The 72089-nt window shown below is 42.3% G+C and overlaps 2 protein-coding genes across 2 annotated transcripts in view; one reads left to right on the top strand and one right to left on the bottom strand.

The window, feature by feature from the left end:
- The window catches only part of rgs4 (regulator of G protein signaling 4), a 10355-nt gene extending 7174 nt beyond the window's left edge, over positions 1-3181 (top strand). Inside the window, exons 4-5 of the mRNA XM_020497600.2 lie at positions 1051-1214; positions 1677-3181. Of these exons, the coding sequence (XP_020353189.1) occupies positions 1051-1214; positions 1677-1916 (404 nt within the window). The 3' untranslated portion in view covers positions 1917-3181. The remainder of the gene's footprint in view (positions 1-1050; positions 1215-1676) is intronic.
- A 29548-nt stretch (positions 3182-32729) lies between these two features.
- LOC109902734 (regulator of G-protein signaling 5) lies at positions 32730-59823 on the bottom strand. Its single transcript, XM_020499340.2, has 5 exons — positions 59616-59823; positions 57270-57383; positions 56000-56061; positions 34902-35068; positions 32730-34792 (listed from the first exon to the last, which is right to left on the bottom strand). Exons 1-5 carry the CDS (start codon positions 59657-59659, stop codon positions 34631-34633), a joined length of 549 nt encoding a protein of 182 aa, XP_020354929.1. The 5' UTR covers positions 59660-59823; the 3' UTR covers positions 32730-34630.
- Between the last annotated feature and the right edge of the window lie 12266 nt (positions 59824-72089).

The following is a 72089-nucleotide window of genomic DNA, read 5'->3' as shown; positions in this document are numbered from 1 at the left end:
TGATATTTCACATTCTTAAAATAAAGTGGTGATTCTAACTGACCTAAGACAGGGCATTTTATTTGGATTAAACATCAGGAATTGTGAAAAACTGAGTTTAAATGTATTCGGCTAAGGTGTAGTTAAACTTCCGACTTCTACTGTATATTCTGGTGGTTGGGTTATTAGCAGTTGCTGGTGAACAAACAGTGTGTGTGTGTGTGTGTGTGTGTGTGTGTGTGTGTCTGTGTGTGTTGGCAGTCCCTGTGGTGTCAGGCTGTGTGTGGGGACACCATATATAATTTGTATATGTCCAGCACCCATTTCGTATTATATGTTACTCATTACAATATGTTTCGAATTTGCAAAACTTACTATATGTTGCGAATGAGCAAAATGTATGATATGTTATGAATTCCAACTAGATTGCTAACGTTAGTTAGCTGGCTAACGTCAGCTAGTCTAGAGGTTAGGGTTAGAGGTTAGGGTTAAGTTCAGGAGTTAGATTAAAGGTTAGGGTTAGGGCAAGGGTTAGCTAACATGATAAGTAGTTGAAAAGTAGCTATAAAGTAGTAAGTAGTTGAAAAGATGTTAATTAGCTAAAATGATCCGTGATGAGATTTGAACTCACAACCTTTGGGTTGCTAGATGTTTGCCTGAAATGTCTACCCATCCACCACAACCAACCACCATACTTTTGTTTTTGCCATCTGTCTTATGTAACCATACCAAACTTATCGTAGTTTTTACTTTTACTATGTTACGTCTAGTCTGAGACCAGGCTGGGACACAGAGCAGGAGCAACGCCTCCTGAGAACCATCCAGGCCTTGACCTCCACCACTGCCTCCCTACAGAGGGATGCTCTCTCTCTCTCTCTCTCAAAAAAAACCCACCCCCTACCTTCTAATAGAGAAAAGCAGTTAGGATAGTTTAATAGTGTATGGTTTCATATCGAACACTCAACCCAGCACCCTGGAAATTTCTCTGGATGTTACACATGCTAAGTAAGAGGATCTGAGACTGACCTAATCTAACCTCGTTCTCTATTTGTTTGTCTGTCTGTCTATCAGGTGGTCGTACAGTGTTCACTGCGTTCCTGAAGTCAGAGCTCAGCCAGGAGAACTTGGAATTCTGGAACGCTTGCGAGGAATACAAAAAGTCTTCCCCAAACAAGATGGCGGCCAAAGCTAAAGAGATCTACGAACAGTACATTGAGGCAGACTCTCCAAATGAGGTCAAATGGGAATAATGATTGGCATGTTTATGACTTTTTAATTATTATATTTCATTATTTAACCAGACAAGACAGAATAAATTCTTATTTACAGTGACGGCCTGAACATATGCAAATATTATGTTAACAAGAGCAACACAACCTATACCAACTGAGAGCCACTCTCAAAAGATGGTTTAAACTATAATTTTTATAGCATCATATCATTTTGATTTCTACGAATTTGAGTGGTTACATTTCTCCATCCCCACCCATCCCTCAACAAAGCACGCTTTGTTATTGTTTCAACTGAGGATTTCCCCTTCAATGAGTCCCCCCTTTTGAAAAACACCTGTAGTTTTTCCTTTGGGATTGTCCTTTTGGATTTTATAGCACTTTTGGTGGCACATTTTGTTGATACAGTACCCATGTTTTATTGCATTACTTATACAGTGTATATCTCTTTTTCCCTCTCCCTATCAGGTGAACCTGGACTCAGCAACGCGAGAGGAGACCAGACAGAACCTGTCTATTGCCGGCTTATCCTGTTTCAATGACGCCCAGCAGAAGATCTTCAATTTGATGGAGAAAGACTCATACAGAAGGTTCCTCCACTCCAAACTGATCCAGGATCTGTCCCTGTTGAGCACCACCACCTCACTCTGTGCACTGAAGAAGATAGGAGGAAAAATAGGTTGTTCTGAGAACAGATGTGGTGCATAGATGGAGAGAGAAACAAGGACGGATTGAAGAATGTGTAAAATTTTGTCAATCTGTGAGGGAAAGAGCAGGTAGTCTTGAAGAGAAAACATTATTATGAGTGGGTGGGGTTTTATTTTTTCTGTCCATTGTTCCAGATAACTATTTCAACACGCATCACAAATAGATTTTGAGACGAGGGGACGATTGGAGAGGGAGAGAACTGTCAGAGTTATTTTTCTGGAGAAATATGCTCCTGAAAGGATGTTCCATTCTCTTATTTTCATTGTTGTGCGAGGGTCTGCTTTCTTTACACTGACTATCTTCCAGACTATCTTCTAAAAATATTCAAATGGTTCAAACAAGCATTTAGGTATTTCACCCTGGTTAGTTCCCTGTGTTCTCTCTGTCTGGTTTTAATCAAGGGCTCCATGCTAAGTCATGCTTAAACACCAATAATGAAAATGCACTTCTTCAAACTGAGTGTTAAATTAGATTATAGTTTCTGAATGGATTGGTGTTAAAAACTTATTTCACCTTACTGTTGTTTGTTTGACTATGTTTTTCTGTCTTTACTTTACCTGTGGCCAGTTCATGCACTGTTAAGGTGTAACTCACTGGCCTTCTGTTAACCTGACAACAAAGTCATGACTAGGTGATGTTTTGATTCACAACACAGGGAGAAACAATCTGGAATTACTTCTCTATCCACCCCTAACACACACAGAGACACACACACACTCCCATTTGAGCAATTCAGCGACTTGCTTCAGCTGATACTTTCCTGATGTGCTTATGAAGTAAACATATTGATACTTTATCATTATATGGTTATTGGTAATGCTATTGATATCATTATATGGTTATTGGTAATGCTATTGATATCATTATATGGTTATTGGTAAAGCTATTGATATCATTATATGGCTATTGGTAAAGCTATTGATATCATTATATGGTTATTGTTAAAGCTATTGATACTGTATCATTATATGGTTATTGGTAATGATATTGATATCATTATATGGTTATTGGTAAAGCTATTGATATCATTATATGGTTATTGGTAAAGCTATTGATACTGTATCATTATATGGTTATTGGTAATGATATTGGTATCATTATAGGGTTCTGTAAGTTTTGTTAAAACATTACTCCTACTCGCCTCCAATGATGATGGCTACATATTTATTATACAATGTAATAATCATCTTCATATTTATTTTCTTGTGGTTTTCTTGACACGTTTATTCATCATTTATTTGTGAATAAAACAATGCATCAACAGAGATGGTTACTTATTTTCATACATTTATCCAAATGAACGAAAGGCCAATATTGTAAAATGTACCATTTTCGAAAACATACATATCCTAATTTCAGCACACTAGCTGTACATATTCTATTTAAGGCAATATGCAGTTTCCTACGACCATGTAGTCCAATCATTCCATTGCCCTGTATAAACTGAATACATCACCACAAAAAAATTCTGATTTAATTAGTTCATTTGTTGATAAACAGAGAAACGGGATGACAGAGAGTTACACAGACACTAGATTAAACTACTTGAAACTATGGACTGCTCTCAGTATAAATATTGATTTTACCTCCCACGGTATAGGTCACAGTGCCAGTGACAGAAGATATGCTCCAGTACACACTATTCCAACTAGTTTATTACCACAGACTGCAGCTTTAATGTGGAAAAGACAGTATTTACATACATACAACTTGGCATAAGAGTTGGTCAAAAATAGAAGAAACAACCATAGAGAAGACTAGGTTCACTCACTCTTTGCTTCTCCCATACGTAGTCTTGACCCGTCCTATAACAAGCCATATTTAGTAAGATAAGGTCTTACGTCAGTGGCCTGATGCAGATCATGTTGATTTAAAGGTTGTTTGTGTGGCTCTGAAAGCACTTGTGGGAGCAGCAACCAAAGAGTGGACATATTTAATTTTTAAAATTTTAATGTTACCTTTCGCACAGCTCTCATGGGTGCCAACAACAGTCAGGGTAATTTGTTTGGCCATTAAAGCTTGTTTATTTAGAACCACACTGAAGACACACTACAAGACTAAAAGTATATGGACACCCCTTCATATTAGTGGATTCGGCTATTTCAGCCACACCTGTTGCTGACAGGTGTATAAAATGGAGCACACAGCCATGCAATCTCCATAATCTTGCTTGATTGGTTGTTAGGCTATAGCTGGTCAAAATGTGGCTACATGAAAATTGCAATACTGTTAATATAACCGTCTGTTAGTGTGGGTTTTCAGTAAATGAATGTCAATCACAAAGGTGCATTTCATCTGCATCTGCATTTCCTGCGGTACAGGAATATTCTCAACAACAAAAGTGTGATCAAATCTGTACCCACTTTCAATCCAATGTTACATAAGTATTCTCTTGGTGAGTCTAAATTCTAACTTTAATTGACAGAATAAGGGAAAATATGTTCAAATATTAGTATAGCCAAGATAGTGTGATCATGTTGCCAACCTGGTTGTAGCAGAAGAATGAGTCTGTACAGATTTAGATAGCTAACTGGTGAGAATGAATCTGGATAGAATAAGCAGAGGAAAATGGGTCTGGCTGATATTTCGAGGTACAGTATAATCGGTAGCCTGAGGTGGTTGTTGGATGATGCAGGAGAAGGCCTGTCACCAATATACTGTCTAACAGAGCTTTTACAAGGGACAACACAGGCGGCCTCGACATGACCTGTGTACAATACATATGTCAGATACTTTCAAATACTTAGAGATATTTAAGGTAGTTTGATTTAGCTGGAGTATGCTCTTTTGGAACTATTCCATTGGTAATTACTGTAAATCTCAGTCAGCTCAAGTATTTGACCCAGGTCTGACTCCAAGAAACATAAAAAGGTTTAAGCTTAGACTTTTACTGAACAATCTGATAGATGTTTGGTATTGACTCTGAGCTCTTTACTGAAAATAAGAGTGAGCCTTCATGGCATCTAGCTGATGAAAAGCGGAGGTCTGCCGTATACGCTATACACAGAGAGCTGCAGATATTGAGCATGTGTGTGTAAAATACCTTATCTTTCAAACAGTCCGTGAAGAACATACTCTCACACACACACAGGGCCGGATTAATGCAGTGGCTTACCGGGTAAGAAGCACATGGGCCCAAAATAATAGTAAAAAAAAACATATTGAAGTTTATACAGCATATTATATTATATATACAGTATACACTACCAGTCAAAAGTTTTAGAACACCTACTCATTCAAGGGTTTTTCTTTATGCCAAGAGTGTGAATTTGAAGAATCAAAAATCCAAAATATATTTTTATTTGTTAAACACTTTTTTGGTTACTACATGATTCCATATGTGTTATTTCATAGTTTGATGTCTTCACTATTATTCTACAGTGTAAAAAATAGTAAACAAAGAAAAACCCTTGAATGAGTAGGTGTGTCCAAACTTTAGACTGGTACTGTATACATACAGTTGAAGTCAGAAGTTTACATTTTTATTTAATTTATTTCACCTTTATTTAACCAGGTAGGCTAGTTGAAAACAAGTTCTCATTTGCAACTGCGACCTGGCCAAGATAAAGCAAAGCAGTGTGACACAGACAACAACACAGTTACACACGGAGTAAACAATAAACAAGCCAATAACACAATAACAAATTAATGACACAGTAGAAAAAATCAAGTATATATACAGTGTGTGTAAAAGGCATGATGAGGTAGGCAATAAATATGCCATAGGGGCGAATAGTTACAATTTAGCAGATTAACATTGGAGTGATAAATGAGCAGATGATGATGTGCAAGTAGAGATACTGGTGTGCAAAAGAGCAGAAAAGTAAATAAAATAAAAACAGAATGGGGATGAGGTAGTTAGATTGGGTGGGCTATTTACAGATGGACTATGTAGAGCTGCAGCGATCGGATAGCTGCTCAGATAGTTGATGTTTAAAGTTGGTGAGGGAAATAAGTCTCAACTTCAGCGATATTTGCAATTCTTTCCAGTCACCGGCAGCAGAGAATTGGAAGGAAAGCCGGCCAAATGAGGTGTTGGCTTTGGGGATGATCAGTGAGATTTACCTGCTGGAACGTGTGCTACAGGTGGGTGTTGTTATCGAGACCAGTGAACTGAGATAAGGCGGAGCTTTACCTAGCATAGACTTATAGATGACCTGGGTCTGGTGATGAATATGTAGCGAGGGCCAGCCGACTAAAGCATACAGGTCGCAGTGGTGGGTGGTATAAGGTGATTTGGTAACAAAACGGATGGCACTGTGATAGACTGTATCCAGTTTGCTGAGTAGAGTGTTGGAAGTTATTTTGTAGATGACATCGCCAAAGTCGAGGATCGGTAGGATAGTCAGTTTTACTAGGGTAAGTTTGGCAGCGTGAGTGAAGGAGGCTTTGTTGCGAAATAGAAAGCCGATTCTAGATTTGATTTTTGATTGGAGATGTTTACTATGAGTCTGGAAGGAGAGTTTACAGTCTAGCCAGACAGCTAGGTATTTATAGTTGTCCACATATTCTAGGTTGGAACCGTCCAGGTTAGTGATGTTAGTCTGGCGGACGGGTGCAGGCTGTGAACGGATGAAAAGCATGCATTTGGTTTTACTAGCGTTTAAGAGCAGTTGGAGGCCACGGAAGGAGTGTTGTATGGCATTGAATCTCGTTTGGAGGTTAGTTAGCACAGTGTCCAAGGAAGGGCCAGAAGTATGGTGTACAGAATGGTGTCGTCTGCGTAGAGGTGGATCAGGGAATCGCCCGCAGCAAGAGCGACATCATTGATATATACAGAGAAAAGAGTTGGCCCGAGAATTTAACCCTGTGGCACCCCCATAGAGACTGCCAGAGGTCCGGACAACATGCCCACCTGATTTGACACACTGAACTGCAAAGTAGTTGGTGAACCAGGCGAGGCAGTCGTTAGAAAAACCAAAGCTATTGAGTCTGCTGATAAGAATACGGTGATTGAAAGCATACATACATCTTAGCCAAATACATTTAAACTCAGTTTTTCACAATTCCCGACATTTAATGCTAGTAAAAATTCCCTGTCTTAGGTCAGTTTGGATCACCACCTTATTTTAAGAATGTGAAATGTCAGAATATAGAAGAGAGAATTATTTATTTCAGCTTTTATTGGTTTCATCAAATTCCGAGTGGATCAGAAGTTTACATACACTCAATTAGTATTTGGTAGCATTGCCTTTAAATTGTTTAACTTGGGTCAAACGTTTCGGGTAGCCTTCTACAAGCTTTCCCCAATAAGTTGGGTGAATTTTGACCCATTCCTCCTGACAGAGCTGGTGTAAATGAGTCAGGTTTGTGGGCCTCATTGCTCGCACATCCGTTTTCAATTCTGCCCACAAATGTTCTATAGGATTGAGGTCAGGACTTTGTGATGGCCTCTCCAATACCTTGACTTTGTTGTCCTTAAGCCATTTTGCCACAATTTTGGAAGTAATCATGGGGTCATTGTCCATTTGGAAGACCCATTTGTGACCAAGCTTTAACTTCCTGGCTGATGCTTTAAGAAGTTGCTTCAATATATCCACATAATTTTCATTTCTCAAGAAGCCATCAATTTTGTGAAGTGTACCAGTCCCTCCTGCAGCAAAGCACCCCCACAACATGATGCTTCCACCCCCGTGCTTCACGATTGGGATGGTGCTCTTCGGCTTGCAAGACTCCCCCTTTTTCCTCCAAACATAACGATGGTCATTATGGCCAAACAGTTCCATTTTTGTTTCATCAGACCAGAGGACATTTCTCCAAAAAGTACGATCTTTGTCCTCATGTGCAGTTTCAAACCTTGGAGCAGTGGCTTCTTCCTTGCTGAGCGGCCTTTCAGGTTATGTCAATATAGGACTTGTTTTACTGTGGATATAGAAACTTTTGTACCTGTGTCCTCCAGCATCTTCACAAGGTCCTTTGCTGTTGTTCTGGGATAGATTTGCACTTTTCGCACCAAAGTACGTTCATCTCAGAATGCATCTCCTTCCCGAGAGGAATGATGGCTGCATGGTCCCATGGTGTTTATACTTGCGTACTATTGTTTGTACAGATGAACGTGGTACATTCAGGTATTTGGAAATTTCTCCCAAGGATGAACCAGACTTGTGGAGGTCAAAATTTTTCCTGAGGTCTTGGCTGATTTCTTTTGATTTTCCCATTATGTCAAGCAAAGAAGCACTGGGTTTGAAGGTAAGCCTTGAAATACATCCACAGGTACACCTCCAATTGACTCAATTGATGTCAATTAGCCAATCAGAAGCTTCTAAAGCCATGACATCATTTTATGGAATTTTCCAAGCTGTTTAAAGGCACAGTCAACTTAGTGTATGTAAACTTCTGACCCACTGGAATTGTGATACAGTGAAATATAAGATAAATAATCTGTAAACAATTGTTGGAAAAATGACTTGTGTCATGCAAAGTAGATGTCCTAACTGACTTGCTAAAACTACAGTTTGTTAACAAGACATTTGTGGAGTAGTTGAAAAAATAGTTTTAATGACTCCAACCTAAGTGTATGTAAACTTCTGACTTCAACAGGACACACACACACACACACATATATATATACATTGAGTGCACAAAACATTAAGGATTACTTTCTCTTACCATGACATAGACTGACTCCAGGTGAAAGCTATGATCCCTTATTGATGTCACTTCTTAATTCATTAGAGTCAACATGGGCCAGCATCCCTGTGGAACGCTTTCGACCCCTTGTAGAGTCCATGCCCTGAGAAAATTATTATATTCTGAGTGCAAAAGGGGGATGGGGTGGGGGGGGGGGTCTGTCTGTGTATTGCTTCATTGGCATCGGTAATTGTTTGTTTGAATTCAAGACCAGAATGATCCCAGATGGTCAGTGTCTGAGTAGCCACTCATTTCGACCATTTGTGTGGTATTAAAAAATATTCAGCTGTCTTCTGTCCTGTAAATGACACAGAATTGCATGAAATGCATTTCTAAAATGCCATGTTTTTTCTGGCCTTGTTAAATAAGGTTCCCCATATGTGGAAATCCTAATAACACCTCTGCTCAACTGTAGCCTATGCCACATGGAAAATGTTATTATAGCTCTATTTTAAGGTATTTTTCATTCAACTGTAAATTTACCACGCATCGAATTGCATCTTGGTACACAGATTTGTTTACAGATAATTACGGTGTGCCAGGAAGTGGGGGAGTTATAAATAATTCCAAACCCCGGGACCTATGATTTCTCAGACTCACACAGACAGTAAGTGACTGTCTCTGGAACAGCAGTGAAGTAATCAGTTAAGTGTAGAATTGTGTAACACTGTTCCCTTACCACGAGGCCACACAATGTGTTTCAGACATTCCAGGTAGTTCAAAACGTATGTTTCTTAGAGCTTGGGGAGAGCATGGTTGTCCTATGGTTCTTTTTCATACAACCTTCCCAGAACTTTCTGGGAAAGGTGCAGGATAGTTTGGTTTTAGAACACTTTAAGGAACTTAACAAAAAAACTGATTTCATTACCGAATGTTTCCTAAAGATTCACACATGGTTATATTTCATTTCATTTTAGGGAATTTTCTAGCCATGTTCTCTAAATGGTTTGACATTGTGAATGTTCTGAAAAAGTTCACAGAACTTTAAGAAACAACATTCTTCTACAAACAACAACATACAGACACACACAAACATCCACAAAATCACCCCTGTCCAGACCCACATGCTCACACCCCCTTCTCCTGCCCCCACATCAATCTCTGCCACATGGCATCAAACTGCACCATTTTGTTTCTCTCCGTAGCCCACGCACTTTCAACATTTAGATAATAAAGAATTTCAGAATTGGTTGATTTTCTGTTTTTAAGTATATGTTTTTTTTAAATGATTGAAAAGTATCGTCCAACCCGTCGGGTATGTCATTGCCACCTCATATGCCATGTCTTGAAATATGCAAACAAATGGATTTAAAGTAAATTGACATTATTGTAACGATCGTCGTTGGTGGAATTAGACCAAGATGCAGTGTGGGGTAGGTTAATCCTATTCCTTAATGATAACCCGAAAAACAAGAAAGAGCGAACCAACGAACTGTACAGCCTTGTAGGGCTCAACAGCAACAATACAAGGACAAGATCCCACAACATAGGTGGGAAAAAAGGCTACCTAAGTATGATTCCCAATCAGAGACAACGATAGACAGCTGCCTCTGATTGGGAACCACACTCGGCCAAACACAAAGAAATACAACACATAGAATGCCCACCCAAATCACACCCTGAACAAACCAAATAGAGACATGAAAAGGCTCTCTAAGGTCAGTGCTGTGCAATTATACATTAGGTGGGAATTTCATTACTTCAGCATGTGTCCCACAGGTTTCCTCAGAGCCCCACATTTTTGAGCTCCACCTGTATACCTGTTTGGATGTTATTTTCACATTAACATGTGTCACATCAGTTTGCAAGCAAAGTTTAAAAAACAAATCTGTGACTTAATAAATCCGCAAACAAACATTTGTCGTGTCTTTGGCTATGCCGGATTAAGTGATATGACATGCTATTCTATAAAATCCTTTCTCCCTAATTAATATTACCTGATTGAGCTAATCATGTAAATGTAATTAACTAGAGAGTCGGGGCACCACGAAAGAATATTTATGAAAGCTGTTATCTTCCGAATAAACTCTTAAAGACCTAGTAATATTTTACATCAATAGCAGTCAATATTAATCGTCATCTTAATTCAGTCTCATCTGAAAGTTTTAAATTCTTGGTTATCTTCACGAACCCTGGCTAACAAGTTGAAATAGCAATACAAAATTGGGTTTAATTATTTATTTACTAAATACCTAACTAATCACACAGAATTACATATACAAAGAATAAATCATACCTTGATTACAAATTACGTCATAAAGGAAAAAGTCCCAAGCGGAGGGAGCAGATATGACAGCTGGTTACACAAGAAAAGGGGCTGGGTTTGAGTGAAAGAGCGGGAAGACTGAGGGACAAAGGGAAAAGCTGTGCTATTGTAAATACAGTATCTTATGCATTCTAAATTACCTCCCTTTTGGAAAAGGAAAATACAATAAATATTTACTCTGAGCTGCGCTTCAGTAGGTTGGTGGTAGATGGAATGCCGTGTTGCCAAACCGAGTCCTTTGTCCTTTGAAGAATGTCTCTGGTGGTCAATTGGATACGTTGTAGTAACGTTGTTGTGTGGTAGACGGGATACTCTGTCTGTTCTTTCCTAGCCCGCATTTGCAGCTGCTGTTGCTAACTCAACGGCTAGGAGGTATCACTTCTGTAGTGAATAAGAGTTCAAAGTTCATACCATTCGCAACCAAAGCTCACGCTGAGGTTGGCCTAGTTCTGTAGTTGACGTGTTAATCCTTGTCATATAAAGAGAAATTATGAAGAGAAATTATAGATAAAACATATCGGTGCTCATCGGCCATTGGACATAAACATTACACAACTAGTTGGAAATCACAAATTCAATAATGAGTGGTTTGGAAGGAATAAGTGGCTAACTGCGAGCATTGCAAAGCAATCACTAGTCTGCTATTCGGTGGAGTGGATGTGTGGTCCAAGTCTGGGTTTAAGGGTCTCCTTTACAAGCTTAAAAGGATAAATATTCAACATGGGCCATGCTGTCAATCCAGCATGACTTCTTCCGCTTTCAAAACAACTGGAAACTCGGATCTGGGAAATCTCAGATTTCAGTGAGTTCAAGACAACTGGGAACTCTGAAAAAATTAGCTCTGACTGGAAAAATACATTTTGAACAGTCATCCAACAAGGTGAGTCCAAAAATGTATTGTATGCTGTTGAATATATGATGTAATATGCCACTGTAGCTAAGAAAGTAATACTAAGTGTATGTTGTGTAGTAAGCTATTAGCAGCCCATGTCCCTCACCCTAATAATTGGGTCCCTTTTCCCTTATAATTTAGCCTACTGTTCTGACTTGGTGGTGCACATGTAGCCTATACCCTGTTTTAGAGAAATGTCATCATTGAATACTGTAAGAGCTTTCATTGTCTGCTTATATGTTTATATGTCTGTTTGAATAGTCTAAAATGAACAGCTTTGTATGTGTAAAAAAAACATGGCATGCTGGCTTCATCCTCGTGGTGCTGTGGACTAATTCCATGGATAGCGAGCGCAAATTATAGGTTTGATTCTCACTGATGCCGTGTCACAATCAAAAAGAAATGTGCTTGCATGATTAATGCCTAAGCAAATTTTCATTTGTCATATCTGTGCTTGGAATTTAAAAACGTTAACCTAAAATAAGCTAGAAGTGTTATTAAAAGTCTTGTTGAAACATTCAGTCAAACTTTCAAGGAAGTTATTTAAAAACCTCCAAATAATATTTACATTTCTTTCTTAGTGTTAATAAAACTTTCACTAATAATCATAACAAAAGATTTCGATAATATTCTCAGATTGTTACTTAATTACCTTAAAATAATCTATAATTTCCCTTCTCAGAGTGTTAATAAAATCTCCCAGGACAACTGTCAAGGAGCTTGAGTAAAATGCTATCAGAACCTCCCTGCTGTAACGCTGGAAGAGTGATGGGTATGGAGTCAGGAGCAGAGAGCAGAGGATTCGGGAAACGCTTTATTCTCCGTACAGTAACAGCGCACAAACGGGTGACCCCGAAACACAGGCGTAAAACACTCCAACAATGTACTAACTTGTACATACGCTATACAGTGGCAATCCCAACAAAAAACAGGAACACTCCTTGACAAAACAGCAAACAAGCCGGCACGAACACAGGCGGGCTAATTGAACTTAAATAACACCAACCCCCCAAAAAACAACAAGGAACAGGTGAAACCAATTAGACTGAACAAAACGGAAAGGGGAAAGGGATCGGTAGCAGCTAGTAGACCGGGAGCGCCACCCAAACGGGAAGGGGAGCCACCTTCGGTGATATTCGTGACGCCTGCAACATAAAAAGAAACAGTCCCAGAACAGTCTAGAAGGTTCGCTTCTGTTGTTAGAATGTTAACAAAAAGTTATGTTTTACCAGTCAGGAAACATACTGTAGGGCTTCGTTCCCATAACCAATCTGAAACCAAAAATAGACGTTGCCACAATTTCCAAGGAACCAAACATGCTAGCTGGGTTGAGGCAAACTGTTCCTCATTTTTCTATCAATAATTTTGGGTTTATGTTGACAAATCAACTGTAAATTTCGGTGTTCCTCAAGGTTCCGTTTTAGGACCACTATGTTTTCACTATATATTTTACCTCTTGGGGATGTCATTCGAAAACATAATGTTAACTTTCACTGCTATGCGGATGACACACAGCTGTACATTTCAATGAAACATGGTGAAGCCCCAAAATTGCCCTCGCTAGAAGCATGTTTCAGACACAAGGAAGTGGATGGCTGCAAACTTTCTACTTTTAAACTCAGACACAACAGAGATGCTTGTTCTAGGTCCCAAGAAACAAAGAGATCTTCTGTTGAATCTGACAATTAATGGTTGTACAGTCGTCTCAAATAAAACTGTGAAGGACCTTGGCGTTACTCTGGACCCCGATCTCTCTTTTGAAGAACATAACAAGACCATTTCAAGGACAGCTTTTTTCCATCTACGTAACATTGCAAAAATCAGAAACTTTTTGTCCAAAAATGATTCAGAAAAATTAATCCATGCTTTTGTCACTTCTAGGTTAGACTACTGCAATGCTCTACTATCCGGCTATCCAGATAAAGCACTAAATAAACTTCAGTTAGTGCTAAATACAGCTGCTAGAATCCTGACTAGAACCAAAAAATTGGATCATATTACTAGCCTACCTACACTAGCTTCCTGTCAAGGCAAGGGCTGATTTCAAGGTTTTACTGGTATCCTACAAAGCATTACATGGGCTTGCTCCTGCCTATCTCTCTGATTTGGTCCTGCCGTACATACCTACACGTACGCTACGGTCATAAGACGCAGGCCTCCTAATTGTCCCTAGAATTTCTAAGCAAACAGCTGGAGGCAGGGCTTTCTCCTATAGAGCTCAATTTTTATGGAATGGTCTGCCGACCCATGTAAGAGACACAAACTCGGTCTCAACCTTGAAGTCTTTACTGAAGACTCATCTCTTCAGTGGGTCATATGATTGAGTGTAGTCTGGCCCAGGAGTGGGAGGGTGAACGGAAAGGCTCTGGATTACAGGCTTACTGGAGCTCTTTCATACCATCCCTAGGGGGGGTGCGTCATTTGAGTGTGTTGAGTCACTGATGTGATCTTCCTGTCTGGGTTGGCGCCCCCCCCCCTTGGGTTGTGCCGTGGCGGAGATCTTTGTGGGCTATACTCGGCCTTGTCTCAGGATGGTAAGTTGGTGGTTGAAGATATCCCTCTAGTGGTGTGGGGGCTGTGCTTTGGCAAAGTGGGGTTATATCCTTCCTGTTTGGCCCTGTCCGGGGGTGTCCTCGGATGGGGCCAAAGTGTCTCTTGACCCCTCCTGTCTCAGCCTCCAGTATTTATGCTGCAGTTGTTTGTGTCGGGGGGCTAGGGTCAGTTTGTTATATCTGGAGTACTTCTCCTGTCCTATTTGGTGTCCTGTGTGAATTTACTGTTAGTATGCTCTCTCTAATTCTCTCTTTCTCTCTTTCTTTCTCTCTCTCGGAGGACCTGAGCCCTAGGACCATGCCTCAGGACTACTTGACATGATGACTCCTTGCTTTCCCCAGTCCACCTGGCCATGCTGCTGCTCCAGTTTCAACTGTTCTGCCTTATTATTACTTGACCATGCTGGTCATTTATGAACATTTGAACATCTTGGCCATGTTCTATTATAATCTCCACCCGGCACAGCCAGAAGAGGACTGGCCACCCCACATAGCTTGGTTCCTCTCTAGGTTTCTTCCTAGGTTTTGGCCTTTCTACGGAATTTTTCCTAGCCACCGTGCTTCTACACCTGCATTGCTTGCTGTCTGGGGTTTTAGGCTGGGTTTCTGTACAGCACTTGTAGATATCAGCTGATGTACGAAGGGCTATATAAATACATTTGATTTGATGTTATTATTTTAGTTTGCAATATTAAGAATTTTGTTCTCGCCTTCAGAAGTTTTGCCTGATATTAATTGCACAACTTACTCACGAGAGGATTGCACCATATATTAATACTGTTACTCTATTAACAGTCTGATGGCCTTGAGATAGAAGCTGTTTTTAAGTATCTCGGTCCCCGCTTTGATGCACCTGTACTGACCTTGCCTTCTGTTTGCCCCTGGTGATGCGTTGTGCAGACCTCACTACCCTCTGGAGAGCCTTACGGTTATGGGCGGAGCAGCTGCCGTACCAGGCGGTGATACAGCCCGACAGGATGCTCTTGATTGTGCATCTGTAAAGGTTTGTGAGTGTTTTTGGTGACAAGCCAAATTTCTTCAGCCTCCTGAGGTTGAAGAGGCGCTGCTGCGCCTTCTTCACCACGCTGTCTGTGTGGGTGGACCATTTCAGTTTGTCAGTGATGTGTACGTGGAGGAACTTAAAACTTTCCAACTTCTCCACTACTGTCCCGTCAACGTGGATAGGGGGCTGCTCCCTCTGCTGTTTCTTGAAGTCCACAATCATCTCCTTTGTTTTGTTGACATTGAGTGTGAGGTCATTTTCCTGACACCACACTCCGAGGGCCCTCACCTCATACCTGTAGGCCGTCTCGTTGTTGTAATCAACCCTACCACTGTAGTGTCGTCTGCAAACTTGATGATTGAGTTGGAGGCGTGCATGGCCATGCAGTCGTGGGTGAACAGGGAGTACAGGAGAGCGCTGAGAACGCACCCTTGTAGGGACCCAGTGTTAAGGATCAGCAGGGTGGAGATGTTGTTACCTACCCTCACCACCTGGGGGCGGCACGTCAGGAATTCCAGGACCCAGTTGCACAGGGCGGGGTCGAGACCCAGGTTCTCGAGCTTAATGACGAGCTTGGAGGGAACTATGGTGTTAAATGCTGAGCTGTAATCGATGTCCATCTGGACAAGAGGTGTTCCTCTTGTCCAGATGGGTTAGGGCAGTGTGCAGTGTGATTATGATTGCGTCGTCTGTGGACCTATTGGGGCGGTAAGCAAATTGGAGTGGGTCTTGAGTGTCAGGTAGGGTGGAGGTGATAGGGTCCTTGACTAGTCTCTTAAAGCACTTCATGATGACGGAATTGAGTGCTACAGGGCGGTAGTCATTTAGCTCAGTTACCTTAGCTTTCTTGGGAACAGGAACAATGGTGGCCCTCTTGAAGCATGTGGGAACAGCAGACTGGATTAAGGATTGATTGAATATGTCCGTAAACACACCAGCTAGCTGGTCTGCGCATGCTCTGAGGACACGGCCGGAGATGCCGTCTGGACCTGCAGCCTTGCGAGGGTTAACACGTTGAAATGTTTTGCTCAGATTGGCTGCAGTGAAGGAGAGCCCGCAGGTTTTGGTGGCGGGCTGTGACAGTGGCACTGTATTGTCCTCAAAGCGAGCAAAGAAGTTGTTTCGTCTGTCTGGGAGCAAGACATCGCGGTCGTGGTTCGCAATGGGGCTGGTTTTTCTTTTGTAGTCCGTGATTGACTGCAAACTACAGAAAGATTTTGGTTGAGGTTATTGCTGCCAAACGAGTGTCAACCAGTTATTAAATCCAAGGTATCACATACTTTTCCCACCCTGCTCTGTGAATGTTTACACAGTGTGTTCAGAGACATACATGAAAATGTATAATTGTTTGTGTGTTATTAGTTTAAGCAGACTGTGTTTGTCTATTGTTGTGACCTAGATGAAGATCAGAACAAATTGTATGACCAATTTATGCAGAAATCCTGGTATTTCCAAAGGGTTCACATACTTTTTCTTGCCTCTGTATCTGGATCAGTGAATGCTGACCTGATAGGCAAGGAAACACACACACAGACACAGGTAGAACCCTTACAACAACAACAAAAAACATGTCAAATTTGCAGTTTGTGTGCCTTGAATTCTAAATAAATTACAGACAGTGTCACCAGCAAAGCACCCCCACACCATCACACCTCCTCCTCTATGATTCATGATGGCAACCACACATGTGGAGATCAGCCATTCACCTACTCTGCGTCTTACAAAGACACGGTGGTTGGAACCAAAATCAAACATTTGGACTTATCAGAGCAAAGGACAGATTTTCACCGGTCGAATATTTATTGCTCGTGTTTCTTGGCCCAAGCAAGTTTCTTATTATTATTGGTGCCCTTTAGTAGTGGTTTCTTTGCAGCAATTCGACCATGAAGGACTGATTCACGCAGTCTCCTCTGAACAGATCCTCAACCTAAATAAGATGGCGCCGAAGAGGATGGCTGATGTTTTAAAAGCCTGCAACCAATTGTGCTGTTTTGTTAGATTTTTTGTGTTGATTGTAACTTATTTTGTAACTTATTTTGTACATAATGTTGCTGCTACCGTCTCTTATGACGGAAAATAACTTCCGGACATCAGACCTGGGATTACTCACCACGAACTGGAAGAAGCTTTTTCCTTTTGAGAAAGATACTGCTCTCCCGGGAACATGCCCAGATCCCCGTCATTTGCGTGAAGAAAAGACGGAGGAAAAGAGGACGCAGATCGGGCTGCCTTTTGAGAATCCATAGGCGAGTGAGTAAACTCCCATTGCCTTCAATTCTACTTGCTAACATACTAACATGCAATCATTGGAAAATCAAATTCATGACCTACGATTACGATTATCCTACCAACGGGACATTAAGAATCTTTAATATCATTAATATCTTATGTTTCAACGAGTCGTGGCTGAACAACGACAATATAGAGCTGGAGGGATTTTCAATACACCGGCAGAACAGAGAAGCTACAGTTGAAGTCTGAAGTTTACATACACCTTAGCCAAATACATTTAAACTCAGTTTTAGTAGAGAGAAAGTAGAGAGTAGATAGTAGAGAGAATAATTTATTTCAGGTTTATTTCTTTCATCACATTCTCAGTGGGTCAGAAGTTTACCTACACTCAATTAGTATTTGGTAGCATTGTCTTTAAATTGTTTTAATTGGGTCAAACGAATTGGGTAGCCTTCCACAAGCTTCCCCCAATAAGTTAGGTGAATTTTGGCCCATTCCTTCTGACAGAGCTGGTGTAACTGAGTCAGGTTTGTAAACCTTCTTGCTCGCACACACTTTTTCAGTTCTGCCCCAAATTTTTCTATGGGATTGAGGTCAGGGCTTTGCGATGGCCACTCCAATACCTTGACTCTGTTGTCCTTAAGCCATTTTGCCGCAACTTTGGAAGTATGCATGGTGTCATTGTCCATTTGGAAGACCCATTTGCAACCAAGCTTTAACTTCCTGACTGATGTCTTGATATGTTGCTTCAATATATCCACATAATTTTCCTCCCTCATGATGCGATCTATTTTGTGAAGTGCACCAGTCCCTCCTGCAGCAAAGCACCCCCACACCTTGATGCTGCCACCCCCGTGCTTCACTGTTGGGATGGTGTTCTTCGGCTTGCAAGCGTCCCCCTTTTCCTCCAGTCATAATGATGGTCGGTCATTATTGCCAAACAGTTCTATTTTTGGTTCATCAGACCAGAGGACATTTCTCCAAAAAATACGATCTTTGTCCCTATGTGCAGTTGCAAACCGTAGTTTGGCTTTTTTATGGCAGTTTTGGAGAAGTGGCTTCTTCCTTGCTGAGCGGCCTTTCAGGTTATGTCAATATAGGACTCGTTTTACTGTGGATATAGATACTTTTGTACCTGTTTCCTCCAGCATCTTCACAAGATCCTTAGCTGTTGTTTTGGTATTGATTTACACTTTTCGCACCAAAGTACGTTCATCTCTAGGAGACGGTATGATGGCTGCGTGGTCCCATGGTGTTTATACTTGCGTACTATTGTTTGTACAGATGAACCTTCAGGCTTTTGGAAATTGCTCCCAAGGATGAACCCGACTTGTGGAGGTCTACATTTTTTTCTGAGGTCTTGCCTGATTTCTTGTCAAGCAAAAGAGGCACTGAGTTTGAAGGTAAGCCTTGAAATACACCCACAGGTACACCTCCAATTGACTCAGATTATGTTAATTAGCCTATCAGAAGCTTCTAAATCCATGACATCATTTTCTGGAATTTTCCAAGCTGTTTAAAGGCACAGTCAACTTAGTGTATGTAAACTTCTGACCCACTGGAATTGTGATACAGTGAATTATAAGTGAAATAATCTGTCCGTAAACAATTGTTGGAAAAATTACTTGTGTCATGCACAAAGTAGATGTCCTAAACAACTGCCAAAACTATAGTTTGTTAACAAGACATTTGTGGAGTGTTTGAATAACAAGTTTTAATTACTCCAACCTATAAGTGTATGTAAACTTCTGACTTCAACTGTACTTCTGGTAAGACGAGGGGTGTGTGTGTGAGTCTTTTTGTCAATAGTAGCTGGTGCACTATGTCTAATATTAAAGAAGTCTCTAAGATTTGCTCACCTGAGGTAGAGTACCTTATGATAAGCTGCAGACCAACAATATATACCAAGAGGGTTCTCATCTATATTATTCGTAGCCGTCTACTTAGCACAACACAGACCAATGTTGGCACTAAGACCACACTCAACCAACTATATAAGGCCATAAGCAAACAAGAAAATGCTCACCCGGTGTGCTCCAGGTGGCCAGGACTTTAATGCAGCACACACAGCTCTCTCCCACCCTCTATTTGGCAAATCTGACCATAATTCTATCCTCCTGATTCCTGTTTACAAGCAAAAACTAAAGTAGGAAGTACCAGTGACTCAATACGGAAGTGGTCAGATGACGAGGATGCAACACTACAGGACTGTTTTGCTAGCACAGGTTGGAATATGTTCCGGGATTCATCAAATAGCATTGAGGAGTACACCACCTCGCTTCATCAATAAGTGCATCGACGACGTCGTCCCCACAGTGACCGTACGTACATTTTCCAACCAGAAACCATGGATTACAAGCAAAATCTGCAGAGCTAAAGGCTAGAGCTGCCGCTTTCAAGAAGCGGGACACTAACCTGGACGCCTATAAGAAATCCCTCTATGCCCTCAGACGATCCATCAAAAAGGAAAGCATCTTTACAGGATTAAGATTGAATCCTTCTACACCGGCTCTGATGCTCGTCAGACGGGGCAGGGCTTGAAAACTATTACGGACTGCAAAGGGAAACCCTGATGCGAGCTGCCCAGTGACGCGAGCCCACCAGACGAGCGAAATGCCTTTTATGCTCACTTCGAGGCGAGCAACACCGAAGCATGCACACCAGCTGTTCTGGAGGACTGTGTGATAACGCTCTCGGTAGCCGATGTGAGCAAGATCTTTAAACAGGTCAACATTCACAAATCTGCAAGGCCAGATGGATTACCAGGACATGTACTCAAAGCATGAGTGGAACAATTGGCAAGTGTCTTCACTGACATTTTCAACCTCTCCCTGACTGAGTCTGTAATACCTACATGTTTCAAGCAGACCACCATAGTCCCTGTGCCCAAGGAAGAGAAGATAACATGCCTCAATGATTACAGCCCCATAGCACTCACGTCGGTAGCCATGAAGTGCTTTGAAAGGTTGGTCATGGCTCACATCAACAGCATCCTCCCTGATACCCTAGACCCACTCCAATTTGCATACCGCCCCAACAGATACACAAATGAGCCAATCTCAATTGCACTCCACACTTCCCTTTCCCACCGGGACAAAAGGAACAGATATGTTGGAATGCTGTTCATTGACTACAGCTCAGCGTTCAACACCATAGTGCCCACAAATCTCATCACTAAGCTAAGGACCCTGGGACTAAACACCTCCCTCTGCAACTGGATCCTAGACTTCCTGACAGGCTGCCCCAGGGGGTAAGGGTAGGCAACAACACTTTTGCCACACTGATCCTCAAGGCTGGGTGTGTGTACTTAGTCCCCTCCTGTACTCCCTGCTCACCCATGACTGTGTGGCCAAACACAACTCCAACACCATCATTAAGTTTGCTGACGACACAACAGTGTTAGGCCTGATCACCGACAACGATGTTAGGGAGGTCAGAGAACTGGAAGTGTGGTGCCAGGACAACAACCTCTCTCTCAATGTAAGTAAGACAAAGGAGCTGATCGTGGACTACAGGAAAGGCGGACCGAACAGGTCCTCATTAACATCAACGGGGATGTAGTGGAGCGGGTCGAGAGTTTCAAGTTCCTTGGTGTCCACATCACCAATGATCTATCATGGTTCAAACACACCAAGACAGTCGTGAAGAGGGCATGACAAAACCTTTTCCCCGTCAGGAGACTGAAAAGATTTGGAATGGGTCCCCAGATCCTCAAAAAGTTCTAGAGCTGCACCATTGAGAGCATCCTGACCGGTTGCATCACCGCCTGGTATGACAACTGCTCGGCATCTAAATAAAAAGCGCTATAGAGGGTAATGCGTACGGCCCAGTACATCGCTGGGGTCAGGCTTCCTGAAATCCAGGACCTATATAATAGGCGGTGTCAGAGGAAATCCCATAAAATTGTCAGAGACTCCAGTCACCCAAGTCATAGACTGTTTCCTCTGCTTCCATACTGCAAGCGGTACCGGAGCTCCAAGTCTAGGACCAAAAGGCTCCTTAACAGCTTTTACCCCAAAGCCATAAGACTGCTGAACAATTAATCAAATGGCCACTATTGCATCAACCCCCCCCCCCTCCAATTGTTTTCTACGCTGCTGCTATTCGCTGTTTATTGTCTATGCATAGTCACTTCACCCCTAACTACATCTACAAATTACCTCTAAGCTGTACCCTCACACACTGACTCGGTACCGGTACCCCCTGTATATAGCTTCGTTATTGTTATGTTATTGTGTTACTTTCGATTATTTTTTACTTTAGTTTATTTGGTAAATATTTTCTTAACTCTTCTTGAACTGCACTGTTGGTAAATGGCTTGTAAGTAAGTAACAAATAAAGTTGATTTGATTTGATTTATTGAGAAGTGCCTGTTACTTGAACTCTGTGAAGCATTTATTTTGTCTGCAATTTCTGAGGCTGCTAACTCTAATGAACTTATCCTCTGATGCAGAGGTAACTCTGGGTCTTCCTTTCCTGTGGGCGTCCTCATTAGAGCCAGTTTCATCATAGCGCTTGATGGTTTTTGCGACTGCAACCTTCTTTAAATTTTGTCGTAAAGTAATGATGGATTGTCGTTTCTCTTTGCTTATTTGAGCTGTCCTTGCCATATAATACGGACTTTTACCAAATAGGGCTATCTTCTGTATACCACCCATACCTTGTCACAACACAACTGATTGGCTCAAACGCACTAAGAAGACACACCTGTTAATTGAAATGCATTCCAGATGACTACCTCATGATTGTTGTTGATCTGTCATCAAGGCAAAGGGTGGCTACTTTGAATAATCTCAAATATAAAATATGTTTTGATTTGTTTGGCACATTTTACTACATGATTCCATATATGTTATTTCATAGTTTTGATGTCATGATGGGGCCTAAACCTATCGCTGTTTCAATGAACTGGGTGAATGGAATATGAATGAGAGTATATGCTGTATATGCTGTAATAGAAATAAGGCCATGGTCTTGAAAAAATCACTCTGACATCAATGCAAATGTAATTGAAAATCTAATCAAACACTTAATCAGAACCCATGAGTTCATGTTGCTCAACCTTTCTATAGGCTATGCCTGCAGGGGTACGCGCAGTGCCATCGGGGGTACGTCAAATAAAAATGGGATTCACATTTTCAAACAGTCCGTTTAGATTTTCCAATGGGGCTATACATTTGGGTGATGTTTTTTTCTCGCCTGAGTAGCCTCGTTTTACTGCCAAAAATGAAATTAAACCATCTATAGTGTTGAGCAAAATAACAACACAATGTCAAATACAGGTACAGTAGCCTAGTCAAATAAGTAACATCCAATCACATTAACCGTTACTCTCTCGTGGGAATTCCACTATGTAGCCAAACGTAGCTGCTGCTCAATCTATTTGCTCGAAAATGGTTAAAAAAAGATATTTCGAAAATAGGGCCCTCGTCCATAGAGACACATACCAGCTGTTCTGGTAGTACTGCTACTACCAGCACTACTAAACCTGCACCTGTTGATGACACAAGTTGTTCTGCTTCCACGAGCACATCCAATGCTATCATCAGTAATTCTACATTTGTTGCTAGCCCAGCTAGCAAGGACACTGACAGTTGTGAATCTGATGCAGCTGAAGAGCTACTGCCCCCTTACCCGGGGAAGCATGGAACAACAGACAGGGATGTTGGACCATTGAAGAGGTGCAAATATGATTAGAACTACATTGACTCACAACTCGATGAAATCTTCACTCTTGCCCAGACATTTAGAAACAAAACATGACAACTCGGAAAATAAGCCAAGGGAGTTTTCTGAGCGAGAATTAAGACAACTTTCGAGTAAATCAAATCAAATCAAATCAAATGTATTTATATAGCCCTTCGTACATCAGCTGATATCTCAAAGTGCTGTACAGAAACCCAGCCTAAAACCCCAAACAGCAAGCAATGCAGGTGGAGAAGCACATGTATAAAAGCAACAGATACCATTAATAAGAAGGGTCTAGAATCGTCTTATATGGTGAACTAATGAGTGGCTGGGACAGGCAAGCCCCATACCCATAGGACATAATTCTTCCTGCTGCCGCGGATAAGGCTGAGACAATGCTGGGGGAAAAGGCCCAAAAAACTACACAGACAATGCCTTCATCAAACAACACTGTTTCACGACGCATCAGGGACATGGCAGGAGATGTTTTAAAACAATTATTGCTTCGCATACAAGCCAGTGATTTCCATGTGTTACAGCTGGATGAGTCAAAAGATGTGGCGGTTCTGGCACAGCTCCTGGTATATGTTTGTTATGTTTATGCGGGGTCAATTAAGGAAGACATCCTCTTCTGGAAACCACTGGTAACCAGGACAACAGGAGCGGATATTTTTAAAGAACTGGACAGCTTTGTGACATCAAATGAACTTTGATGGTCAAGATGTGTTGGTATCTGTACTGATGGCGCAAAAGCCATGACAGGGAGACATAGCGGAGTGGTAACCAACCAGCAGTTGCTCCTGACGCCACTTGGGTACACTGCAGGATCCACCAAGAGGCTCTTGCTGCCAGGGGAATGCCTGACAAATTAAAAGACGTTTTGGACACTACAGTGAAAATGGTTAACTTAGTTAAAGCAAGGACCCTGAACTATCGTGTATTTTCAGCATTATGCAATGATATGGGCAGCGACCATGTAACGCTTTCCAACATATAGAAGTGCGCTGTTTATCAAAAGGCAAAGTATTGACATGTTATTTTGAAATGAGAGATGAGCTTATAGCTTTTTTTATTGACCATAATTTTCACTTGTCTGACCGCTTGCATGATGACGAGTTTCTCACACGACTGGCCTATCTGGGTGAAGTTTTTTCTCGCTTGAATGATCTGAATCTAGGATTACAGGGACTCTCCGCAACTATATTCAATGTGCGGGACAAAATTGAGGCTATGATTAAGAAGTTGGAGCTCTTCTCTGTCTGCATTAGGATCGGTGTACCGCTAGCGTGCCACTACGACAACATCCGGTGAAATTGCAGAGTGCAAAATTCAAAATACAAAAATTGTAATATTAAACATTCATGAAAATACAAGTGTCTTACATCGTTTAAAAGCTTAACTTCTTGTTGATCCAACCGCTTTATCAGCTTTTAAAAAAGCCACATCAAAATACTTTTTCAAACCAGCAGAGGCGTCACAAAATAACAAATAGCGATAAAACAAATCACTTACCTTTGAAGATCTTCCTCTGTTTGCAATCCCAAGGGTCCCAGCTAAACAATGAATGGTCGTTTTGTTCGGTAAAGTCCCTCTTTATATCCAAAAATGTCAGTTTAGTTTGCGCCATTGATTTCAGTAATCCACTCGTTCAACATGCATACAAACGAATCCAAAAAGTTACCAGTAAAGTTCATCCAAACAAGTCAAACGATGTTTCTAGTTAATCCTCAGGTACTCTAATATCTAAATAAATTATACAATTTAAGATGGAGAATAGCATGTTCAATAGGGAAGATAAATAACGAAGAGGGCGCACCTCATTCACGCACGCAACAAGACGACTTTTCTAATGAGGGACACCTTGGAAAAACTACAACTACTCATTTGTTTTTCAAAACACAAGCCTGAAACGCTTTCTAAAAACTGTTGACAGCTAGTGGAAGCCATAGGAACTGCAATATGGGTCCTATCTATTTGTTTTTTCAATAGGTTAGCATTGAAATGGCCTGTGAACTCAAAAACAAATTTTCCTGATGGATTTTCCTCGGGTTTCACCTGCCATATCAGTTCTGTTATACTCACAGACATTATTTTGGCACACCTGTATTTGGAGAGTTTCTCCCATTATTCTCTGCAGATCCTCTCAAGCTCTGTCAAGTTGGAAGGGGAGCATCGCTGCACAGCTATTCTCAGGCATCTCCAGAGATTTTTGATCCTATTTGAAGGTGAACCTTCGCCCCGTCTGAAGTCCTGAGCTCTCTGGAACAGGTTTTTATCAAGGATCTCTCTATACTTTGCCCCATTCATCTTTCCCTCGATCCTGACTAGTTTCCCAGTCCCTCCCACTGATAAACATCCCCACAGCATGATGCTGCCACCACCATGCTTCACCGTAGGGATGGTGCCAGGCATCCTCCAGACGTGATGCTTGGCATTCAGGCCAAAGAGTTCAATCTTGGTTTCATCAGACCAGAGAATCTAGTTTCTCATGGTCTGAGAGTCCATTAGGTGCCTTTTGGCAACCTCCAAGCAGGTTGTCAAGTGCCTTTTAATGAGGAATGGCTTCCGTTTGGCCACTCTACCATAAAGGCCTGATTGGTGGAGTGCTGCAGAGATGGTTGTCCTTCTGGAAGTTTCTCCCATCTCCACAGAGGACCTCTGGAGCTTTGTCAGCATGACCATCGGGTTCTAAGTCACCTCCCTGACCAAGGCCTTTCTCCCTTGACTGCTCAGTTTGGCTGGACGGCCAGCTGTAGGAAGAGTCTTGGTGGTTCAAAACTTCTTCCATTTTAGAATGATGGAGGCAACTGTGTTCTTGGGGACCTTCAATGCTGCAGTACATTTTTTATTACCCTTTCCCAGATCTGTGCCTTGACACAATCCTGTCTCGGAGCTCTTCAGACAATTAGTTCGACCTCATGGCTTGGTTTTTGCTCTGACATGCACTGTCAACTGTGGGACCTTATATAGACAGGGGTGTGCCTTTCCAAATCATGACCGATCAATTGAATTTACCACAGGTGGGCTCTGATCAAGAAACATCTCAAGGATGATCAATGTAAACAAGATATATCTGAGCTCAATTTTGAGTCTCATAGCAAATGATCTGAATATTTCAGTATTTTATTTTTAATACATTTGCAAAAAATCCTAAATACCTGTTTTTGCTTTGTCATTATGGGGTATTGTATGTAGATTGATGTGGGATAAAAAAATTATCATTTTTAGAATAAGGCTGTAACATAACAAAATGTGGAAAAGGTCATGGGGTCTGAATACTTTCTGAATGCACTGTAAGTACATAGATGACGTGCTGTATTTTTTCCCATGCCCCTGTTCCGAGACGGGTGCTTTATAATTGTCCATTCTAAATCAAAACTAATTTCACACGTATATTATTTAGCATCTGTAAAGACAACATAAATTGGGCCTCCAGACTGATGCAGCGGTCTGCTGAGGCGTCACAACCGATCCGGGTTCGATCCCGGGCTGTGTTGCAGCTGGCCGCGACCTGGAGACCCTTGAGGCGGTGCACAATTGGTCCAGCATTGTCCGGGGTAGGGGAGGGTTTGGCTTGCTGGGATGTCCTTGTCCCATCGTGCTCTAGCGACTCCTGTAATGGGCCGGGCGCAAGCTCGCTGACACGGTCGCTAGTTGGATGATGTTTCCTCTGACACAATGGTGCGGCTGGCTTCCGGTTAAGTGAGCAGTGTCAAGAAGCAGTCTGGCTTAGCTGGGTAGTGTTTCGGAGGATGCATGGCTCTCGACCTTTGCCTTTCCCGAGTCCGTGCAGTGATGGGACAAGTCTGTAACTACCAATTGCGGAGAAAAAGGGGTAATCATTTTTTAAAGACAATATTAAGTTAAGAATATTCTGATGGGTGACAATATTAGCCTATCACTTGTGAATAATGTATTATCACTTGTGAATGATGCCGAGCTTGTGCAGTAAGGCAAGAAACAAAGCATGCTTTTTTATGTGAGTGGTTGTATTTATTTGGGATCTATCGCATCCCACAACTGTCCCAGAGTATATTTGGAATATTTATTTATGGGGGATAGTAGATTGACATAGGTTAGTGCTTTTGCTGTTCCTTAGGCATACTAATCTTGTTGGCTGATGAAAAGTAGGCTAAATTCTTCAATATGCGCCTCGGAATTCGATAAAAGGGACACGCGCAGTTGCGTCCACGATGTGTCTGTCATCATTCACTTGTAGCCTACTTCTTAACTGAAATGCCTGTGAGAAGGACCTGATCACGTGATGGCTAATAAGAATTGAGATATCTGAGAATGCCATGTGAGCTGTGTTTGAAGACTCATACTAAAGGCACTAACCATACTATTTGTGATGTAAATGTAGTATGTAGTATGCTATTGGTCATAGTATGGATATAGTTAGTATGCCAAAAGTTCCCGTATGTCATACTAAAATCGCCAAAATACGAAGTATACAAGCAGTGTACACTATTTCCGTGCGTTTAGGGCCCATAATACAATTCTTCCGAAAATGGGCGTGGCTTCACAACGTTTTCAGATTTCAAGAAAATGGTGGAAAATATATACAGTGGGGCAAAAAAGTATTTAGTCAGCCACCAATTGTGCAAGTTCTCCCACTTAAAAAGATGAGAGAGGCCTGTAATTTTAATCATAGGCACACTTCAACTATGACAGACAAAATGAGAAAAAAAAATCCAGAAATGACATTGTAGGATTTTTTATGAATTTATTTGCAAATTATGGTGGAAAATAAGTATTTGGTCAATAACAAAAGTTTATCTCAATACTTTGTTATACACCCTTTGTTGGCAATGACAGAGGTCAAACATTTTCTGTAAGTCTTCACAACGTTTTCACACACTGTTGCTGGTATTTTGGCCCATTCCTCCATGCAGATCTCCTCTAGAGCAGTGATGTTTTGGGGCTGTTGCTGGGCAACACAGACTTTCAACTCCCTCCAAAGATTTTCTATGGGGTTGAGATCTGGAGACTGGCTAGGCCACTCCAGGACCTTGAAATGCTTCTTACGAAGCCACTCCTTCGTTGCCCGGGCGGTGTGTTTGGGATTATTGTCATGCTGAAAGACCCATCCACGTTTCATCTTCAATGCCCTTGCTGATGGAAGGAGGGTTTCACTCAAAATCTCACGATACATGGCCCCATTCATTCTTTCCTTTACACGGATCAGTCGTCCTGGTGACTTTGCAGAAAAACAGCCCCAAAGCATGATGTTTCCCCCCCATGCTTCACAGTAGGTATGGTGTTCTTTGGATGCAACTCAGCATTCTTTGTCCTCCAAACACGACGAGTTGAGTTTTTACCAAAACGTTATATTTTGGTTTCATCTGACCATATGACATTCTTCCAATCTTCTTCTGGATCTTCCAAATGCTCTCTAGCAAACTTCAGACGGGCCTGGACATGTACTGGCTTAAGCAGGGGGACATGTCTGGCACTGCAGGATTTGAGTCCCTGGCGGCGCAGTGTGTTACTAATGGTATGCATTGTTACTTTGGTTCCAGCTCTCTGCAGGTCATTCACTAGGTCCCCCCGTGTGGTTCTGGGATTTTTGCACAAAACAAATCAAATCAAATCAAATGTATTTATATAGCCCTTCGTACATCAGCTGATATCTCAAAGTGCTGTACAGAAACCCAGCCTAAAACCCCAAACAGCAAGCAATGCAGGTGTAGAAGCACGGTGGCTAGGAAAAACTCCCTAGAAAGGCCAATACCTAGGAAGAAACCTAGAGAGGAACCAGGCTATGTGGGGTGGCCAGTCCTCTTCTGGCTGTGCCGGGTGGAGATTATAACAGAACATGGCCAAGATGTTCAAATGTTCATAAATGACCAGCATGGTCGAATAATAATAAGGCAGAACAGTTGAAACTGGAGCAGCAGCACAGTCAGGTGGAAGTTGAAACTGGAGCAGCAGCATGGCCAGGTGGACTGGGGACAGCAAGGAGTCATCATGTCATCATAGGACAGGAGAAGTACTCCAGATATAACAAACTGACCCCAGCCCCCCGACACATAAACTACTGCAGCATAAATACTGGAGGCTGAGACAGGAGGGGTCAGGAGACACTGTGGCCCCATCCGAGGACACCCCCGGACAGGGCCAAACAGGAAGGATATAACCCCACCCACTTTGCCAAAGCACAGACCCCACACCACTAGAGGGATATCTTCAACCACCAACTTACCATCCTGAGACAAGGCTGAGTATAGCCCACAAAGATCTCCGCCACGGCACAACCCAAGGGGGGGGGGGGGGCGCCAACCCACACCGTTTTTGTGATCATTTTGACCCCACGGGGTGAGATCTTGCGTGGAGACCCAGATCGAGGGAGATTATCAGTGGTTTTGTATGTCTTCCATTTCCTAATAATTGCTCCCACAGTTGATTTATTCAAACCAAGCTGCTTACCTATTGCAGATTCAGTCTTCCCAGCCTGGTGCAGGTCTACAATTTTGTTTCTGGTGTCCTTTGACAGCTCTTTGGTCTTGGCCATTGTGGAGTTTGGAGTGTGACTGTTTGAGGTTGTGGACAGGTGTCTTTTATACTGATAACAAGTTCAAACAGGTGCCATTAATACATGTAACGAGTGGAGGACAGAGGAGCCTCTTAAAGAAGAAGTTACAGGTCTGTGAGAGCCAGAAATCTTGCTTGTTTGTAGGTGACCAAATACTTATTTTCCACCATAACTTGAAAATAAATTCATTAAAAATGGATTTTTTCCCTCATTTTGTCTGTCATAGTTGAAGTGTACCAATGATGAAAATTACAGGCCTCTCTCATCTTTTTAAGTGGGAGAACTTGCACAATTGGTGGCTGACTAAATACTTTGGATACAATTTCATTGCTTTAACTAATTATGACAAATGTTAAGAAAATATTGAGCAATGTAATAAAGTAATGACTTTTCAAATAAGTTGGCTTCCAATTTGTTAGCAAAGCTACATTATCCTTACAGCAGACTTTCCCCCCATTTTTCTCTCTCTCTCTCCTGCTATTCTCTCTTTCTCTTTATCTCCCTTGGTTCTCTCTTCCTCTCTCTCTGTTCTCTCCCTCTGTTTCCTCTTCTCTCTGTGTCTCTGTAGCTGCAGGCAGGACAGAAGCCATGCATATCTGGTCTTTACAGAGTAACAGAGAGGACCTGGTGTTACTAATGTCATCACACTGAGTCCTCCAGGCTGCAGCTCTGCATCTCTGGAGTTCTGGGGGCCTGCAGCTCTGGAGCCTTGCTCTGGGAGAGCAACTGCATTCAACCAACATTTAAAATTGCACCTTATATTTTCGACTTTTCTAACCCACAACAGTAAGTTGAGACCCGACTGCTTTTTAAAATGTATATATTTTATATACCCGTGCGGGGCTTTAAGAAGGAAGTTCAAGTGTGCTGTTTGTTTTGTCTATTATTCATTGCTTTTTTACCATCAGTCTTTAAATCAAAAATATTTTCAGAGAATTAATGAGAAATTTTTGGAGTTATTGCCACAGAGTTATTGGGTATGAATGACCTCAGTGTGTGTGTGTCTGTGTCTGTGTGTGTGTGTGCCTGCATATGTTACAGGCTATGTCAGTGAAAGGGACAGAACATTCCAGTCTTTAAAGTGGAGCCAAGTGAGTAAGAAGCTCACAATGCTCTCAGAAAGCTATTGTAAACATCCATCATATTGGTCACACTTTATTTTAATAGTTCATCTGTAGATGCTCTACAGATGGTCATACTATCAACCAACTATCTGTTGATAAGCAACTGCCTGCTGAGTTTATGGTTAGGGTTAAGTTTAGGGTTAGGATAAGGGTTAAGGTTAGCGTTAGTAGAAAGTTAGTTGAAATGTTACTGATAGTCTATGGAGCATCGACAGATGGGCTATCCAAATAAAGTGTTAACATTATATAGAGCTTTAGGATCACCATCCATCAGTGGGATCTAAACTTAGAGACCCTAGGAAGTGTAACAGTATAACTTTAGACCGTCCCCTCGCCCATACCCGGGCGCGAACCAGGGACCCTCTGCACACATCAAAAACAGTCACCCACGAAGAATCGTTACCCATCGCTCCACAAAAGCCGCAGCCCTTGCAGAGCAAGGGGAACTACTACTTCAAGGTCTCAGAGCAAGTGACGTCACCGATTGAAACGCTATTTGGCGCACCACCGCTAACTAAGCTAGCTGTTTCACATCCGTTACGAAGCACAGTTAAGTTCTTCCCAAGTCTTAATGGCGATGTTCCTTGACAGATGAGTAAATTCAGCTGAGAAGCTTCCACACTGTATGCTGTAGAATGAGAAAGCTTTCGCTTCTAGAGAATAAGAGACTAGGAGCAGTTGAAAAGTTCAAATGAGGAGAGAAGGTGAAGCTCTTTTTCTTATGTTTGTAAACACATAATTTATAAGAGCAGGCTTGATGTTTCGGTAATCCTAGCCCTCTTTTTAATCCACAATCTCTTCTTGTTGCATGGTATAACAATATAACAGATGACCATAAGAAGCATTGAGGTGCTTTCTGCCGATCTACACAGTGTGTGGGTTGTCATCTCCGGGCTAGCATTGCGTGTACTCTCTGGTTATATATTTGGACATAAGGCTAGTGGCCTGCATGGTTCATGGAATGGTAGTGGTGTTGCTTGGCCAGGCAGTATAAAGAGATGTCAGCTATTTCTTAACATTATAAAGTAATGTTGTCTGGTCTGGCTTTAAATAGTATTTACACTCCTTATAAACAATGGGTTGGTTTGCTCATGAAAGGTATATTATAAAGATCTACTAAGATGTCTGACTGATATTCTTGATCTTTTCCAATGACACAGTTTAGGGTAGATGTCAACACATATGACACGCTACTGTGTGAGAAGTGAATACATGTAAAAGAGAAGAGAGAAATCCAACGAGATGTTTATCAGGTTCACCGATGCCCCCAAGGGGCCATCACAACCCTTCTGTGATTCTAGGAACTGTGACCGTAATAAGGAGTGAGTACATGTTAGGGCTTGACACTGTTTGTGTTGGCTGTATCTCCCAGAGTGCATCTGCTTCCTTTCTGTTTCCGCTCGCTACTCCAACATTTTCATTCGCTCGCCAGCAAACGATGCATTCCTCCGGGGTCCGACTGACGCACTTTATTCTGAAGAAGAAAAACACCCTCACTTGCCGTGTGGGAAAAAGAGAAGTCAAGAGTAAGGACGTCAGCTAACTCAGCCTCAAAGCTGCGTGTTTTGTTGTTGGAAAATTTCCTAGTGGGTGTTTATTTTCAATGAGCTTTATCATGCTCAAGGTTTAAAAAGATGATTTGTTTTTTTTATTCCTTTTGTATATGTATCCGTTTAATAAATATCCCTTATGTCATCACACAAAGACACATAATTACTTATCATGAAACACTTGGTGTTTATAAGATACAAATATGCTTGTGTAATCCTTGAGTATGCCTTCTCTTGGGTACTATGTTGAGAGATGTTTTCAGTTAATGATAAACTTGTGATCACAAAAAAGGGAAAAAATCCTCCGATATTGGATAATAAAAACAGAGTGACAATAGATAGTCAGATGTTTTCTCTTTTATGACAATGAAAAGACAGACCTCTCCTAGATACTCCTGGACCCCGGTGCTCTCTTGGCCACAACTCCCATTCATTCCAATGGGGTAGTCATGAATAACTTAATCAACACAAATACTACTAAATACTGGTAGATACTGTATTTACATAGAAAATAAATACATCTTCAGGAATTTAATGTATTGATGCCTTTTATGTGGGTGACTACAAATAATACATGCACAGACTGTATGAGTCAGATATTAACTTAGCACCACACAAGTCCTTACTGATGTTTTCATCAAGTGTTTTCACTAAAGGCATGACACCTTGGGCAATAGCAGTAGATTGGCCAATCTATGCAACTGGATACCCTTATCAATGCCACTTTAGAAACATGTTTTTTGTGTTGGTATTGTTACTAAACTTTAAATTACTATATGATATCAAGTGATTACAAAGTATGTGATCTAACATTTTGTCACTTTAGCTTCAAGTGAAAATAAATGGGAAAATCAGTTAATTAAAATGACCACAATTGTCAACCTCTGACCTGCAGTGTTGCAGAAAGTCAAATAAATCTGTATTGGGCAACAATAAGGACTTGAGTATTTGTGTAATAGTACTTCAATGATATGGCTATGACAGCTGCACTTCTTAAATACATAAAAACACAGAAGAGCATTATAAAAACACACTGTAAGGTAGTGATATATTATTGCTACATGGGACTGAGAGAACCTTTGCATAACCAAAGACCTCCACCCTCAAAACCATATACTTCTCTGACTATAAAAGGTGTGAAGGCTAGTTATTATAGTGAATGGTTAGTGACAAACAGAAATGCTGAAAGCTGTATTGAAATACCAAATAAGATTAGTTAGTCAATAATGGAGTGCATATCTTTCTCTTCGGTTAGGTTAGTAAAGTCCCTAAACATTAAAATGTTGTTGTATTGCGTGTGTCCTTTCCTCATCTCCTTTGCTTCATGACCATCTGTAGGTAAAATGAATGGCTGAAATGACCTAAGATGGAATAATTTATGCCTACTTAGTTCAAATGGGTAAAAAATAATTATCTGGAGAAAATACTGAGTTATTTTCTTTTCTGAGATCCATCCCTACTTGGTTTTCCCATTTTAGCAACTTACAACGCAGTGGCCCGTGAACCACTGAACAAACTGCCTACCACTGATCCCAAGGATGGCCTGAGAGCATGTTGGAGCCAACTCACAGCTACTCAAGACACTTGGTCTCTATATCTGTTGTTTTTAAACTGTTTATCACTTGGCTGTGTGAACGCTAGTGTGGCCAAGTCCCTCACCCGTTCTCCCCTATTTAGAACACTTGATGGGTACTGAATGTGTCACTAAGAGTCTCAAGGCAGAGGTCAGATTGTTCTCTACAGAAACTCTGAAAGCCACTTCAGTTTTCTTTCTGGGAAAGCTATGATGTACAAATATGGTGTGTCTATTTGTCTGTCTAGGATCTTCCTTTTTATTTAGACTATGGGACAAAATGATTGCGAGAGATTTTATCTGCAATATTTATGACCTTTGGTAAATCTTCCCAAGAGATTGTGATTTTCCAATGTATTTGTTTAAATCACTGTTTAATTGATTGGTGGTTTGTTTGTCTCTCATTGAACAAATACTGTCATAATGCATGTTCCACACTCTACTTTTTGAATTGACATGTGACATTTTGATTGGCTGCAGGTAGATAAGACAAATATAGAAGTAATTTGAAATATAGATTTAAGTTGGTATAGAATAAGATAAATCTTTATGATGGCCCTTAGTTATCATAACTGCAGTCTCGCTTGTGTCAATTGCATCAAATTATTTAAAAAAGGCCTAATTCCATCCAATTGGTTTGGAATTGACCCTTATTCTGTGATCATCTCGTTATTTGACCAGCTCCTGGTACTGCTCAGATCTCAGGAAGCGGCCAAAGGAGTCCTTCTCCATCAGAGCATAAATTCTCTTCTGGGCCAGGTCAAAGGTCACAGGGGAAAGATCAACCAGGTTCCTCAGGGTCACATCCTTGGTGTAATGATCAATGTTCACCTGGAGGGAGGAAGAGAGAGCAAGAAAGAGACACAGAAAGGCAGGCAAAGGTAAGTCTGGGCTTCCACAACAAATACAACCACAGATTTGATGACACATTTTCTGTCACCTCTCTGGGTCCCTCGGTCTGGATGAAGTCCTCATAGATCTTCCTGGCCTTCACAGCCATCTTCATGGGAGACTTGGTCTTCTTGAAGTCCTCGCAGGCCACCCAGAACTCAATGTTCTCCTCACTGAATTCAGAGCGCAGGAAGCTACGGAACATAGCCAGGCCACCTTGGAGATAAAGAGATAGATGGAGAAAGAGAGAGAGAACAAGTGGTCCCATATTTTCCTGCCACACAGAGAGCATTGCGCCAATCCTCTAACATCTCCCATGAGACCTGAATTCCAGAGACAAACTGCCACTGTGCCTCTGTTTTAAACTGTTAGATGATGTGATAGGACTAGCTCCGATAGCTTATGTGGTTGGTACAGTAGCACAGTGTTTACAACAGCAGAGTTTAGGTTGGATTCTTACATGGCCCGCTAATCCTCAATATATGTTGCTGTGAGTCATTTTGTATAAAAGTGTTTGCTGAATTGAGAACATTATACTGGGCCTGACTATATATAAATAAATAACCAGCATCCTGATTCAGCCACTTCACTTTATTTATTTCCATCAAATGTGATTGTTTGATGGTTAGTTCTTGGAGCTCCTCATCTGTGTCAAATGTTCTTTAGTGTACACTTTAAAATAAAGGTTAGTTGTTGCTTGTGGGTCCCAGGCAGAATTCCCACATTGAATGTGAAAAGAAAGTGTACATGTATCATTGCCACACAGGAAGCACTTCATGTCTAAATTAAAATGGCGGCCATAAACACTTTCAAGAGAAGTTTTGGAGAACAAACAAATTATTTTTTTAAACTCAAACTGCAAAACAAACATTAGGAAATTATTTGTTTTGTTAACCACACACTCCAATGTCACAAACTAAAATTTATACAATTTAGCAAATGAAGGAACACTCAGGTAGTGGTTCAAAGGTCCTACGTTCATTTAGATTTTGGCGCCAGAGGGGCAATGGGGAAACTGAGGAACCAATAATTGGAAACCTGTTTGAGAAAGCAATTTAGCTAGCGGATGTGAGGAAATCAATTATTTGACACATTGTACATGACTTGGTGGTTACGTTTTTCTCTAGCTAGCTAGTTAAATAACTACGCTAACCTAAATGCTAGCTAGCTAGCTAACATTTTCTGATATCCCTAGAGGGCTAGAGTTTGAAGTGTAGCTAGCTAGCTAGGTTGCCTGAATGCAAGGTAGTAGCTTGAGCCCTTCAAGTAGTCTTGAGTCAAATGAGGAGGTAGCTAGCTACCTAGATATTTCACAGCCTCCCAGCATTCCTGTTGTTAGTTGCCTTTTGCCAGAGTACCTGTTTTGTAAAAGTTGTGTGTGTGCGCGGGTGCCTTCATGGCCTTCCGGCAGGACGCCAATATTATGAATGAGTGTGAATTGTGAATTAAATGAAGTTCCTTTATGAACGAGTTCTGATTATGATTGTTTGCTTAACACTAATATGTGATTAAGAATTTTGAAATAGGCCTATGCCTTTTGCATTTAACACCAGTTACAGTATGTGGCTTATTTGTCATTTCGAAAGTGGTATGTCCCAGGGAGGGGCAGAGAGAATTTAAATTCCTGGTTTTGGTTTCTTTGGCAGAGTGATCTTGGTAGTTGTAAGGGGAGGCTTCTGTAAGCCTGGTATAACCCCAACCTGAGTCTTTATGGAATAGACAGGTTGCCTGCAAGGCATTTCTTTTCATTTAAGTAAATGTAAATTGTATTATTTTGTAAATATTTCAGATTGTGGGTCTAGACCACAATCGTCACCTGAACGTAAAAGCATAGCTTCTGCAACAGAACAGCCTGCCTCCTGCAAGATTTCTGCCCCTACGACTACTAGTTCCCTATTTTACAATATTGCTTTTATTACAGGATTTGGGTTTTCCATTTATATTTTGAGGTTGAACTTTAGCACGTTTAGCACGTAGGGTGCACCGATTGGTGTCCCCTCGTCAGTCAGTATGTGTTATACCTGTGCTAGTTGCCATCTCGTTAGTAGGAAGGTGTTTCACCTGTGTTGGCCCAGGTGCTATTCAGGAGTGGCTGGCCGAGTGCTCCAGTTGAGCATGAGAGATGTTGGGGAGAGCTGCACTTTATGTCAGCTGTGATGCGATTTCAAGCACACCTTATTTAAGTTTGAAAGAAGCCAGAGTTTTGGTGTTTCCCATGTTTGTTTTGCTCCATATTGTTTTCACTCTCTATCCTAAGTGATGTGGCTGTATGAGTGTTTGCAGTAATACAGTAGAACATTTGGTTGAGAATAAATATAGAACATTGAACAACACCTATTTAAACCCCATGAGGGAAACTCAGGGGGAATCCACATTAACTGTAATATTAATGTCAAAGTTCTTCATTAGATAATCAGAGCACAGCAGTTTCCAGTTCCCGGGTAATTAATCACTTTAATTTTGAGCTGAGCTCTATCTGGGGATGTTACAATAACATCCCTAACCTCTCATAGCTTCATAGCTGCTCTACAAGCTATGAGTTTTGCTGGAGAGGAGACTGATGGGGCTGCTCAGAGAAGTTGCACCACTGGGTTAATCTGATGGTTGTGTGTGTGTGTGTGTTTAGGCTACTACCATACACTAAGATCAAAGCATGTGGTACCATTACAACCCACAAAATCATGTACTTATGTACGTAAGCACTGTACATATCTGATCCCAGATGAATATATGATTTACACATGTACAGTGCATTCGGCAAGTATTCAGACCCACTTTTTCCACATTTTGTTACATTACAGCCTTACTCTAAAATTGATTAAATAAATGTTTTTCCTCATCAATCTACACACAATCTACACCCCATAATGACAAAGTGAAAACAGGTTTTTAGGAAGTTTTACAAATGTAATATAATGTATGCATACAGGTATATATATATATATTATTTCCATAAGCATTCAGACCCTTAGCTTTGAGACTCAAAATTGAGCTCAGGTGCATCCTGTTTCCATTGATCATCCTTGAGATGTTTCTACAACTTAATTGGAGTCCACCTGTGGTAAATGCAATTGATTCGACATGATTTGGAAAGGCACACACCGGTCTATATAAGGTCCCACAGTCTACAGTGCATGTCAGAGCAAAAACCAAGCCATGAGGTCGAAGGAAGCCTCCGTAGAGCTCCAAGACAGGATTGTGTCAAGGCACAGTGGCCTCCATAATTTCTAAATGGAAGATGTTTGGAACCACATAAACTCTTCCTACAGCTGGCCGCCCGGCCAAACTGAGCAATCGGGGAGAAGGGCCTTGGTCAGGGAGGTGACTTAGAACCCGATGGTCACTCTGACAGAGCTCCAGAGGTCCTCTGTGGAGATGGGAGAAACTTCCAGAAGGACAACCATCTCTGCAGCACTCCACCAATCAGGCCTTTATGGTAGAGTGGCCAAATGGAAGGCACTCCTCTGTAAAAGGCACATGACATCCCACTTGGAGTTTTCCACATGGCACCTAATGGACTCTCAGACCATGTGAAACAAGATTGTCTGGTCTGATGAAACCAATATTGAGTTCTTTGGCCTGAATGCCAAGCATCACTTCTGGAGGATACCTGGCACCATCCCTACGGTGAAGCATGGTGGTGGCTACATCATGCTGTGGGGATATTTTTGAGTGGGGGGGACTGGGAGACTTGTCAGGATCGAGGGAAAGATGGAAGTACAGAGAGATCCTTGATGAAAACCTGCTCCAGAGAGCTCAGGAGAGAGAATAGAGTAGATGTCACGGGTCAAAATTTTGATTGATGACCCTATGTGAACCTATGTGAACTCTATGTGAACCCTATGTAGTGATGACGTGTGCATGTCTTCTGGTCAGGCAAGCCTGGTTAGGTGGGGGCTATGGGGTGAGTAAGGGTCCATTTGACAGGCCGTTAATGATTGATGACCCAAGCCTGATAGACAAGCCTGGTTAGGTGGGGGCTATGGGGTGAGTAAGGGTCCCTTTGACAGGCCGTTAATGATTGATGACCCAAGCCTGATTTATGACCCTATGTAATGATTTATGACCCTATGTCATGTAGAAGGGTGCATGCCCTGGGTTGAGTAAGTGACCATGTGTCAGGTCAACCTGTTACTGTTTCTCACGGTTTGGGTTGGTTAAGGCCCCTTATAAAGCCGCTGAACAATACCTGTTTAAGACTGTACATGATAACCCCCCTGAATATTAAACAAAAATGACACCTATGCCAATTTTAGGGATGTTATGCTCGGCTTGTCATGAACCCAGTGACCAAAGCCTTGAAGAAGTTCTGTGTGAAGCTCCAGAATGTTTTAAAGGATTTTTGGGGACGAGTGAGGGCCACATGTCTTACATATTCCACCCGGAGGATTCTACGGTAAAGATATTCACAGACCGTGGACCCAAACCCCTTTATCCTGCAAAACCTGGGAGTTTTCCCCCGGCTCTGGGGATGAGAGAATGGCTAAACATCAGGCTGGCTCTTTGTAAAATTGAACAGGTCCTAAGTGTTACAAATGTGCCAGGATATGCGTTGGAAGAACAGGTCTGCGGCCGCAGTGATCTCAAGGCTCTAAGAATTGCTTCAAGGGACTATAGCCCTGACAACAAAGTGACAATTTTAGCCTGTGACCTTTATGATAAGGCTAATGCTACAAAGTCTGTCAATTCTCCGGTAGCTTCCAGAGCCCGCAAACATGTAAACTTTTTTATTCCTGTGTTTAGTTTTAAATGGGTGGATTATCCAATTTTCATAACACTTATGAATAAGCTGGACATTCTCTTCCAAAATGGGGAACAGTTAAAGCGCTGGGCGAGGCTTTCCTTGAGACAGAGTCAAGACCAAAAGGCCCGACGGCGGATCTACCCCTGGAGTGAAAACTTACCATGTGTTGATGGACATAGCAAGAGAGCCTTGCCTTTTGAGGGTGAACTCGACACGGACAATGGCGGTTGGTTGCATAAGCTCCCAGGATCTGTAAGAAAGGCATCGTAAAATACCTTAAGAATGTAACGATATAAAATGTATGTACTAAATATTTTGAATGAAATAAATGGTTTTAAAATCAGAATCTCACCACGTTATGAACTCTCGCGTTTGTTCACTCTTAGCGCAGTCTGTCCCTGAGAAAAATCTTGCGGAAAAAGCCATGTGCGCGCGCATGTGCGTGAGGGAGTTTTCTGTAGTGGCTGTGTGTGTGTGTGTGTGTGTGTGTGTGTGTTTCAAAAACAGAAAAAGGGGGGCGGGTTGTTTGTTAAAAAAATACCCATGCATGCCTGGTGGGTCGTTTGAAACCAAGGTTTACACTAGCCTGCAAAACAGATGCCTACCCCCCAACAATAATATTGTGTCTTACGACTCCTAATCTTAAAGGCCTTTCATAAAACTATTTTTTTTAGGTGGGCTAAAAAGTCATTCATCCCAGCGATGTCGAGAACAACACACCCCCATGCATCTAGGTGCTAGCACCCCGGAGATTTTAGAAGCTCCAAAAGGATCCTAATGTTTAGACACACCCAATACCATGTGTTTGAAATGTGTCAAATATACCATGGGCGGGGGTATAGCCCGAAAAAAACGACAAACCCCAAATGCTATGTAAAAAAATCATTCAGGGGTTTTTCTCTAGGTCGTAGGGTACAAAAGCGCTAGAAACCATGGGCAATGTTAGCAGCGTTTTAGTTCCGATGCAAACAGCACCTACAGAAACTCCAAGAATCGTTATCGGACTGAAGCGTTAAAAAAGATAATCGGGGAAAACAGTCTAATGGATCTATCGCAAGGTGAGTTCTTGAAATAAATCTTTATTAGATTTGATTGTTGTGGGGAATTGTTTGAAAAGCGTGGGATGTTATAGAAATATTAAACAATCATTAGGATCAGTATGCTTACCGTATAACAAGGCAATATTAGCTAAAGTGATTATAGCTTTAATATTGTCGAATGTTTTATAGATTCTGAAGCATTCACGCAGATACTCCGAGGTATAACTGAGCTCGAACCATCCAATGGGGCTCCGAAACAAAGTGCCTACAAACAAACGCCTGCCCTGAATTGTCAACGTAAGTAAGCTCCAAGAATTCCATACATAAAAATATTTATACCTTAAAAACAAAAAGTGTGGGCATCTTATATTAAAAGTTATTTTATATGTTTACAGAGGACCTAAAGCCTAGAAGGTTAAACGATGCCCTATGGAGCCTGAACGGTTTCTGCGAAGCATATGACTACGAGACAATTCTGCCCTACTCCCAGGATGTATTTACACAAAAGCAGCGAACAGAGACTTTAAACGGCAGGTCAACTCCCCTTGGCCAGGACAACGTTGTCCCCCATATTTCTAAACACCAAAGGATAATTAGTGCTCAGATCCACAGTTCCGCTTCACCCGAACAATTCTACTTGGCCGATATTCACGAGACGTCGTTCCAAGGACTAGGTATGAATCAATTATATATTATTATTTATATATATTATTATTTTAATATTTATATATTTTTTTTATGCCGGAATATGTTAAAACAAGGCCTAATGCTGTTTTTTTGTTTGTTTGTTTTTTTCAGGCTCCCCATCTACCGGACCTGCAGATGTTGTAATACAGGTTGAACAAAGACAACAGCCCCTGGTTTCAGAGCTTCTTCAGAACAGCCCTCGTCAAAAAAGCCGAGGTATTTAATTAATGTATTGTTAATATATAGGCTTATATCTGAAATGTATTTGGCCTTTTTAACATATTTTAGGGTTAATAACCTATTTGTGTATGTATTATTTTTATTTCAGACTCCTCACCGGCTTATGAACACAACGCACAAACATCGGAGGATGCCCAGACAAGCATCCCCGAGGAGGCTCCAAAGACACCAGCGAAACCTGATGATGTCAAAGATTTAAATGACATTTCTGAGGTAGACGATTTGATGTTCTGTGAAGCTGCCAACCTTCTTGAATCGGCCAATTCTGTGGGGGAAACAGCAGATTCTGAAATAGACCAAGAACGTTTTTTCAAAGCGTTTACCCTGGGTTTAAAATCACGAAAGGCTCTACTCCAGAGGCGCATGTGTATTCTACTCGAGCATCAATACAATCAGGATGTGTCATTCTGGCGTAGCGAGCTACCCCGTATGTTAAAAAACATTAGGGCTAAAACAAGCAAATACCGCCGTTAAAAAACACACATGTAAACACACACACACACACACATCCTTAATTAGACAGATGGCGCCCCCTATAGACCAAAGTGAGACAATTGAAACCCTCTTAGACAGGATCCCTACAGAGCTCCAAGATATAGTTAACCATATGAATGATTCGGGGGTAATTGACATAATGACAATAGATGAAAATCTATTATCCCAGATTCCCTCCGAACTCATAGACATTATTACACGTATGAATGAGTCAGGGCCTTCCGAGGAAAACATGTTAACACAGATTCCCGAAACCATCATATCTCTAATTACCCAGCTTAACGCGAGCCCTAGGTTTAATTCGGCCCCACAGACACCTCTAAGACAGCCTTTAACAACATTGTCCGAAGAGTCTGAAAGTCAATATGATGTTTTTGAACAGTTGGACAAATGTCTAGCAAATCTGGAGGGGGGCGGTCTTGAGATCAGTGTACAGAACGAGAGCGCTAGGTTTAATTCGGCACCCCAGACACCTATAAATCAGCCTTTAACACCAATGTCCGAAGAGTCTGAAACCCAATACGATGTTTTTGAACAGTTGGACAATTGCCTAGTAAATCTGGAGGGGGGAGGTCTTGATCGAAGTGTACATGTTTTGCGTCGAAATAAATTCAACAATATTGAGGTTCGCCAGTTTTTCAATTTCGCATGGGGGGGTCAGATTCGGGAATATGCTGTGTTTTACGTAATGCTTATGGACACTTTGAATGAACTGTTAGCGAGGATTAGAGATTATAGCGAACCTAGGGATCTCTTACAGTTGGAAATTTGTGGAGACAGTCTACAGAGCAAGGTATCGCTTATTTTACAGAATGGTGAAGCAGAGCTTGAACAATTTGTTAAACTGCTAGAACGCCTTGTACAGTCAAATTTAAACGTGCTAGCAGATAGGACCCTCGAACTTGTAGTACAATTAGTACGCCAACCACAAGGGGGCGGGGGTCAGAGACGAAAGCTCGAGAGTTTAATGCAGTCCGAAATCATAAGCAATAAAAGGGCCTATCTCATAAACGTTCACAATCCAGGTAATAAGCTATGTTTTGCCATAGGTTTGGCCCACTTACTCAGCCCAGGATGTACGGATCAAGCCGCGTTACATAAAGCTCGAGAGCTACAAACTGCGGTGGGTCTCGGTATACAGGATGCTGTGGCTTTCTCAGACATAGTCAAATTTGAAAACTTTCTGAACATCAAGATTGTGGTTTTGTACCACAGTAGGGCTAATGACGCTCTCCTCAAGTTCCAAAATATACCCGAACCACATCCTAAGACTATGTACTTTTATGTGCAAAATGAGCATTACTATGCCGTAACTAACATCACAGCCTTTTTAGGCGCGCCATATGTCTGTCCAGCCTGTCATACCGGCTACACACGCATGGGGGGGCACTCGTGCCGTTACAACTGTTCAGTATGTCTGGATAAACATTGCCCTATGCAGCCGCTAAACTTGACCCCCTGTGCGGATTGTCACCGCACATGTCGTTCGGCCTACTGTTACGAAAAACACAAAACTGAAACATGGCATCCCAAGGCATGTAAATCTGTAAGCAGTTGTGACATTAACAAGAAATGTCCAAAATGTCATTGCAATTACAACCTTAAAATAGATAGCCCTAAACCTCATGTTTGTGGAATTATACACTGCCCAATCTGTAAAGGTCCTTTGAAAAGCAGAGACGCGGAAGCGGTTCAAGAAGTAACACATGAGTGTTACATTCAGCCCTTGGCTGAAGATGAACATACAGAGAAATATGTGTTTTATGATTTTGAGACAACTCAGCAATCAGGGGTTCATTTGCCTATTTTTGTGTCAACCATGACTTTCAAGGGTGAAAAATGGTCGGCCGAGGGACCCGATTGTGCCCGACTCTTTCTAAAACATTTTAGAAAAGCCCAGTACAGAAACTTCACGTTTATAGCTCACAATGCTAGGGCCTATGACTCCTATCTGCTTCTGAACCCTTTGATACAGCAAGGCGTGGCACCCAGTGTCATAGCTCAAGGGAGTAAAATATTATGCTTTGTTGACCCCGCCTTCAAACAGAGATACATTGACAGCTTAAGCTTCTTACCCATGAGATTGGCTCAAATGCCAGAGGCCTTGGGTTTTGAAAACTCTGTCAAAGGCTATTTCCCTCATTTCTTCACATCTGAGGAGAATCTACATTATATAGGATCTTATCCAGCCCCCGAAATGTACGGGTGTGATCAAATGTCTCCCAAAGAGCGTGAGAGATTCATGACATGGTACGAGACCGTAAGACATGGCACTTTTGATTTCCATAAAGAGATGGAATCATACTGTGACAATGACGTTGTTATACTTCGTGAAGGATGCCTCAGATTCAGAGAAGAGGTAATCAAAGATGCGGGCATTGACCCCTGGAGCTGTACAACTATTGCATCAGCGTGCATGAAAACCTATCGTACACACTATCTAACTCCTGAATCTATAGCTATCCCATCGCCAGACAACTACCGACGCCAATTCAAGGCCTACTCTAGTGGTTCCATTCAATGGTTGGAGTACTTGGCCCAGGATAAAGATATTTTTATCCAACATGCTTTGAATCGGGGGGAGAAGGCTTTTGGGCCTTACCATGTAGATGGATACACACAGATTGACGGGGTTGAGACAGTGTATGAGTACAACGGTTGTTTCTTCCACGGTTGTAAATTATGCTTTGTCCCCCACACCTTGTGTGTCCTAACCCAAAAGACTTTTGGGGAAATGTACCAAGAGTTTCAAGACAAACTGAATTCTTTAAAGGCTACTTACGGGTTAAAAGTTGTGGTTTTGTGGGAGCACGAATGGACAGCCCTCAAAAAGGTAGATCCTAGTGTTAAGGCCTTCCTTACCCATTATGACCCTCCAGAGCCCCTGGAACCGCGACAGGCCTTGTTTGGAGGCCGGACCAATGCTTTGACATTGCGTTATGTAGCTCAACCCGACGAGACAATAGGCTATGTAGATTTTACATCCCTATATCCTCATGTAATGAGTTCCTCATTCTATCCTATAGGGCATCCTGAAATTATTCACAGCGACTTTGACGAACCCCAAAATTATTTTGGTTTAATCAAAGCGACTGTCTACCCTCCTAGGGGGCTGTTTATACCTGTGTTGCCTTACAAGGGTCCTAAAGGAAAACTTTTCTTTCCCCTTTGTCGCACATGCTGTGAAAACCACAACCAGGAAAACCCCTGTGATCACACAGATCAAGAAAGAGCCCTGACCGGTGTATGGGTCACTGTAGAATTCTCTAAGGCTTTAGAGAAGGGGTATCGTGTGGCCAAAATCTTTGAAGTGTGGAACTTTTCCAGGAAATCAGACACACTTTTTAAAGAGTACATCAAAACCTTCTTGAGATGCAAGCAGATGGCTTCAGGCTATCCTGCATCGGTCACAGATCAAGAAAGTAAAGACCAGTACATTCAAGACTACCATGACAGAGAAGGCATACTTCTTGACCCTGACAGAATAGAGGTCAACAAAACCAAAAGAAATGTGTCGAAATTGTACTTGAACTCCCTTTGGGGGAAATTAGCGCAGAGATGCAATATGCTAACAACTTCGATCATTAAAGACCCCGAAGAATTTTTGGAATTTGTTTTTTCGGACCAATACGAAATTTCACATTTTTCCTTCTTGAGTCAAGACATTGCCTTGGTGCAATGGAGGCGCCACCAAAAGTGGGTTCTACCCCCGGGTAATGTAAATGTGTTTCTTGCAGCATTTACCACAGCCTATGGCCGCCTTGAACTGTACACCCTCATGGAACAGCTTCAGAGGCGGGTTCTTTACCACGACACAGACTCTGTGGTCTATGTAAGCAAACCGGGGGATTGGACCCCCCCACTTAGCAACTATCTTGGGGGTTTAACGAGTGAACTCGAAGAGGGTGACCATATTACAGAATGGTCCTCATGTGGTCCAAAAAGCTATGCTTTTAGGACTAAAGCCAATCACGTGGTGTTGAAAGCCAAAGGCGTGACTCAAAACTATGAAAATGCACCGCGTGTAAACTTGGAATCAATCACGCGCTTGGTCGAGGGGTTCGTAAAGGACAAGAATAGTGACTTGGAGATTTTGAGCTCCTACAACAAAATAGTGAGGGATAAAAAGGGGTTCCATCTAAGAAACGCACCACTCACTAAAAGATTCAGGGTAGTCTATGACAAGAGACAGCTATTGCCTGACGGTACCACATTGCCCTTTGGCTACTGACTTATGCTACAAGCCCCAGTGTGTCTTAAAGCTTAAGATATTATGACTGCTGTCGAGGGTTTTGACCCCCGGCTACAATTGCCTTTTTCAGCATTAATTGCCGGCCCTTCAAACAGTGGCAAAACTTTTTTTGTAAAAAGTATTTTAGAGAATTCTGAACATGTGTTATCTCAAAAGCCTGACAATATTGTATGGTGTTATTCATGTTACCAACCTCTGTATGATGAATTATTGAAGACAATAAAAATCAAGTTTGTTGAAGGAATACCCGATTCTCTGTCTGATGATGAACTTCTCCCCCCACATGTAAATAATCTGCTGGTTTTGGACGATATGCTATTTGCTGGTAGCGAACACCCTGAAATTGCACGAGCTTTTACCCAATATACTCATCATAGAAACCTGTCCGTGCTTTACTTGGTCCAGAATGTGTTTCACCAAGGTAAAAATAGTCGGACCATTAGCTTGAATGCCAACTACATGGTATTGTTTAAAAATCCTAGAGACAAACTGCAAATTAGCACTCTAGCTCAGCAGATGTACCCTGGACGGAAATCATACTTTATGGAGAGCTATGAGGACGCTACCAAAGAGCCATTTTCTTATTTAATCGTGGATTTAAAAGCAAATACTCCAGAACACCTTAGGCTACGTACAGGGCTGTTTCCGGGGGAGAGGCCTGCTGCATACCTTCCTAAAAAGTAAACGCTATGTCTCTGCGTTTAAAAAGAAACCTCCCCCTCTTGAGAAGGCTAGTAGGTTCTACAGCTAAAGAACGGAAGGCCATCTTGGGTCGCTGTTCTTCAGATCTCATATTAGCCCTATGTGAGATTGCTTTGAATCTTCTCAAAGGACGCATTCCACTCACCCTGAACCAATTGAAAAAATTAAGGAGACAAAAGACAGCGATCAAACTCTTTGCCAATAAAAGGGCCAGTCTTCAAAAGAAAAGACATAGTATACAACAGTCTGGGGGTTTTCTTCTACCTTTACTCAGTATAGCCGTGCCCTTCATCACCAGCCTTATTGCGGCCAGACGTGGTGGTTGAACACGTGGGTGTGATGGCCACTAAAATGTACTTGGTGCCTCAACAAGAGTTGGATAGACTTAAAAAACAAATGCAGGGTCCTGAAGATATCAGACAAACAGCGGAAAATGATTTGGATACGGCCATGAAGGATGTTTTGAACCGAAAAGGATTGAACCCCTATGATAAGATTCAAAAATACACAAACCTAATGCAAAGGTATTTGACTCGGGTAAAGCAAGGGGAGAGAGAGACTAACCATTTAACCCTTTCCCTACCGGACCCTTTAACAGATGTCGAACCTAACGATAGCCATGCCCCTGTAAGGCCTGTACCGTCGATCTTACCTAGTGGAGATAATATGTCGGGTGAAGCTCAAATGCCATTTGAAGATAAAGTTATGCATGACCTACTGACACATGTGCCTTTACGTAACAGGAAGAATGTTAAATACATTATGAACAAGATAAAAGACTCAAAGGGGATAGCTGCTTGGAACGACTCTGGAGAGTTTATCCTTCAGGGCTCTGTGGTTAGGGGGTCCCATATGCAGGACTTGCTTAAAAGTACCACGGCTGCCCACAAGGTTGCTGATGACCGAAGGCCTCCCGGCTGGCGTCAGTTTCTTAAGGCCCTGGCAATCCTCAACATCCCCCTCTCCGGTGTACCCAACCATAAGCTTCGTCAACAGATTCAAGCTTTAAAACAAAAGCCTTCAACGAGATACAGCACCCCTAAAGATGCCCCAACGACACCGGCCCCATATGAAAGCGATGATGCTAACTCATTTACTCCCATGAACGTCTCAGGACCTTTTCCTAAACCCGATCTCTCGGCGTGGTTAGACTTTTGAAAATGACTTTTGAATGACTATGATTAAATTCAATAAATTTTTTATTTGAAAAATAAGCAAGTTAACATTTGTGGCATTCTTGAAACATATGACGTGAGCATACGCCTTGATTACGCGTTCTTAAAGGACACACATTTGAACACTTTTGATATTTTCTAACAAAACAAGATACAAGGTTATCATTACTTCTTAAATCATCCTTATAAAGAGACATAACATCTTCAAAAGAAACTCCCCGGGCTCTTTGGCACAGGTAAAATACACAGTGGTGACCGCATGTAGTGGAAAGGTTATCTTGCACTTGTTTGATGTTGTAGTAGATCTTTGTACCGTTTAGGGTCAAAAAATCTTTAATAGATTTAGGGAAATGTGAAAAACCGGGGGGAAAGCCATAGGAATCAAAAAAAGTTGAGATTTTTCGTCCACCTTCCTGTTCTAATGTCATAGCTAGCCAATGTTCACCAGGCATGTGTTTAGGATGGGTATTGACAATAAACATTGCAGGCCTCTCAGACCATATCTCCATAGGTAATTCATCACAAGCCAACACTCCACAAAATTGTTTTCCAATCAAGCGGCTCATGAGCCCGTCCAACTCTTGGGTATTCATGTCTTTGTTCAAAGGTCCTTAATAATAATCCACTAAGACCTGTCTTCGGGCATTCACTTCCAAGATTGAATCAGAGCATGCGTAAACAATCATGCTAACTGTACAGGCTAAAGGTGTACGGAAACGCATTTCCAGCCTGAGGTTACCTTGGGACACCACAGACAGATTTCCTGAGGTGTCATCATCAGGTGATAAATTGAAAGCATACAATGTGTAACCCTCTGCAAAATCATTTCTGTCAATAGGTAAAGAGAGATCTTTTAGATGTCGCCCTGTAGCCAGGAATAGATTGTAAAATTCTCGCACAGATATGTTGTTATTAAATTGTGGTTGGAAAGCCTTCGCCGGAACCTGACGTCCGTCCTGACAGAGCGCTACATACTCTGCATTGAAGTGCTGAAAATTAAAGGGGTTTTTATCTAAACTGCCCGTATTAGAGGCGTGATCAACCAGACCTATAACCACATATCTAGGTAAAGGGCCTAGAAATAGGTTTTCTTGACTGCAGATTCTACTGTCCACAGGTATGCTAAAGGTTTTCATGGTAATTCTTTGGAGAGGGTAAAGGGCATTTCCTTTCATCAAAGCATGTGAGTGACCCAGGCGCACGGCCGGAGATACAGATACTTTTTTAATAAAAAGGGTTGCCCCCAACACTTTCAAACTAAAATCCCCGTCTTGGGGAGACATCAGGCAAAAATCATCCTTGGCCCTGGTTAATTTTAATCTTAAATCAACCGAATTTAAGAGTAACCGTTCTTGAAAGAAAATGTCAGAGTGTATAGGGCCTAGCAAATGAAACTCTCGAGATTCGGCGCAGTAGCGAGCTCGTGCCGCTAGTCCTTTGTTTGCACCGGTGGAAGGGTCTGTCGATTCCATAGAGGCTCCTGCAGTATCCTTGCTAAACAGCCCGGCGCTAAATTGGGTTTTGAGAGTGTCTTCGGAGTAGTTTAGTAAACACTCCATGATGGCTCTATAAGGGTATGTAGCGCTGCTTTGACTGATTAGGCGTTCACCCAAAGTCACATCAACTTGGGAGAAAATGGTGGCCAAGGGGTAATTAATGAGACTCACTTTGGCATCGTCTGCAATATTAGACCCATCTCTTTTGGTCACTTTTAGACGTAAATGCACCAAGGTGTTGTTGAGGTCCAGATAGTTGTCACCATGGCCTGGTATGAAAAATTCGATAGGCCCGTTATCGGTAATAGCAGAGAGAGGGGCTATCTCCACATAACTGGATCTATCTATTGAATGCTGCGTTAACGGTGCCGTGAAAAGATCAAGTTCTGTCTTTATAGCTTCAGAGGACATTCGATGTAAAAGAGCCATGTCACTTATTCTTTTAGAAAATACTTCCTAGTATTCTTTTAGCCTGTTTTGGTACAGACCTCCTCACTTTACCCCGTCTTTGACTTACTGAGGTTCTTTTAACAGTTAACCGACGCTTTTTAGGTGCAGGTCTACGCCTTAAACCAGGGGGTCTCTTTTTTGGCCTTCGAGACAATATCATAAGCCCCGAGCCTTCTTGATGCTCCACCTCTGGTGACGCCCTTCGGGTCATAGCATTGGCTACAACCTCACTTACTATATTTTTAGCCGCTGATTTTAAATGTGGTTTGGCTATGCTGAAGCCTCTCTTCATAAACGGTAAAACCATCCTGAAGAGGTTACGGAATATACCTCCTATCCCCGAACCATACATTGTCGGCGCTCCATGATATCCTGGTAGTCCATTACCCACTTGATCCACATAGTATGAAACATAACGGTTAGGGTCGAGCTGATGGTGCTCCATAACCCTTTTATTTGTATTATGTTTATAAATATAATACAGCTATTATATATGTAGAGAGGTTTTGGTGGGTCTAAAGTGGAGTTTTACAATCGTTTTACCATAAGTAAATTCAATGTTTTCGTTCTGATCCGTTTTAAGCTCAACCAGAATGTTTTCAATATAGTTCTTGCTGACATGTACGTAGTGCGGCTTGTCATAATTGACAGTGACGATGTCCCCATCCTTGCCGTCTATATGAACTGTTCGCAGGAGGGGCACACAGCTGTCTCCGACCCTTTGATAGGTTATGATGTCGGTATAGACAAATATGTTGTAAAAGCCTGCATGTATATCCGCAGGGAATGGGAATAATTTATCGTTCACATACGTCCATTTATTGGGACCCATCCCCAACATGTAGGATAAATTACCGCTGGTCTTTATACCTCCGTTAGCAGGCCCTGAGATTTGTATCCTTTTATGGATTGGATTGTAGAATAGGAATATTTCCATCTTGTTCAGGGTTAGGTGTTCATTCAACTCTGAGACGATCCTGTCGACGGTTCTATAGAAACCTTTTTTAAGCTTAATAAGTTTCGCAGGTTCCGAGAACCTTTTGCAATAAAAATCACGGTCCTTAGCTTTGATATTATACCAACTATGGGGGTATGTAATCTCGCTGAGACCTACTTCCCAAGCCTCTGATAACTCTATAGGCTTTGGAAAATAGGTTGTATACTTCGAACTCTGATTATTACGATATATCTGTGCCGACGCATTACTGGGGAGAGTCAGGTAGAAGCCGCTGTGTTCCATGATGCCCAACTGTGTACACGCGAATGATGCGCTAGTTATCATGACTAGGGGTTTAAATTAACCCCCGTTGCCTCCACCACATCCTGCTCCAATACCCAACTGTTGAACTTTTGAGGCCAGTTTTTCCAGCGGACCAGCAACCATTTTTTACCCTTTTCTCTCTTCTGATCTAGAATCTCCTCCACGTGAAAGACTTTGTCTTTACCCAACTGGACCTTCTGTAATTCCTTCTCATAAAAAGATCCCTCTATAAGATCCCCGTCATAATCTTTTAATTTGTAGACCGGCGGAATGCGTGGCAGACATTCGGTAACGGTAAACAACTCCGAGCTAAAGCCTTGTTCGTATTTTTTGTCGAAAACACCCCTCAACTTTGATATACGCACCAAGTCACCCACTAGGAATTTAAAAGTCATTTTTTTCTTACGGCGAAGTGGGAACAAACCATACATATTTTTAAAGACTTGAAAAGAGTTTTCCGAAGAGACCTCCGAGGGCTTCATACGTATAGTCTTATGGTAGCTGTGGTTGTAACCGTTTACTAAATCCTGAACTATGTCTGTATATCGGTTGGTGTTGTGAGCTGTAAAATAGCGCCACATCCGCTCTTTCAAAGTCCTATTAAAGCGTTCCACAACCGAAGCTTTCAAATCAGAGCCTGTAGCAAAATGTACTATATTATACTTATTCATTAGCTTCTGAAATGTTTGATTAAAAAATTCTTTTCCGCCATCCGTCTGCACTTTCTTGGGGGCGCCTCCTGCCTTCAAGATCGATTCAAAGGCCCTGGTCACCTCTGCCCCGCTCTTATTTTTTAACACCCTTACATAGGCTAATTTAGAGAAAATATCTATAACCGTTAGCATGTAGCGATTTCCATCATTTTTATCGGCAAGGGACTGCATGTCACATAGATCCGCCTGAAATTGGGATAATGGATGCGTAGAAAAAACTCTATTTCTTGGAAAATGTTTTCTTACAGGTTTATGTAGAGTGTAGGCATCTTGCTCTGATAACCATTCATTCACTTTAGCATCGCTTAACAGACTACCTGTTTCTTCGACTATAGCTCTCTGTAAACGCTCTTTACCCCCATAAGACCCGGGGTTAGAGGGATTATAATATATGTTTTTCAACAGCTGCTCAGCCATCCTTCTTGCCTCTCTGAGGTACAATAACTGTAATGAGCCACTTTCATATAACGACAACATTTCAGTTTGTGAATTTTTATTTTAAGAATGCAACAATTATTACGTATACAGACAATTCAGGATTTGTTGCAAGATACAAGTCCCCGTTTTCTCAACAATCACAGCATGCAACACCCTGTATATATTGTTTAGATTTACAGGTTTGTTTCGCTGAATTTTTAAAACACACACGTCTGATATATAAGTATATAAACAACAAATATGATACACATTCACATTAAAGGGTGGTTCAAACAAATAATGTAAAATCTTAGCCAAAGTTATTTCTAGTTCTTCAGAATCCTCAACAAGCCTTGATACCATATGTGCCCATTGTAAACTCTCGCCCGTATGTCGGACATGTTTCATGATTTGCTCCATTTTTAACACACGCTCTACAATAACCCCTGTATTGTGGGTTGTGTAGAACTTTACATTGTTCACTTTATTTTCAATAATCTGATGCATAACATTTGTAAGGTCTCTCAAAAGAAAAAATGTATTTATTCGCTCAAACATCGTAGACACATAGTTACCCATAGCTCTAAATAAACAAAATGTCACTCGGTCTCTTGGGATTTATTGAGCCAGAAAAGCATCACATCAGCCATCACAGCTTCCCTGTATTTGTTGTCGTCCACCAGGGTGTGTCGGATTTCTTTGAGTTTCTCATGGATGAAGAGGGCCTCCTTCAGTTCATGTAGGAAGGCTTCGGTTACCCCGTAAACTCTAGGGATAGACGGCGCAATACCCATAGACTCCAGGGCGATGACCAGCGCTGGTATAAAACGGCAGGACCACAGTCTTTTCACCAGCTCCTCAAAATGATTGAAAAAGTAGTATCTAGGAGGGTCGTAGAGGCAAGGATGACGACGCTGGCTGGGATGATTGATCTCACAGCCGATGCATTTTTCTCGTATATATTCGCCAATCACCACGTTTAAAAGTGTAGCTACAGAGGCCTTGATTGTATCCACAAAAACAGTACTGGCCACCCCATCAAACACATCCTCAGGCTGGGTAAATGTCGGGGGTGTCACGGGTCTTGCCAGGGGTGCGTAGAGTGTAGGGCTTCGTGGCATAGAGTCTTTAGTGTCGGGCCCCCATGACGTAGTGGCTTCCTCGTAGATGGTCTGGAGATCCATGGTGTATGCTGAAATGAAGAACTGGCTGCTTTTTTTCTTTTTATTGTAGAACAAGGCCCTTGGGTATCTGGGGGGGCGGGGTTAAAGCATCCGCTTACTTAGTTTTCTTCTGACGCTGTATCTTCTTGAGGCTCTTTTGCATCGTAATCTTTACGATTCGTATATATTATGCACTTCTTTAAATGAACAAGGCTCTGACGCTGTTGGCTCTGTACAAAGAGAGCATCCAACGGTTGCAACATTTTCAATTCCAGTACATCCCAACTGTTAAAAGGAATAAGCAGACGCAGTCGGGTATCCCCAGTCAGGCCACCACCCCTAAGTTTGTGGTTTCGGATTGCCTCGGTGCCGATATAGAACTCCACGCTGCCGCACGGTCGGCCATTCTTTCTTTGTATTTTCACCCTGTGAAATATTTGTCCTGAGGAGTCCGGGGTACCTTCCCAACGGGTCTCGTGGCCCGTGAACACACTATACCCCTTGGTGATAAGGCTCAGTTCAGGACACACAACCTTGCGAAAAACCGACCAGTCTTCAACACCATATTCCAAGCCTACAGTCTGGTCTGTATATTCTTCTCCTTCATCTACCGTATAGAGGGTCACTCTACAGGCCAGGTAATCAAACCGATACCCCCACTGCTGGCCATTAGACATCAACACTTGATCTGTCAGAGCATTTGCTGGCGGTATTTGGGTTCTATACACATTTAAAAAACGTTTTTTTGGCGCATCATATATTGCTGGTTGATACTTTGCCCTTGCTCTATGGGCAACCCGAAGGCCTGTTTCAGTTGTTACAGTCATCACTGCTTTGGTACCGATCCCAAATTCCATGGTTATTCTTAAGATCTTGTGCACTCTTAAACAGGTATTGTTCAGCGGCTTTATAAGGGGCCTTAACCAACCCAAACCGTGAGAAACAGTAACAGGTTGACCTGACACATGGTCACTTACTCAACCCAGGGCATGCACCCTTCTACATGACATAGGGTCATAAATCATTACATAGGGTCATAAAATCAGGCTTGGGTCATCAATCATTAACGGCCTGTCAAAGGGACCCTTACTCACCCCATAGCCCCCACCTAACCAGGCTTGTCTATCAGGCTTGGGTCATCAATCATTAAAGGCCTGTCAAATGGACCCTTACTCACCCCATAGCCCCCACCTAACCAGGCTTGCCTGACCAGAAGACATGCACACGTCATCACTACATAGGGTTCACATAGAGTTCACATAGGTTCACATAGGGTCATCAATCAAAATTTTGACCCGTGACATCTACTTTATTCTCTCTCTCAGGAGCTCAGACTGTGGTGAAGGTTCACCTTCCAACAGGACAACAACCCTAAGCACACTGCCAAGACAATGCAGGAGTGACCTGAATGTCCTTGAGTGACCCAGCCAGAGCCCGGACTTGAACCCAATCAAGACCTGAAAATAGCTGTACAGCGACGCTTCCCATCCAACCTGACAAGGCTTGAGAGGATCTGCAGAGAAGAATGGCAGAAACTCCCCAAACACTGCTTGTAGCGTTATAACCAAGAAGACCCAAGGCTGTAATTGCTGCCAAAGGTGCTTCAACAAAGTACTGAGTAAATGGTCTATTTTTATACATTTTCCAAAAATTCTTAAACATTATGGGGTATTGTGTGTAGATTGATGAGGGGGGAAAATAACTATTATTTTGTCTTAATCAATTTTAAAATAAGTTTGTAATGTAACGAAATGTAGAAAAAGTCAATGGGTCAGAATAGTTACAGAATGCACTGTATGTTATGAGTAAGGAGAGATTCCTGGCATTCTCACACACACACACACACACACACACACACACACACACACACACACACACACACACACACACACACACACACACACACACACACACACACACACACACACACACACACACAGGAGGAATGCACCACACTGGAACGTTTAGACCAGGCCTTTGAGGAAGGCATATTTTCCAGCAGTTTCATTTTAGACGCAGGTTTAATTTATTACACAATATAGACATTATGCCCACAGATGGATTATGAAATGTTACTTCTCTGGATCTGGATAACAAGAGTGAATACCATCAAAGTTACTGTAATCAATACCATCAGTTACTGTAATCTTATACTAGTCTGTCTGCTCTGTATTTGGCATGACTCGTAAAGTTTAATATGATGGGGTGAAGAAACATATCGTTTTACACAAGACCTCATGGCTTTTCGTAAGGACTTATTTGTTGTGTGTGTGTGTTTGTGTGCGCATGCCTGTAGATCTGGGCATACTCACAACTGTTGGTCAGCACATGGTCCAGGGACTCACGCCACTGAGAAGCCTCCTCAGGAATGGGCCTGTACAACACACAAACACAATACAACACCCACATATTATAGTCAATCACCGTAAACTTGATTTAACATGAGACAAGCAAATGAGCACTGTCAGTCCTTACTAACCAAAGAAGGACTTATCTACTGGAAAGCCCAAACAATATTAGCCTTTGATTGGACTATATTTCCTGCCTATTCATCTTCACCAAGTCAGCCCATTATCAGAAGGCCATGTTGTTAACAGCTGGATTCAGAGAATCCCACCTGGAGTGTTTTAACCCCAGGGTCAGAAGTTTGTCACTCACAGCCTCTTCATACTGCTCCATGTAAGGTCATTGAGGTCCTTGATTGCCCTCCCTCTAACACACGCACACACGCACGCGCACACGCACACGCACACGCACACGCACACACACACTAGCCAGAGAGAGAGCCCTTCAGCATCTCATCTTTATTGATGGCTGTTCTACTGAGCTAGTGGGGGAAATAGCTTGCAACATCCATTATGTAAGAGGTTCCGCAATTAAGTGGAAGACACAGCCGCAGTATGCAATGCTTTTATGGTCAATTTGGAGATGATTTAACATGTAAACATCACTGTGACACTTCACAGGATGTTCTCTCCACCTCATTCTCTCTCCCCTGCATTCTCTTTCTCCTCTTCCTTCAACACTCACTTTCTGTAATCATGCATACAACTGATTATTTCCCTGTAGAAGGTAGTGCATGATAAACTGTAGAGACTGAACACATATAGTACAGTATATACATTTTTGTGATAAACAACCATTATCTTGGTCTGGTCAGTTCCAGTGCCTGGGACGGAGATGTCTCAACCTTTGAACTCTTCATTTGATACAGTACATGCAATGGTCTCTGTCCATGCACGGCTATCAATTATGAGGCTAACTTGCATACTGACATTCCACAGGCATGGAGACAGGCTCTCCCTCTCTTTCTAAGTCAGATCTGGAGATGAAAGCCAAGCAGTAAATCATGGAAGCAATTTACAATTGTCTATTTGACACTGTTTGAAGTAGAGTAAGGCCTAAACGTTTCACTCCTTTGAGAAGCACTTGAAGTAAAATGATCACTTGAAAATGTACTGAATCTGAGTCAGGGATATAACTGACAGACCATGTTGCGATAAGGTGTGTTCACGCACTCACGCGAGAGAGAATGCATTCCTGTTAATCTTTGTGTGTGCGAGGACTGTCTGTGCTACTCACTTCTGAAGCTTCTCTGGCTTCTTCTCTTGTTTCTCTGGGTATGGGATGATCAGGTCAATGCCATTCTCAGGTTTCTGGAGGAGAACCCCCAACTTAGACTTGATCTCTTTAGCCCTAAGAAAGGAAAGTCATGAGGAAATAAGGCCATTTAGGAGGATGCTGTAATGTTTTAAATGGCACACATTCATGAATTAGAACAGTATAACAACACTAGTAATGACTTTGGCTAATGCAGATTGTATTCAGAAAAAGTGAGACACAGATAGCTATAACTAATCAATCAAGTTCAATATAATACAAGTTGAACAGCAATCAGCAACAGAGCAAAATACATACCAAACCTCAAAAAGGAGGGACTATCATAAACTAGGCCTTCACATTCATTTATTTGGATCTTAAATGTACCCTTTCAGACCCAGGATAATACAAACACATCCTCAGATGAATCAGACCCATTAGTAGAGGTCCTGTGATGTAGCCTTTGTTTTCAATGGCACAGTGTCAGGAGTTAGATTACACTATAATGTAATCATAACATATAAAAGGGCTAAAAGGTTATGTCATTTTTATAATATAACTTTCATTTTAATCTTCAATCAGCTTATTATGTTAACTATTAATCATAATAATCAAAAGACCCACTTCTAAGCCATCTCAAACTTAAAGAGAGTGTCCACAATATTTTGTGGACACAATAACACACTAACAATTTTACTTGCCATTTGCAAAAAGGCAATAATCAAACACATTTTTTTTTACAAAGAGGACATTTAAGTGAGTAAACCAAAAATACTTTGAATAGAATACCCACCTTTATCATTATCTACTGCTCCCATTACTCAGGTTAGAAAAACAGCACAGACAACAAAACAAAGTCTGATCAATAATTTATGACGTGGTGAGCCTCAAGTAGTTGATTCCTCTTTGTTACTTTCATCGATCCATGTAGTCAGCGATCAATAGATGGGCTCAACTAAAACCCCAGCCACACATGCAGACACACGTGCAGCCTCTTGTTAGCAAGACAGACCTTGTGGTTCCTGACGTAGTTGGATGACACCCAACTACATCTACACTCTTAGAAAAAAGTGTTCCAAAAGGGTTCTTTGGCTGTCCCCATAGGAGGAACCCTTTTTAGTTCCAGATATAACCCTTTTTGGTTCCAGGTAGAATATTTTGGGTTCCACGTAGAACCCTCTGGTGAAAGGGTTCTACATGGAACCCAATAGGGTTCTACCTGGAACCAAAAAGGGTTCTTCAAAGGGCTCTCCAATGGGGACTGCCAAAGAACCCTTTTAGGTTCTAGATAGCACCATTTTTCTAAACTTTCAATCAATTCCCTGGTTTTCCAGAAATCCTGGTTGGAGGATTCCAGATATCCTGCTTATTCCCTCCTATCTCTGGGATCTTTCAAATGCAATTTCTGGAAATCCCAGGAATTTATTGAAAGTTCCAGGAATTTTCAACCCTAACTACGACAGACCACACATTTCCATGGGTTTCTACAGAATATTCATTCTAACCAGAGCTGTAATTAAGAGATTGCCCAGGAGTTCAGGGCATTGACGTTTTAAATCAGGATAGCCCACATGAAGAAGAAAATAATGTTTTACGATTTTTAGACGTGTTAGTAGCATTGGTCTAGGTAACTTTTTTTTAGGAAATCTCCAAGTAACGATGTGTAATTAAAAAATAAATCCCCCATGAAAAGGATAATATTCTGCATCTTAAATTGTGGGTTTTTGATCAACTGGTAACTGTTCTAATTGTTTGACTGATGAGCGGCTTTCAGGGAATGCCTGTTTGAAAAACAGTTATTTATGAACTTCCTACTATTTCAGAAAAATACTTCTCCAGATAATAGTCTGATTTAGGAAATCCATAACTCAATATAGAAGTATACATCACATGCATGAATATTATATTAATCATCCCATTAAACCTGAACAGGGCAGTTCAATATATCATACTGATTCAGCTTTCCCATTTGGCTGCTTATGCTGTTTTTATAAATTCATGACCAGAGGATGACAAAGAGCAGATAGTGAACCTCTGTTTTGCTTTTCAGCTTGGCTAAATATTCCTGTCTTGCATGTGGATGCAATTGACCTGCAGCTGAGTTGGTGCTGCAAATGGGAATACAGTCAGCATAATGCTATCCTTCAGGTATTAAGATCATGAAACAATACCTTTTATATCTGCAACTGGAAATGTGTAACTTTTTGGACAGTTAAAAATGTTTGATCAAGTATTTACATCAACTTTAAACTTTCCACTTCCATACTAAAACATCTCAGCATTTTTACAAAATGAGAAAAAAAAAGCATACTGCTTTTGGCATCTCACCTTATCCGACATGTTTGGGGCAACGCAGCTAATCCTTTACACATTTTATGAAGTTTTCCTTTTTGATGTTTTGTTGAGTGAGTCCACCACCGTAAGATTCAGAGTCCCTTTTCTTTTTTACTTTGTCCTTCAGCACTCTTGGGGAGTTTATATACAGAGAGCATATTGGCTTTGGGACAAGAGCATTAGCCAATGAAACGGATGTCTGCGACTGCAGGCATAGGAGTCAGGGTCGACTGCATGAGAAGTGGTCTGCTAGAACTGGTATGGCTGGAAGTAGAGGTTAATCCCTAACCACAGATTTGTGATCAGATGCCTACATTTACAAAGATAAAATAGTTGCACTGAACTCAGCCACTGATCAAGTGGTGAAAGATACATTTGTTAAGTAATTTATTAGATAAATACATGCTAGTAGATACCCATAGACTTCCATTCATTGTGCTAACTCTATTAGAATTGGCTCGAGGAATTACCTCTAACTTCCTTCATACTGGACACAGAGACATGAAAAGTATATCCACGAGTTCATCAGACTCATTGCCAAAATCCGAAAGTATCCCTTTTATTAACACGCAAATCAAGATCACTTTAGTAAAACTTTATTTAAATGGTCCTTAATAACAAAAAGGCATTTATATATTGTGTTCACCATTTATTAATAGTTACTCCCACATTTATAAACCATTTACTAATCATTAGTAAAGTATTTTTGCAGTCCCTAATCTAAAGTGAACACTATCTATACTTTATAAATATAGAAAGATGAAAGACGGGCATGCCATTGCTAGACATTCCTGTGGTACCTGGTAAAACAATTATCACACAAAACAGGATGTTTAAGGAAATATATATATATATATATATATATATAATATTTACAAATGTTGGCGTAATGATTTAATAAATGGTGAGCAAACTGTAAATGCCTTATACATGATTTATTATGGACCTTTAAATAAAGTGTTCCCATTCCTTTTGATTATCTTTCTCAATTAGAAAAAACAGTTGTGAATTCAAGTTTGAGTATAGACTGCAGACAGGGGGTCCCAGGACTCGCCCAAACTCCAGTGGAGCTGGAGAAACATGTTTTCAGATAAACATGAACTATTTGCGCAATGTATGCTAGGCCTTTTCAACCATCACACAAAGCAAACATCATTAGCTATAAATAGGAAACGTTTAGTCACAGATATCCCATCTACAGCCATTTAAGAAAACAAGGTGAAAGACCAAACCTTCTAATCCATATGGGAGTTAGAGACAGTGATTTTTTGTTCATATACAATTATTACAAGAGGACTGGACCTCATGTTAGAAGAAGTTGATACAATTATGGAAATACAACAATGTAAAGTAGTTGTGTGTTGAATTGTTTGCAACTTTGTGTTGATTAGACAGTGTGACAAATGTACCTGACAATGCTGTAATCAAGAAGACAATAGTAAACAGTGATTGTATTTTCCCATTGACAAGTAATTGTATGCGTAGACATAAAGGCCACACCCACACTCTAGCATGTAAGTGCATAACAACTTTTAAAGACCCAGTTAGGTATTCTATGAGTGGTCTGAGGTAGTAGGTAAATAATGAGTGTTTTCAAGTACAACTTTAGTAATGATGGTTTTTGGAAACAGCTTTGAGATTTAACAATGTGCCTACGAAGGTTGTAATGATGAACATACACGACCTTACAAACGTTTGGGTCACTTAGAAATGTCCTTGTACATTAAAATGACATCAAATTGATTAAAAATACAGTGTAGACATTGTTAATGTTGTAAATGACTGTTGTAGCTGGAAACGGCTGATTTTTTAAATGGAATATCTACATAGGCGAACAGAGGCCCATTATCAGCAACCATCACTCCTGTATTCCAATGGCACGTTTATCATTTTAAAAGGCTAATTGATCATTAGAGAACCCTTTTGCAATTATGTTTGCACAGTTGAAAACTGTTGTGCTAATTAAATAAGCAATAAAACTGGCCTTCTTAAGACTAGTTGAGTATTTGGAGCATCAACATGTGTGGGTTCAATTAAAGGCTCAAAATGGCCAGAAACAAAGTACTTTCTTCTGAAACTCGTCAGTCGATTCTTGTTCTGAGAAATGAAGGCTATTCTATGCAAGAAATTGCCAAGAAACTGAAGATCTCGTACAACGCTGTGTACTACTCCCTTCACAGAACTGGCTCTAACCAGAATAGAAAGAGGAGTGGGAGGCCCCGGTGCACAACTGAGCAAGAGGACAAGTACATTACAGTGTTTAGTTTGAGAAACAGATGCCAAAAAGTCCTCAACTGGCAGCTTCATTAAAACACCAGTCTCAACGTCAACAGTGAAGAGGCGACTCCAGGATGCTGGCCTTCTAGGCAGAGTTCCTCTGTCCAGTGTGTGTTATTTTGGCCATCTTAATCTTTTCATTTTATTGGCCAGTCTGAGATATGGCTTTTTCTTTGCAACTCTGCCTAGAAGGCCATCATCTCGGAGTCGCCTCTTCACTGTTGACAATGAGACTGGTGTTTTGCGGGTACTATTTAATAAAGCTGCCAGTTGAGGAATTGTGAGGCGTCTGTTTCTCAAACTAGACACTAGTTTTAAGCCCAGGCCCTGTCCCCACAGGAGGCCTTTTGCCTTTTGGTAGGCCGTCATTGTAAATAAGTATTTGTTCTTAACTGACTTGCCTAGTTAAATAAAAAATGTTTTTAAAAACTTGTGACACCTTCTCACACAGTAACCATGGCTGACATCAGCATGGTTGGTTGGATCATGGTGCTGGCATTTTAGAGGTTAAATTACCACAAGTCCAACATATATTCAATAAATGTTAACCGTTAGTTGCTTTGAACAAATTACCATAATGCAGTAAATCAGTCCCTTGGTACCATTTATTCTTCATCTGCATGTTTACAGTACATTGAAAGTAAACAATCCCTCCAAATCTGATGTGAGGAATCCTCTGAGAAGAACATGGGTGAAAAATACAACAAATGTCAAAAACAAATGATGAACAAGCTTGGAAAATTGCAATTACACACTCATGATACTCAAAGAACAAGTAAACATGACATACAGTCTGATCCTTCTACTGTCTGAAGAACATTCTGTGTACAAAGAAAAAAAGAGAACCCTTCATTTGGCTCAGAGATGCTGGAGAGCATCTCTGAATAGGATCCAAGACAGGAACTAAAACAATACCATTCTCTGGTCGACGGAACATGATTTACAGCCGGTAGCCATGCTATAGAGACCAGGAGGGATATTTGGAGAGCGCACAGAAAACAGAGGCCAGTTTCCTGAATAGGAGAAGGTGCCGTTCCTGTCCCAGACAAACCAGGACCACACCAGTTACATAAACAAGGGCCTTAACATTGTTCTACTGAAATATCAAACTTTCTTGATAACGTTTTCCCCTGAGTTACAAAAACAAAGGTCAAAGAATTAATATTTTGACCAGATTCGTTGAGACTTGCTAACTTGTCTTTGCTCCTTGTGTGCTGTGTTGTCTATAGAACATGTAGGCTATGGATCTAATCTATAGACCCCCAGACATCAACAGTGACATATTGGACTATTGACAGATAATTTGTTTGTAGAAATGGAAACTGAAGAGAGGGAAATTGGTTCAGTATGGTTGATAACAGAATGTCATCTGGCATGTTTTCAAGTGGACCATAAAGGGGCACCAAGCAGCTCGTCTTATCTTGATGACATGGTAAACAATACATTTCCCCCAATTTTCCCCGCCTCAGTGGAACAGCAGCACTGTGTCAGGCAGATGGGGGTTGAGAAAAAAAAGCAACATAACTTTCTGTTAGTGGCAGCTCCATCAAAAGCTAACATGTTTGGAAAGTGTTTGTGTGCTCTAGGCAGCAGCATCAGTGGTAACGGATCAGAGACCATGTAAGCATACAAAACCACAAAAGCTTTGTTTTGATTACAGACTTTACTGGAAGCCCAAACTGCCAAAGATGATCGTTATAATGCAGTTCAAATAAACATGGACCAGTTGGCAGCCGGGCAGTTTGTTTGTTCCATGGACAAATGTTCTATGCTCAGCTTAGGGATGTAATGACCCAAACAAAGTCTGCCAAGGGAAAACACTGCCATGCAACCCCAATGGCTGGGATGTCATTGTTTTCGTTGTTAGTTGTCACATACAGTTTGTGCTTATATGGAGAGCAATTAGACAGGATTCTATAAAGTGGTCCAGATGCGTGAACTATTTGGTCGTAATGAATAAGTGGTACTACAAATGGTGTATTTACATATTAACTATGTACTACATGGTAGTTAGTTAAACTAGCAAATACTTGTAATGTAAAGCGAGGCCAAGTATTTCAACCCTCACATTACGCTCTATCACCAAGATGAATATTCAATAACTGTAATGTTGGCACCAGGGGATCTGAACTTCGGTTACATCATGTGAATGAGGGAATCTATTTCATTACCGCGTTATTGATTTCAGTTTGGATGAAATCTGACTTTAATCTTGGTACAATATTTGGAATGCCATTCCAATCACACTTCAGAGAGTAGGCAGAACACCTGCGTGGAAATTGTATAGTACAATATAACTATTTCTAAAATCACCTCACTTCTAAGGGATCTGAAGAAAGAACAACTTGTCCAGTTATAATTTCTAAGACCCTTTTCCAAAAATGAAAGAATCGTTCAAATCTCCCATCTCCACTTAACATGACTAATCATGTTGTTATTTGGTCGTTTAAGTGCAATAAGCCATGGCATTTGCCATAATCACTGGTTTCCTGGGAAATCAGAATATATCAGGCTTCCTGGTGCCAGAGTGTTTGACGAAACAGGAAGGCGAGTGTAATCTCACATTGACATTTCTCCAAAAATACCACAGAGCACCAATCCTGCTGTAATCTCTGTGCTTTGTTATGACTCCTTGAGTGCCTTAGAGCGGCTCTCAGACTGCCCCTCTGACGTTTTACTTCCTCCTTGGCAGAGGTCATCAGCAAGAGAGGCTGATAAAGCAGATTACCATAGAACAAGCCTCATCATGGAGGCTGTATGAATGAAACAAATGGAATGGAGACTAGGCTTGATCAATGAAACCAAATGGGAAAAGGATTTAACTGGTCATTTAAGAATATTTGAGCATCTTGGCCATGTTCTGTAATAATCTCCACCCGGCACAGCCAGAAGAGGACTGGCCACCCCACATAGCCTGGTTCCTCTCTAGGTTTTGGCCTTTCTAGGGAGTTTTTCCTAGCCACCGTGCTTCAACACCTGCATTGCTTGCTGTTTGGGGTTTTAGGCTGGGTTTCTGTACAGCACTTTGAGATATCAGCTGATGTACGAAGGGCTATGTATAAATACATTTGATTTGATTTAACCCAACTCCTCTGAATCGCGTTGTTATTTCCAATGCTATCTCCACCAGTGGCGTAGCACAGTTTAGCAAGGAAACCCGCAATTTCCAAGCAGAGAGAAAAATGTGCATTTTATAGCTAATCTCATGCTATTTTAGTCATTTTGCAATGAGGTCGAGTGAAGATGTTGTTGTTTTAGAGTTATTTTCCTGCTATTCTACACATTTTGCCATGAGTCTAAGAGAAAATGTTGCAGTTTGAAAGTACATTTCCTGTAATAGAATAAATAAAAACATACGTGCCGACCCCAGACTGGGGACCCTCTCTGCGGGCCCCGGACTGGGAACCCTCGCTGCGGGCCCCGGACTGGGAACCCTCGCTGCGGGCCCGGACTGGGAACCATCGCTGCGGGCCCCGGACTGGGGACTCTCGCTGGGGATTCCGGACTGGAGAGCGTCGATGGAGGCTTCGTGCCATGACTCCTCACTGGAGGCTTCGTGCCATGGATCCTCACTGGAGGCTTCTTGCCATGGATCCTCACTGGAGGCTTCTTGCCATGGATCATCACTGGAGGCTTCTTGCCATGGATCATCACTGGAGGCTTCGTGCCATGGATCATCACTGGAGGCTTCGTGCCATGGATCATCACTGGAGGCTTTGTGCCATGGATCATCACTGGAGGCTTTGTGCCATGCATCATCACTGGAGGCTTTGTGCCATGCATCATCACTGGAGGCTTCGTGCCATGGATCATCACTGGAGTGAGGAGACGTATGGGCAGCCTGGTGTATGGAGCTGCCACAGGGCTTACCAGGCTGGGGAGACACACAGGAGGCTTGGTCCTTGGCAGAGGCAACGGATACACTGGGCCATGGAGGCGCAATGGAGGTCTCGAGCGTAGAGCCTGCATAACCCGTACTGACTGGATGGTTATCTTCGCTCTGCAAATGTTGGGCGCTGGCACAGGACGCACTGGGCTGTGCAGACGCACCGGAGACACAGTGCGCAAAACCGGCGCAGGATATCCTGGGCTGAAGAGATGCACTGGAGACCAGGCACACTGAGCCAGCACCATCTGTCCTGGCTGGATGCTCACCCTAGCCCGGCAAATGCGGGTAGCTGGGATGTAGCACACCAGGTTGTGAACGCGCACTGGAGACACCATGCGCTCCACCGCATTACACGGTGCCTGACCAGTACCACGCTTCTTCCCACGGTAAGCACGAGGAGTTGGCTCAGGTCTCCAACCTGACTCAGCCAATCTCCTCGTGTGCCCCCCCCCATTTTTTGGGGGGGGCTGCCTCTCGGGCTTCCGTGCTAGCCGTGTTCCCTCGTAACGCTGGGACCTCTTTTACTCGCTGCCTCTGCCTTCCTAGCTGCTTCCACCTGTTCCCATGGAAGATGATCCCTTCTGGCCAGGATCTCCTCCCATGTCCAGTTTCCTTTGCCGTCCAGGATGTCCTCCCATGTCCAGTCCTCCTGAAGACGCTGCTCCCCCTTACCACGCTGCTTGGTCCGTTTGTAGTGGGAAGTTCTGTCACGGCCGTCGTCGGAATGAGACCAAGGTGCAGCGTTGTGAGCGTTCATTTTCTTTTATTTGTTAATGTCGCCAACAAAAACAAGAAATAACAAAAACGACCGTGAAGCTTACAAAGGCTATAGTGCCCCTAACAAAGACAACTTCCCACCAAGACAAAAGGGAAAAAGGCTGACTATGTATGATTCCCAATCAGAGACAACGATAGACAGCTGTCCCTGGTTGAGAACCATACCCAGCCAAAACATAGAAATACAAAAACATAGAAAATAGAACATAGAATGCCCACCCAAATGCCCTGACCAAACCAAATAGAGACATAAAAAGGCTCTCTAAGGTCAGGGCGTGACACTGAAAAAGATTAAGATGATCATGATCATGTGAGCTAAACCAGTGATCTCAACACTTTTAAACTGTTCCAAACTGGACTGGACTTGACCCAGGACAGGCAGGCCTGGATGGATTCCTACAAAGGTGTCATGTTTCTCCAGAATGCTATCACAGGCCAGAAGAGAGAGGAAATTAAATGGCTTTTCCCACAGCACCATTAATTGCTTAGATAAAGGAGGTTTATTTGCAAAGGCTTTTCCGGAGAACCCGCCTGCTTAAAATGATTTGCTTTTAAATTACAATGCCTCTCTCTCTTTCCCATTATGCAAGTGTCCCCGAAGCTAAATACAGGCCAGGAGATAAATAGATATGTGAGTTATCATTCCTCTCCTTAGAGAAATAAATGAATCCTCATTGAGAGAAAATTTTGTTTCCACCACAAATGAAATGACGGTGTCAGTCTAAAGGGTTTTAAGTGGCTCTATAAGATAGTTTTTATAGAGATGTACAGTGCCTTCGGGAAAGTACTCAGAGCCCTTGACCTTTTTCACATTTTGTTACGTTATAGCCTTATTATAAAATAAAAGTTATTTTTTCCCCTCATCAATCTACACACAATAGCCAATAATGACAAAGTGAAAACAGGTTTTTAGAAATGTTTACAAATAAAATCTGAAATACCTTATTTACATAAGTATTCACACCCTTTAGCTATGAGTCTCGAAATTGAGCTCAGGTGCATCCTGTTTCCATTGATCATCCTTGAGTTCTTTCAACAACTTCATTGGAGTCAACCTGTGGTAAATTCTATTGATTGTATATGATTTGGAAAGGCACACACCTGTCTATCACACCTGTCTATATAAGGTCCCACAGAGCAAAAACCAAGCCATGAGGAATTGTCCGCAGAGCTCCGAGACAGGATTGTGTCGAGCAGTTTGGATCCACCAAGACTCTTCCTAGAGCTGGCCACCCGGCCAAACTCTGACAAAGCTCCAGTATTCCTCTGTGGAGATGGGAGAACCATCCAGAAGGACCACCATCTCTGGAGCACTCCACCAATCAGGCCTTTATGGTAGAGAAGCCTCTCCTCAGTAAAAGGCACATGTCAGCCCGCTTGGAGTTTGCCAAAAGGCACCTAAAGGACTAAGACCATGAGAAACAATATTCTCTTGTCTGATGAAGCCAATATTGAACTCTCTGGCCTGAATGCCAAGGGTCACATCTGGAGGAAACCTGGCACCATCCCTACGGTGAAGCATGGTGGTAGCAACATCATTCTGTTTGTGTAACGGCTGTCTTGGGTGGAAGAAGGTGAGGACCAATGCGCAGCGTTGTACGTGTTCATCTCTGGCAGCTCCTGGCTCTGGCAGCTCCTGGCTGACCGACTGCTCTGGCAGCTCCTGGCTGACTGACGGCTCTGGCAGCTCCTGGCTGACTGACGGATCTGGCAGCTCCTGGCTGACTGATGGCTCTGGCAGCTCCTGGCTGAATGACAGCTCTGGCAGCTCCTGGCTGACTGACGGATCTGGCAGCTCCTGGCTGACTGATGGCTCTGGCAGCTCCTGGCTGACTGACAGCTCTGGCAGCTCCTGGCTGACTGACGGCTCTGGCAGCTCCTGGCTGACTGACCGACGGCTCTGGCAGCTCCTGGCTGACCGACTGCTCTGGCAGCTCCTGGCTGACTGACGGCTCTGGCAGCTCCTGGCTGACTGACGGATCTGGCAGCTCCTGGCTGACTGATGGCTCTGGCAGCTCCTGGCTGAATGACAGCTCTGGCAGCTCCTGGCTGACTGACGGATCTGGCAGCTCCTGGCTGACTGATGGCTCTGGCAGCTCCTGGCTGACTGACAGCTCTGGCAGCTCCTGGCTGACTGACGGCTCTGGCAGCTCCTGGCTGACTGGTGGCTCTGGCAGACCACGGGTCCCGAATGGACGGGAGATTCCGGCAGCACCGGACAGGCGGGAGACTCCGGAAGCACCGGAGTGAAGGGCGATTCTGCAGCTCCTGGCTGACTGACGGAACAGACTGGCGGCTCTGGGAGCTCAGGACAGACGGGAGACTCTGGCAGCCCAGGACAACCGGAGACTCTGGCAGCTCAGGACAGACGGGAGACTCTGGCAGGCAGCTCAGGACAGACGGGAGACTCTGGCAGGCAGCTCAGGACAGATGGGAGACTCTGGCTGCTCAGGACAGACGGGAGTCTCTGGCAGCTCAGGACAGATGGGAGACTCTGGCAGTGCTGGGCAGGAGGAAGGCTCTGGCAGTGCTGGACAGGCGGGAGCACCTGTAGGAAGGAGACTGAGAGACAGCCTGGTGCGGGGGGCTGCCACCGGAGGGCTGGTGCGTGGAGGCGGCACCGGATAGACCGGACCGTGGAGGCGCACTGGAGGTCTCGAGCACCAAGCCTGCCCAACCCTACCTGGCTGAATGCTCCCCGTAGCCCGCACTGGGCTGTGCTGGCGAACCGGGGACACCATGCGTAGGCCTGGTGCCATGTACACCGGCCCGAGGAGACGCACTGGAGACCAGATGCGCTGAGCCGGCTTCATGGCACCTGGCTCGATGCCCACTCTTGCCCGGCCGATACGAGATGCTGCAATGTACTGCACCGGGCTATGCACTCGCACCGGGGACACGGTGCACCTCACGGCATAACACGGTACCTGCCCAGTCCCTCTCTCTCCACAGTAAGCACAGGGAGTTGATTCAGGTCTCCTACCTGACTTAGCCACACTCCCCGTGTGCCCCCCCAATACATTTTTGGGGCTGCCTCTCGGGCTTCCAGCCGTGCTGCCTCCTCATACCACCGCCTCTCGGCTTTCGCTGCCTCCAGCTCAGCCTTGGGGCGGCGATATTCTCCAGCCTGTGCCCAGGGTCCCTTGCCGTTCAAAATCTCCTCCCATGTCCAGGAGTCTTGCGATTTCAGCCGCTGTTGCTGCTGCTGCCCGTTACCACGCTGCTTGTTCCTTTGGTGGTGGGTGGTTCTGTAGCGGCTGTCTTGGGTGGACGAAGGTGAGGACCAATGCGCAGGGTGGTACGTGTTCATCTTTTTTAATAAAGTAAACTGAACACTGAATAACAAAACAACAAAGAAACAACCGGAACAGTTCTGTCTGGTGTAGACACACAAAGATTGAAAACAACCGGAACAGTTCTGTCTGGTGTAGACACACAAAGACTGAAAACAACCGGAACAGTTCTGTCTGGTGTAGACACACAAAGACTGAAAACAACCACCCACAAAACACAATGGAAAACAGGCTACCTAAATATGGTTCTCAATCAGGGACAACGATTGACCACTGCCTCTGATTGAGAACCATACCAGGCCAAACACAGAAATAGAAAATCATAGACAAACTAACATAGACAACCCACCCAACCCACGCCCTGACTATACTAAAACAAAAGACAAAACAAAGGAACTAAGGTCAGAACGTGACAGTGGGGATGTTTTTCAGCAACAGGGACTGGGAGACTAGTCAGTATCGAGGGAAAGATGAACGAAGCAAAGTACAGAGAGATCCCCGATGAAAACCTGCTCCAGAGCAGTCAAATCAAACTTTATTTGACGGTAAGTGTAGAGCTTACAGTGAAATGCTTACTTACAAGCCCTTAACCAACAGTGCAGTTCAAGAAGAGTTAAACAAACATTTACCAAATAAACTAAAGTAAAAAATGATAAAACAATAACACAATAACATAACAATAACGGGGCTATATACAGGGGTACCGGTACCGAGTCAGTGTGCGGATGTACAGGTTAGTTGAGGTAATTTGTACATGTAGGTAGGGGTGAGGTGACTATGCATAGATAATAAACAGTGAGTAGCAGCAGTGTACAAAACATATGGAGGGGTGGGGGGTCAATGTAATAGTCCGGTGGCCATTTGATTAATTGTTCAGCAGTCTTATGGCTTGGGGGTAGAAGCTGTTAAGGAGCCTTTTGGTCCTACTTGGCGCTCCAGTACCGCTTGCCGGACCTCAGACTGGGGCGAAGGTTCACCGTCCAACAGGACAACGACCCTAAGCACACAGCCAAGACAACGTAGGAGTGGCTTCGGGAAATGTCTCTGAATGTCCTTGAATGGCCAAGCCAGGGACTTGAACCTGATCGACCATCTCCGGAGACCTGAAAATACCTGTGCAGCGACGCTCCACATCCATCCTGACAAAGCTTAAGAGCATCTGTAGAGAAGAATGGGAGAAACTCCCCATACACAGGTGTGCCTGTAGTGTCATACCCCAAAAAAATCAAGGCTGTAATCACTGCTAAAGGTGCTTCAACAAAGTAATGAGTAAAGGATCTGAATACTTTCAGTACCAGTCAAAGGTTTGGACACAATTTCTCATCGGATGGACTGTTGTTTATCTTTGCTTATTTGGTTTTGCCATAATAGGACTTGGTCTTTTACCAAATAGGGCTATCTTCTGTATACCACCCCTACCTTGTAACAACACAACTGATTGGCTCAAACGCATTAAGGAAATAAATTCCACAAATTTACATTTAACAAGGCATACCTTGCAAAGCATTCCAGGTGACTGCCCCATGAAGCAGGTTGAGAGAATGCCAAGAGTGCGCAAAGCTGTCATCAAGGCAAAGGATGGTTACTTTGAAGAATCTAAAATCTAAAATATACTACTGTTCAAAAGTTTGGGGTCACTTGTTTTTGAATGAGAAGCACATTTTTTGGTCCATTAAAATAACATCAAATTGATCCGAAATACTGTGTAGACATTGTTAATGTTGTAAATGACTATTGTAGCCGGAAATGGCAGAATCTTTTTATGGAATATCTATATATCATTATCAGCAACCATCACTCCTGTGTTCCAATGGCACGTTGTGTTAGCTAATCCAAGTTTATCATTTGAAAAGACTAATTGATCAATAGAAAACCCTTTTGCTGCAATTATGTTAGCACAGCTGAAAAATGTTGTCCTAATTTAAAAAAGCAATAAATCTGGCCTTCTTTAGACTAGCTGAGTATCTGGAGCATCAGCATTTGTGGGTTCGATTATAGGCTCAAAATGGCCTGAAACAAAGACCTTTCTTCTGAAACTCGATAGTCTATTCTTGTTCTGAGAAATGAAGGCTATCCCATGCGAGAAATTGCCAAGAAACTGAAGATCTCGTACAATGCTGTGTACTACTCCCTTCACAGAACAGCGCAAACTGGCACTAACCAGAATAACAAGAGGAGTGGGAGGCCCCGGTGCACAACTGAGCAAGAGGACAAGTACATTATAGTGTCTAG

The sequence above is a fragment of the Oncorhynchus kisutch genome, linkage group LG13 (assembly GCF_002021735.2).
Source record: "Oncorhynchus kisutch isolate 150728-3 linkage group LG13, Okis_V2, whole genome shotgun sequence".
Classification (NCBI taxonomy): domain Eukaryota; kingdom Metazoa; phylum Chordata; class Actinopteri; order Salmoniformes; family Salmonidae; genus Oncorhynchus; species Oncorhynchus kisutch.
Note: the sequence above shows the minus strand (reverse complement) of the source record. Positions and strands in the feature narration are given on the sequence as shown.

Excerpts from the sequence above, each read along its gene's own strand:
- LOC109902734 (XM_020499340.2), bottom strand. The coding sequence starts at position 59,659 with ATGTGTAAAGGATTAGCTGCGTTGCCCCAAACATGTCGGATAAG. Across the intron at positions 56,062-57,269 it reads AAGCCAGAGAAGCTTCAGAA|GCCCATTCCTGAGGAGGCTT; the intron begins GTGAGTAGCACA and ends TGTGTTGTACAG. Across the intron at positions 35,069-55,999 it reads CCATGTGCTGACCAACAGTT|GTGGCCTGGCTATGTTCCGT; the intron begins GTGAGTATGCCC and ends TTTATCTCCAAG.